Source organism: Jaculus jaculus, chromosome 19 (assembly GCF_020740685.1).
Source record: "Jaculus jaculus isolate mJacJac1 chromosome 19, mJacJac1.mat.Y.cur, whole genome shotgun sequence".
NCBI classification, from domain to species: domain Eukaryota; kingdom Metazoa; phylum Chordata; class Mammalia; order Rodentia; family Dipodidae; genus Jaculus; species Jaculus jaculus.
Genome location: NC_059120.1, coordinates 43,593,870 through 43,663,916, shown reverse-complemented (window position 1 = coordinate 43,663,916; position 70,047 = coordinate 43,593,870). Strand labels below are relative to the sequence as shown.

The window sequence follows — 70,047 nt, the reverse complement described above, 5'->3', positions numbered from 1 at the left end:
CCCTACCTCGAAAAACAAAAATAAACAAATAAATACATAAATAAATAAATAAATAAATAAAAATTAAAAAAAAACCAAATGGCCAATAAACATATGATTTAAATTGCATTACTAGTTACTAGAGCAACGCAGGTGGAAACTGCAAGCTGTCACTTCACACTCACTATCATGACTATCATGACAAAATGTAGAAAGTAAAAAGTGTTGAAAGGTTGTGGAAACATTGGACTCCTTTTGCTTGTCAATGCGAAATGCTTGGAATGCGAAATGGTATAAACAATATAAGAAACAGGTGGTTCCTCAAAAAATGAAAATCAGCATTGCTATGCAATGCACCATTTCTATTTCTGGGTATATGCTCTTAAAAAAAAAAAATAAAAGCACCAAGCGTGGTGGCGCACACCTTTAATCCCAGCACTCAGGAGGCAGAGGTAGGGGGATTGCCGTGAGTTCAAGGCCACCCTGAGACTACATAGTGAATTCCAGGTCAGCCTTTTCCAAAGGCTGGACCTGGGGGAGGGGTGAATAGGAGTTGCTGTATAACGAGTGAAACTTCCAGTTTGAAGTGAAAAGAATGATTGTAGAGAGGTTTGATGGTGATGGCTGCCAACATTACGACTGCATGTAATTATACTGAATGCTGAAAATGGTAAGAGGGGAAGTTTTACGTTATGATTTACAGATTATCAGTAACTCATTAAGTTAATAACAAAACAATACAAAGAATAACAGGTGACTGTACTATCTTGATCTAAAAGCTCACACTGGGCTGGACGGATGGCTCAGTGGTTTAAGGCGATGGCCTGCAAAGCCAAAGGACCCATGTTCAATTTCCCAGGACCCACGTAAACCAGATGCACAAAGTGGTGTGAGCATCTGGAGTGTATTTGCAGTGGCTGGAAGCCCTGGCACACCCTTTCTCTCACTCTATCTGCTCCCCTCTGTCTCTCAAATAAATAAATAAAAATTAAAGAATAAAAACCCACATTAAAAGGGCAAGCTATACTAAAGACAAAATACTGCATTAGCTTTGAAAATTTAAAGGTGATTACAAAGAAAAGAAGTCCACACAACTCCTTATATGGAAGAGCAACGTGAAAGATGAAGACAATTGTAGGCGAAAGGAAATGTCTGAATGTAACAGTCAAAATTAGGTAAGTAAAAAAATACACTTTCAAGTTCCACTTAGCAGGCTGGGGAGATGGCTCAGCGCTTAAAGACGCTTGCTTGAAAAACCTGCCAGCGTGGGTTGGCCCAGGTTCAATTTCCTAATATCCACATAAAGCCAGATGGGAGAAGGGGCACACGAGTTTGGAATTTGCTTGCAGTGGCAAGAGGCCCTGTTGCATCTATTCATTCTTCCTCTTTCTCTCTTTGCTCACATATAAACAAATATATAGAATATTTTTGAGAAAGTATTCCATGGCTGGAGAGATGACTAGGCAAGTTAAGGTGCTTGCCTGCGAACCCTATGGACCCACGTTCGACTCTAGGTCCCACAAGAGCCTGATGCACAAGGTGACGTAAGCCCCAAAGGCGCACATGCCCAGTAGGTGGCGCGAGCATCTTGAGGTCAATTTCAGGGGCCCTGAGGGGCTGGGGAGCTTGCTCAGTGGTCAGAGAGTCTGCCACACCAGGATGATTCAGGTACCTCTGTAGGTACATCTGTAACCCCAGTCACGTGGAGAGTGCAGACAGAATTGCGGGAGGTCACTGCACAGGCTGACCAAGAAATGGCAGCTCTGGGTTCAGTGAGGGACATTGTCTCAAGGGAAAAAGCAGATGACAGGCTGGAGAGATGGCTTAGCGAAAAAAGCAGAGGAGCAATAGAAGAGGGACACCCCCCACACCCCATCCCCACTGTGTTGGCAGAGGATTTAGCCGAAAGAGGCCCCAATCTGGAAAACAGTTTGTTTCCTCTATTTTCTTTCCTTTTTTTTTTTTTTTTAAATTTTTATTTATTTGAGAGCGACAGACACAGAGAGAAAGACAGATAGAGGGGGAGAGAGAGAATGGGCGCGCCAGGACTTCCAGCCTCTGCAAACGAACTCCAGACGCGTGCGCCCCCTTGTGCATCTGGCTAACGTGGGACCTGGGGAACCGAGCCTCGAACCGGGGTCCTTAGGCTTCACAGGCAAGCGCTTAACCGCTAAGCCATCTCTCCAGCCCTCCTCTATTTTCTTAAATGCACCAATCCCTCATTAGAAGCAATTTAAGGAAGAGTTTGTTTCAGCTTACGGTTTTGAGAGGTAAGTTTCATGGTGGGGAAGGCATGTCAGTGGGATCAGGGCTGGTCACACTGGCAGGCGGGAAGCACAGGATGAACAGGAAATGGAGCTGGCCTACAAAACTTCAAGGCCTGCCCCCGTTATTCAGGAGGTGAGGCACGTGGTCTTCTATCACAGCCAGACGTTAGGCACATCCCACTGGCGACAGTCAGGATGTGGCTATAGCTGGGCACAGGATCGCCTGGGTGTACTTTCATCGCACATTGCATTTCCCACAAGCACAACCTGTGTGATTGAAACTGGCTGCAGGGTGTGGGGGCGACAGTGGCCACCCTCATGGACGTGGCTGGGGCGAAGCACTGAATATCACTTACTGGTGCCTGGGCTGCCCCTGGGCAGAAGAGAAGATTCATTTGGCCATTCTTTTTTTTTTTTTTTTTGACCTTTTTTTTAAATTTTTTAAAATTTTTATTAGCATTTTCCATGATTATAAAAAAAAATCCCATGGTAATTCCCTCCCTCCTCACCCCCTCATTTGGCCATTCTAATGCAGGCTATGGACATCTTCTTTTTTAAATTAAAAAAAATTTTTTTTTTTTGGTTTTTTGAGGTAGGGTCTCACTCTGGTCCAGGCTGGCCTGGAATTAACTCTGTAGTCTCAGGGTGGCCTTGAACTCACGGTGATCTTCCTACCTCTGCCTCCCGAGTGCTGGGATTAAAGGCGTGCGCCACCACGCCCGGCTAAATTTAAAATTTTTAAGGTTTGTTGTTTTCAAGGTTTGGTCTCACTGTAGTTCAGGCTGTCCTGAATCTCACCCTGTAGTCCCAGGCTGTCCTCGAACTCACAGCGATCCTCCTACCTCTTCCTCTAGAGTGCTGGGATTAAAGATGTATGCCCCATGCCTGGCTTATTTTATTTATTTATATATTTATTGAAGTTGGGTCTCACTCTAGCCCAGGCCAACTTGGAATTCACTATATAGTCTCAGTGTGGCCTCAAACTCATGGCAGTTCTCCTACCTCTGCTTCCCAGGTGCTGGGATTAAAGGCATGCACCACCACACCTGGCCTTATTTTTATTTAGTTATTTTATTCTTATTTTTTATTAATATTATATTATATTATTTATTTATTTGACAGAGAAAGAGAGAGAGAGAGAGAGAGAGAGGGAGTGTGGGAGAGGGAGGGAGAGAATGGGTGCACCAGGGCCTCTAGCCACTGCAAATGAACTCCAGATGCATGTGCCATCATGTGTTTATGGCTAACGTGGATCTTGGAGAATTGAACCTGGGTCCTTTGGCTTTGCAGACAAACTTCTTAACTGCTAAGCAATCCCTTCAGCCCTATTTTTATTTATTTGACAGGCAGAGAGAGAGAGAGAGAATGGGTGCACCAGGACCTCCAGCCACTGCAAATGAACTCCAGACACGTGTGCCACCATGTGCATCTGGCTAATGTGGGTCCTGGGGAATCGAACCTGGACCCTTTGGTTTTGCAGGAAAATGCCTTAACTGCCAAGCCATCCTCCAGCCCTGGACATCTTTTTTTAACTTTAAAAAATTATTTATTTATTTGAGTGATATATATATATATATATATGTGATATATATATATGAGAGAGAGAGAGAATGGGCATGCCAGGGCCTCTAGCCACTGAAAATGAACTCCAGTTACATGGGCCACCATGTGCATCTGGCTTACATGGGTACTGGGGGATTGAACCTGGGTCCTCTGGCTTCTAAGGCCAGCACCTTAACTGCTAAGCCATCTCTCCAGCCCAGGCTATGGGCATCTTTAATCAGTCTGCTACAACCAAGATCTGAAATCATTTCCTACCCCCACTAGTCTGGGCCAGCTAGGACTGGAATCAGAAGTCAGGAGGACTCTTGGATTTTCATGTACTCAGATCCCATTTTTCTTTCAACTTCATTAGAGCTACTTCACATCTAGGTCAGGCTCCCTGCTGCCACCACAGTCCCTCAAAACCCCAAAATGCATCAGGTCAGCACTGTTGTCCAGGGCTGGCTAAGCTCCAGCGTGGACATTCAGTCCACTGAGAGTAATTTTTGTGTCCAGAAGTTTCCCCACCTCCGTCTTAAATTTTACCATGGGGTCCCTCCCAGCCGGTTCACATCATCTACATGTTTCTGGAATAAACAGACTCAACTGGTGAGAAAATGAAATTTCAGGTGAGGGACCATCATGCAACCCAGTCTCCTCCATCAGCATGAATTAGCACATTCTGCTTTGAGGCCCTGACACCATTGTTTGCCATTGTGTTGTGCAATCTGTGTAATCTCTTGCTCAGGGTCAGCCAGAGGACCTCTGCTCCTTTCCCTCCTCCCTCAGTCTCACTTCCTCCTCAGCTTCGTGGAGAAGAAAACAGCCCGAGTGTGTATTTCATCCTTCTGAAATTCTACGAGGCAGAACTCTTGACCCTCTGAGTGCTTGGCTTTTCCAATCTGTTCCTTGCTGGAGCTCAGCCTTGTCAGGGACTCATGGCATCTCTGAATCAAATCCCCAGGAGCTGGCTTGCACATCAGTGATGACATTCAGGGACAATGTCTTATTTAGTTATTTTAAAAATATTTTAATTTATTTATTTGTATTTGTGTGTGTGTCAAAGTGAGAAAGAGAAAGGCATACCTACACATGAATTCCAACACATGCACCACTTTGTGCCCCTGACTTTATGTGAGTACTGGGGAATCAAACCTGGGCCATCAGGCTTCGCAGGCAAGCACCTTTAACAAGTGAGTCACCTCTCCATCAATAATTAATTAATTAATTAATTTTTTTTTTTTAGAGAGAGAGAATTGGTGCACCAGGGCCTCAGCCACTGCAATCAAACTCTAGATGCTTGCACCACCTAGTGGGCATGTGCGGCCTTCCACTTGCTTCACCTTTGTGCAACTGGATTACATGGTATCTGGAGAGTTGGACATAGGTCTTTAGGCCTCACAGGCAAGCACCCTAACCACTAAGCCATCTCTCCAGCCCCCTATTTATTTATTTAAAAGTATATTTTATTTATTTATTTATTTGAGAGATAAAGAGGGGGAGGGAAGGAGATATCTATCTATCTATCTATCTATCTATCTATCTATCTATCTATAGAGAATGGGCATGCCAGGGCCTCCAGCCACTGAAAATGAACTCCAGATGCATGCACCCCTTGTGCATCTGGCTTATGTGGGTCCTGGAGAGTCAAACTGGGATCCTTTGGCTTTGCAGGCAAACACCTTAACTGCTAAGCCACCTCTCCAGCATCTATTTATTTATTTAAAAAAATATGTTTTTGTTCATTTATTTATTTGAGAGTAACAGACACAGAGAGAAAGAGGCAGATAGAGAGAGAGAGAATGGGCACGCCAGGGCCTTCAGCCACTGTAAACGAAATCCAGACGTATGTGCCCCCTTGTGCATCTGGCTAACGTGGGTCCTGGGGAATCGATCCTTGAACTGGGGTCCTTAGGCTTCACAGGCAAGCGCTTAACTGCTAAGCCATCTCTCCAGCCCTCCAGCCCTTATTTTTCCAACAGGGTTTCACACTGTATTCCAGGCAAGCTTGGTACTCACTATGTAACGAAGACTGGCTTCAAACTCACTGTAGTATTTTACCCCCCACCCCCAAGTGCTGGGATTACAGGAGAGGGCTGCCATGTCTGGCTCACAATGTTATCTGACCTCCCATCACTTCTATAGACACCACCTCCACTAGACTTCTCATCAGTGCTGATCGATAACCTGAAAGTGCTACCAGCACCCAGGCCGGGTTTCAGGAAGACGACTGGATGCTCATCCCGCCCAGCTAGGGTCTTTACTCCTTTAAAGGGTCATCTTTGTCTGCAGTCACTCCGAATGCACCCCGTCTCATTGGAAAGACTCTCCTCCCTGCCACGTGTGCGGCGTGTGTGCGTGTGAAGGTGACAACAGGTGTTCCCTGCCTTAGAAGAGATAGAAACCAGAGTTCTTGGAGGACCTCCCCAAGAGATGAAGATCTCGCAGTTTCCGGGGGAAGTGTCCATTGTCTTCAGAGGACAAGGTAAGTGGGGAAGGAATGCTCTTGTCACTCTGCCTTCCCTGCCAGGATGGACGCAAGTCCCTCTCAAACCATGAGTCAAAATACATCTCTTCTCCCTCATATTGTCTGTGTCATGGATTTTTTTGTCCCAGTGATGAAGAAAGTAACTAATAAATGTAGATTATGCTCATGCCTGATTGTCACAGAGCTCTATCCCAACCAGACTCTCCCCCACCCCCACCCCAGGTGGGGAAGCTCTGAGGTTCAAAGCTGTCATTGGGGGTGGATTTATCATGGTTTAAGTATGTGAGCATTTCCTTCCTCAAAGACTACACCTTGGGCTGGAGAGATGGCTTAGTGGTTAAGGTGCTTGCCTGCAAAGCAAAAGGACCCAAGTTCAATTCCCCAGGACTCATGTAAGCCAGATGCACAAGATGGCACATGTGTCTGGAGTTCGTTTGCAGCAGTTAAAGACCCTGGCACATCCATTCCCATTCTCTCTGCCTTTTATTTCTCTCTTTCTCTCAAATAAATAAAAGAAAAGAAAATAATTAAAAAAGACTACATCTTAAAGTCTTCTGCAGTATAGTACTTTATTTGCACCTCTCTCGTACTGTTTGGGTTAGGATCTGAGCTATCTCTCAAAGGCCGTCGTGGGGAATGAAGGTGTGGTCCCGGGCAACCGAGTTTCAAGATGGGGCTTTTGGGAAGTGAATGGATCATGAGGGCTCGGACCCATCAGTGGGTTCGTCTGCTTAGGATTGGCAGCAAGCTGCTGAGAGGTGTCAGCAGCTTTAGGAGACAGGGCCTAGAGGGGGAAGGAGGTCATTATGGATGGGGGGATATGTTTGAAGGGTATATTTTGTCCTTGTCCCTTTTTCTCTCTTTCTTGCCCTCCTGCTTCCTGGAACCAAGCAGTAAGCAGTTTTTTCTCACCACCCACTCCCTACCATAATGTTCTGCCTCCTCAGGTTCAGAAACAATGAAGCCAAATGTTCATCAAGAGAAGTCTTTGAAACCATAAGCTGAAATAAATACATTTATTTATTTACAAGCAGAGAGAGAATGAGAATGGGCATGCCAGGGCCTCCAGCCACTGCAAACAAATTCCAGATGCATGCACCACTTTGTGCATCTGGCTGTATGAGGGTACTGGGGAATCGAACTGGGGTCATTAGGTTTTGCAGGCAACTTAACCCACTAAACGCACTAAACCATTCCTCCAGCCCTAAATCCTTCTTCTTCTTTTTTTTTGGGGGGGGGGTTTGAGGTAGGGTCTCACTCTAGCTCAGGCTGACCTGCAATTTACTCTGTAATCTCAGAGTAGCCTCGAACTCTCAGTGATCCTCCTACCTCTGCCTCCCGAGTGCTGGGATTAAAGGCGTGCGCCACCACGCCCGACACTAAATACTTCTTTTAAGTTGATTTTCTCCACTATTTTGTTAAAGTGAAGGCATATGACTCACCCCCACTCTCCTTCATAATACATTGCTTCTCTGCGAAATAGGATCGTCCACTCACTTTCACTTGTGGTTTCTGACATTTTCCTTTGTGAGAGGCAGTGTCAGGCATAGCGGGCGAGGTGAAGGTGCCTTTTTCATGGGACTGGGCATAGCAGAGAGGGGCAGAAATTAAGCTCTGAGGTGCATGTGGTATCACCTGCTTACTGAAGGGCTCAGCGTAGTCCTCACCTCGCAGCTAATCATGGGTCACCCACAGTCTACTTGTTGAGTGCCCACAAAACCAGCTTCAATAGTGGTCTGGGAGTTGGAGGCACTAGGAAAACAGTTACTTCAGCCTGTTATCTATTTTTTTTCTCTCCTCCCTATCAAGTGGTTTCTCAGCTAGTTCTCCTCAGCTCTGATTTTGGTCCAAGTTGATGGCCTTGAGGATTATGCAAGAGCTAGTGTGGCTGTTGGAGGTGGAGGGGGTTCTTGAGGGCTGTAGCCTGAGGCTGGCTGCCCCTGGCTTGTTGGCTACAGAAATCCTTGGATGTCTCTGAATATTTTAAATATTTTTTATTAAAAAAATTTTTTTAAACCTCTCCCATTAAAAAAAAATTTTTTTGTTCATTATTTATTTATTTTATTTGAGAGTGACAGACACAGAAAGACAGATAGAGGGAGAGAGAGAGGATGGGCACGCCAGGGCTTCCAGCCTCTGCAAACGAACTCCAGACGCGTGCGCCCCCTTGTGCATCTGGCTAACGTGGTACCTGGGGAACCAAGCCTCGAACCGGGGTCCTTAGGCTTCACAGGCAAGTGCCTAACCGCTAAGCCATCTCTCCAGCCCTTTTGTTTATTTTTTTATTGATTTATTTGAGAGCAACAGACACAGAGAGAAAGAGGCTGATAAAGAGAGAATGGGCACACCAGGGCCTCCAGCCACTTGTAAATAAATAAACAAACTCCAGATGCATGTGCCACCTTGTGCATCTGGCTTACGTGGGTTCTGGGGAATTCAAGCTTTGAACCAGGGCCTGAGCTTCATAGGCAAGCGCTTAACTGTTAGGCCATCTCTCCAGTGTCTTCTTTCATCCAGCATTTGCTAGGTGTCTGGGTAAGATCTCTGCTGTGAGGCACTGGCCTTTTACAGACCCCTCTGTCCTGTTGGGGGTACTCTGTGTGAAAACAAAGGAGCAGGTCTATGTAGACAGAGAGTTGCAGGGCCTCTGGGGGGCGGGGGGAGAGGGCAGCAGCAGAGCTAGCCCAGAATGGCAGCCACAGAGACAGGCTGATGCCAGCCCTGACCCACTCAGGTGCCCCTAATTTCTGTGTGAGCCGAAGAAGTTACAGACATTCTCTGGAGCACAGGTTCTCACTGGATAAGCAGTAACGGCAGGATGGATTTTGCAGGACTGTTAAGCATTATCATTATTATTATTATTTTGCATCTGCGTGTGCAGGATGTGTGTTGTGGGGTGTGTATGTAGATTAGTGTGCCCGTGGGCGTGCATGCAAAGGCCAGAGGAGAATGTTGGGGATCTTCCTCTATTGCTTACCCTCTTATTTCCTTCAGATGAAGTCTGTCTCTGAAGCCAGAGCTGCAGTTTTTCCGAAGCCCTGGCAATTCTCTGCTTTTGTTCTCCACGGGACTGGGGTTACAGGGGTGCATGTCTCCCCCAGCTGTTTACTGGGTGCTGGGGGATCAAACCCAGATTGAACTTAGTCTCACAGCAAACTCTCTTCACTGCTGAGCCAATGTCCCAGCTCTTTAAGTGGGGTTTCTTAGCCTGTATTGCAATCTCTAGTGAGTAGAAAGCACCTTGTATAGAACCCAGCACCCCCTCTCATACCCTAGCTGTTTCCTTTGTCCCCACAATTTTATTTTTCCAGGTGGGGTCTCATTCTAGTTCAGGCTGACCTGGAATTCACTCTGTAGTCTCAGGGTGGCCTCGAACTCACTCCTACCTCTGCCTTCCAACTGCTGGGATTAAAGGCGTGCGCCACCGCGCCCGGCTGCCCCCACACTCTTCTCCTAGCCTCGCTCCATCCCCACCCCACTCTCTTTCTCTCTTTCTCTCTCTGACTCTCTCCACGTGCTGCATCCAAACACAAAAGGAGCTCTAACCAAACCTTTAGGTCCTTCCTCTGCTGTGCTATGCCTGGGTGGGGATTCAGGCCCAGAGGGGACAGTGGTTTGTAATTATCTCACTGGACCTGCTTGCAGGTGGCTTTTCATGCCAGACTCATGACACTTGATGTAACATACTAGGTTTGAAATTTCATCTCGCCAATTACCATGGATTTTTGTCTCATTATTTATTATGTATTATTATTTCATTCAGATCTTACAGATTTCTCTCTTTTTTTCTTTTTTTGGTTTTTTGAGGTAGAGTCTCACTCTAGCGCAGGCTGACCTGGAATGCATTATGTTGTCTCAGGGTGGCCTTGAACTCACAGCAATCCTCCTACCTCTTCCTCCTGAGTGCTGGGATTAAAGGCGTGCACCACCATGCCCAGCTCAGATCTTATAAATTTCTTCTTCTTCTTTTTTTTTTTTTGGTTTTTCGAGGTAGGGTCTTACTCTAGCCCAGGCTGACCTGGAATTCACTATGGAGTCTCAGGGTGGCCTCGAACTCACGGCAGTCCTCCTACCTCTGCCTCCCGAGTGTTGGGATTAAAGGCATGTGCCACCACGGCCAGCTTAAATTTCTTCTTCTTATTTATTTATTTGAGAAAGAAAGAGGGAGAGAGAGAGAGAGAGAGAGAGAGAGAGAGAGAGAGAGAATGAATGGGTGTGCCAGGACCTGCAGCCACTGCAAACAAACTCCAGATGCATGCGTGCCCTTGTGCATCTGGCTAACGTGGGTACGGGAGAATCGAACCAGGGTCCTCAGGCTTTTCAGGCAAATGCCTTAACCGCTAAACCATCTCTCTAGTCTTTATAAATTTCTTTTAATCTACATTTTGTTACACTTATGTTTGACCTAGTTGGTTGTAGTATTAACATATGTTTAATAAACATACACCCATAATTTTAAAATAGTTTGTACAAGTTTAAAAGTCTTTTTCTTTTCTTCTTCTTCTCCTCCTCCTCCTCCTCCTCCTCCTTCTTCTTCTTTGTTTTTGTTTTTTTGAGGTAGGGTCTTGCTCGAGCCAGCAGGATCTGGCTGGCTTTGAACTCACAACGATTCCTCTACTTCTGCCTCCTGAGTACTGGGATTAAAGATGTGCACCACTATGCCCAGCTGAAAACTATGTTTCTTGCATTAGCTATACTTCCCTTGTTGCTAAGACAAGAGGCTTAACAAGATGCAATTTAAGGGAGGAAGGGTTTTCAGCGTATAATTCGAGGGGACATAGGTCATCAGGTATGGGCAGGCTTGGTGGCGGGAGCATAAGGCAGCTTGTTACATTCAGTCCACAGTCAGGAAACAAAACGAGGAGCACTGGTGCTTAGCTCGCCCCCCCAGTTTTATTAATCCTGACCCCGCACGTGGAATGCCGCAACTCGCAGTTAGGTGGTTCTGCCTATTTCAATTATCCTAACCTAGAACTGCCCTTACAGACATGACCAGAGACTTGTCTCCTAGATGATTCTAGATCATGCGAGGTTGACAATTAATCTTGACCATCACATTTCTATCTTCTCATATCGTTAACTTGGAATTTTCTCTTGTGTTTTTCTTGTTGGAGTAAAGCTCTATCAGTTTAGCTAATATCTAGAGGGATATAATTATTGGGTTCTGATGCATATATTTTAAAAACATTTTATTTTTATTTATTTATTTGCAAGGGGAGAGAGAGAGAGATTGAAAAAGAGTGGGTGTGCCAGGGCCTCCAGCCACTGCAAATGAACTCCAGATGCATGCACCACTTTGTGCATCCAGCTTTACATGGGACTGGGGAATGAGACAAATGTCTTAACTGCTGAGGCATCTCTCTAGCCCAGCATCTATATATTTAAAAAATTAATTTTTATTCATTTATTTGCCATGAGAGAGAGAATGGTTGGAAGGGATGGGCACTCCAGAGTTTCTGGCCACTGCAAATGAACTCCAGCTGTATGTGCCACTTGGTGTAACTGGCTTCACGCGGGTCCTGGAGAGTTGAACCCCAGCCAGCAGACTTTGCAAGCAGTGCCATTTCTTCAGCCCCTCTGATGCATATTGATGAGAGAGTCAATATTTTTCTTCTTAGCATTTCTTCTTTTCTATAATTTGTTTTTACATTGGACTCTCCATCTTGAAACCTTTTTTTTTAATACTAAGCCTACCTGCCTTTCCTTCCCTCCCTCCCCCTTCCCTCCCTCCCCCTTCCCTTCCCTTCCCTTCCCTTCCCTTCCCTTCCCTTCCCTTCCCTTCCCTTCCCTTCCCTTCCCTTCCCTTCCCTTCCCTTCCCTTCCCTTCCCTTCCCTTCCCTTCCCTTCCCTTCCCTTCCCTCCCTCCCCCTTCCCTTCCCTTCCCTTCCCTTCCCTTCCCTTCCCTTCCCTTCCCTTCCCTTCCCTTCCCTTCCCTTCCCTTCCCTTCCCTTCCCTTCCCTTCCCTTCCCTTCCCTTCCCTTCCCTTCCCTTCCCTTCCCTTCCCTTCCCTTCCCTTCCCTTCCCTTCCCTTCCCTTCCCTTCCCTTCCCTTCCCTTCCCTTCCCTTCCCTTCCCTTCCCTTCCCTTCCCTTCCCTTCCCTTCCCTTCCCTCCCTCCCTCCCTCCCTCCCTCCCTTCTTCCTTCCTTCCTTCCTTCCTTCCTTCCTTCCTTCCTTCCTTCCTTCCTTCCTTCCTTCCTTCCTTTCCTCCTTCCTTCCTTCCTTCCTTTCCTCCTTCCTTCCTTCCCTCCCTCCCTCCCTCCCTCCCTCCCTCCCTCCTTCCTTCCTTCCTTCCTTCCTTCCTTCCTTCCTTCCTTCACAGATCTGAGGCTTAAACATAGGGTCTCATTCACACTGTGTTGTACCCTTAAAGTACTCTGTGACCTCCCTGACAAGAGGAAATATTATAAGTATTTCATGCGCCAGAGAATGTGTTGTTCTCACAGAATGTACTAAAAGTTGTTTAGATACAGCAAAAGGTTAAGATAGCTCACAAAATTGTTTCTGATGTAAAAGAAGGGAGGGTTTCTTCAGTTTTAATCTTTCTTTTTTTTTTTCTTTTTTTTTATCTCTTGGCTCCTGAGCCTCACAGGCCTCAGGGAAGCCTTCCTAGTTTTCCTTCTGATTCTCCTTTTCAACATAGCCACTTGCTGTTGCATGGGGCGTGCACAGCTATGCGCTAGAGAATTCCTTTACTGATAAAAGCTGTGTTGACAGCCAACTGGATACACAGCGGCAAGGAGGCCACCTTTCATATGAAACCGATTTTCTAGACCCAGGAGTTCTCTCTAACACTGGGGAATGATGGTAGGTGGAAGGGGAGGGACAGGGACACTTTTGTGTTCCATAATGTAAAAAGGAATCTACGCACGTTGCCAATGACATGTTTGTTCTGAGTTAACTCTCCAGCCCAGATGGTTCCTGGGGGAGTACCAGGTTGATACCAGTAGACAATGACTAGACATTGTTCCAAGAAGTGTGACCCCAGGCACCCAGAGAACAAGAGAAGAGTGCAAAGGAGGACAATGAGAGAGGCATGGACATCGCAAGTCTCAGAAACGTGGCTGACCACCTGACCTGAGGGCCAAGGCTGAGTTCTGGAATAACTGACTGCCTTTGCCCCTCCCTATGAAAACCTGACGGCTGGAGATGAGATGTGAAGGCAGTTCCCTTCCCCCAGAGTCACAGATGTTTGGTTCTCCTGACTAGAGCACAGCTCAAAGATCCAATTCCTGCCTCTGCTTATTGGTGTTCGTGGTGACGGGCATCCCAAGCTCCGGTAGTCAGGTTACACAGTTTCAGCCCTCAACCTAGTTAATTTTAAAACATATATTTATTTATTTGTAAGCAGAGTGGGAGGGAGTTCCCCGGGACTCTTGCTACTGTAAACGAACTCCAGATGAATGCTCCACTTTGAGCATCTGCTGCTATGTGGGCATGCTGGGGGAGAGAGAGAGAGACAGGGAGAGAATGGATCCACCAGGGCCTCTAGCCACTGGAAATGGACTCCAGATGAATATGCCACACTTTGTGCATCTGGCTTTACATGGGTATTGGGGAACAAACTTGTGTTGTTAGGCTTTGCAGGCAAACACCTTAACCACTGAGCCATCTCTCCAGCTCCCTTAACTGAATTCTCAATACCATGAGGATGTGGGGCATTCAGTTCCAAGTACGCTGCATCTAGAATGTGGTGATCTTCATTTATTATTTTTTTTTTACAAAGATAAGGAGATATTGTATATCTTCTTTATTTCATTAGTTTAGCTAGACAGTAGTATTAAAGACTTTCAAAAAGTTTCCATGAGGCAAAACACATTTAGTTTGTTTGTTGAAACTTTTTAAAAAAATTTATTTTTATTTATTTATTTTGCGAGACAGACGAGAGAGAAAGAGGCAGATAGAGAGAACAAGTGCGCCACTCCAAATGAACTTCAGACACATGCGCCACCTTGTGCATCTGACTCAACGTGGGTACTGGGGAATCGAACTTGGGTCATTAAGCTTTACAGGCAAACGCCTTAACTGCTGAGCCATCTCTCCAGTCCTACTTGTGGCTTTTTTAATAGCCAAACTACAGTCAATATAAAAGACCTTCTTATCTATGGTGTCTACTGTGTGCTAGGCACTCAATTGTTTCATAAAGGAAGGAACAAACGAATGAGCATTAAGGGACCATTTCTGTTCTGTTAAATTATTTAAATACTATTTTCATATTAATTATTAATTGATTTTCATCTCTTTCAAACTTATTATTATAATTGATCATACCATTTAAAAGTCAGCTTTTCAGATAAATCCAGAAATTTCATTTTATTTGTAAATGTTAGAATGACAAATGGTTAAGATACGAGACGATAGCAGCTCAGAGAACCAGACCCTGTATGTGTGTGTGTGTTTGCAAGCATGTGTGAGTGTGTTTTGTCTTGCTAGGGCCAATCTTACACTGGGGCTCTCTTTAAGGCCTCAGTTGCTTACTGAGCTTGGACACAGCCCACGGGTCTGAAGTGGCAGAATGAGCATGTCTCAATGCCAGAGCAGCGTTTGCCACAGACAGTGCACTCTGCCAGTCCCCTGTCCTCCCAGAGACCTGCGTCCTCACCCCATCGTTACTTTGATGAGGTAAGACCTTCGTTGATATGCTGGTTACACACTGCATTTCTAGCCAAAAGTTACTTAATCCCAAAATTATTTCCTGTGGGGGAATATCCTTGGCCTTTGACTTGCAAATCATTTTCTTTTAATATTTTCTTTTTATTTATTTATTTGACAGAAAGAGGGAGAGGGAGAGAGAGAAAGAAAAGGCAGCCAGAGCCTCCAAACACTGCAAACAAGCTCCAGGCACACTCGTCACCTTGCACATCAGGCTTACTTGGGTCACAGGGAGTGGAACCTCTGTCCTTTGTCTTTGCAGGGAAGCGGCTTAACCGCTAAGCCATGCCTCCAGTCCCAAACCATTTTACTTTAAAATCTACCACCTGTTTTCCATGTTCTATGGTGTTTATTAAGTTCCTTGAAACCGGGCAAAGTGAATGACTGGACAGTCTATCATTTACATACCTTTGGTTTTGAAAGTCGTTTGCCCTCAAAAGCGGGCAGGCGAGACAGTGCCACCGGCAGGACGTTATCCTTGCGGAGTGTATTTCTTACCTTCTTGTTGCTGGGACAAAATACCTGATCAGTTTAAGGGAGGAAGGCTTGATTTCATTTTATAGTTCTAGGTTAGAGTCCACAAGGTAGAGGAAGGCATGGCCGCAAGGCCTTGAGGCAGCTGGTCACACTCTGCCCACAGTAACAAGCAGAAAGCAGAGAATGCTGAATGCGCAACTCTCTCTCCTCGTTATACAGCCCAGGACCCCAGCCTATAGAATGGTGGCCCCCACAGTTAAGGTGGTCTTCTCACCTTAGTTAAGCCAATCGAGATAATTCCTCAGAGACATGCAGAGCCTACCCTAATGATCCTATGTCCTGTCAGGACGGTCTGAACCATCACATGGTGGATGGAACACAACAACCATCTCACAGGGTGACTTGAGCCACTTTCATATGCAGATACACATGGGTTAGGAGCTTGGGGACAGGCTGCCAGAATCCAGGAAGCCGGGCAGTTGTGGGTCTGGCCCTGGGCTTCCTGTGTCCAGCGGAGATGGATAGCATCGTGTCATCCCTTGGAAGTAGAAGAGGTATCTGGTCCCTTGAGGCACACGCTCTCCCTGGCAGGATGTTATCCTGGCGAAGTGTATTTCTTACCTTCTTGTTGCTGGGACAAAATACCTGATCAGGGGCTGAAGAGATGGCTTAGCGGTTAAACGCTTGCCTGGGAAGCCTAAGGATCCCGGTTCAAGGCTCGATTCCCCAGGACCCACGTTAGGCAGATGCACAAGGGGGCGCACGCGTCTGGAGTTCGTTTGCAGAGGCTGGAAGCCCTGGTGCGCCCATTCTTTCTCTCTCTGCCTCTTTCTCTCTCTGTCTGTCGCTCTCAAATAAATAAAAATAAACAACAACAAAAAAAAAGCCTGATCAGTTTAAGGGAGGAAGGCTTGATTTCATCTTATAGTTCTAGGTTAGAGTCCAGAATCCCTGTGCCTTCTGTGTGTGGGTCTCAGGTACACATTCACAAATGTGGCCAAAATACTAATTTGTCAATTTGTATGGCCACTGCCTTGATGACCAAAGGGCTGGGTGCCCCACATTCCTTAAAGTAAAACGCAGAGACACACCACTTCTGTTTGCTCCTGTCCTGGCGTCATTCTCATGCCACGGATACTTGTAAGGTTAGGGAGTGACCAGGACCACGCAGGACCACTCTGAGGCAAAGGTGAAAGCTTTTATTTGGGAAAAGCTCAAACTGCCAGGGCTGACTCACAAAAGGAGCACAGCCAACCTGAGTTTCCAGAATGTGTGCTTTATGGGGCTTTTTCTGTTATGGGAAGGTGAGGAAGGAAAAAAAAAAACAAAACTCATTTATTAAGTTCAATAGAGAAGCACCTTTAGGGGAGATTATTACATTGACCATTTACACTTGATTGTGGTACCAGCTAGGATGTGATTTCAGGCCAGTGACCAGGCGACCCACGAGATAAGGGCAGGAAACTGTGACCTGGAGGCCAGGAGGGGTAATGACCAGGTGGTTTCTGGAAGAATGTGGACAGTCCAATTCCCCATGCCTGGCTCACCATTCTGCTGACCATGGTGACTCCATCTTGGGAGCCTAACATTGCCTGTTCCTGTGAACCGTAGGCAAGGAAGAGGGGTAATAGAGCCTGGGAGCTGTCAGATCGGAAGAGTCCTGTTCTTCCAGTGACGGATGCTGGATTATAGTCGCAGGTTTGGAACGCCCTTTTTTGCCTCTCGGTGCGTTTGAGCCTCCCCAAGTGCAGGTTCCCACAGTCCAGAGCTCCCAGCACGGGAAAACAGGCACTGTCCTTTCACCATCTGGCCTGTCTCCCAGGCCAGGGCAGCTTCCAGACACTCGGTGAGGGGCAGAGGCGGGGAAAGATCTGGAACGTTAAGGTTTCTTTCTCCTCCCACCTTCCCCCAGGGGCCCAGGAGGCGGGAGCGGCTATCCAGCTTCAGAGTCCAGGGGGACACGGGAGCTGGGCAGCGCCCGGAGGGGGCGGGACCCGACCACAGGCCTCGCCTCTTTGCTTTCTCTAGTCGCTCGGATAAAATCGCAGCCCACGCCGGCGAACGAAGGCAGTCAGTCCGGGAAAGGCGACCGCAGCAGCACCATGCCGATGACCCTGGGATACTGGAACGTCCGCGGTGTGAGCGAGGGGTCCGCGGGAGGAGGGTGGGGGCCGGCACGCCAGGCAGGAATAGTCTCAGCGGGCGGAGACCCCCAGGTCTTCCTGGAAGCAGCGCGCTTGGGAGATTGCACTGTGAGAGCGTGCGTGCGTGCGTGTGTGTGTGTGTGTGTGTGTGTGTGTGTGTGTGAGAGAGAGAGAGAGAGAGAGACAGAGAGAGAGAGAGAGAGAGAGATGCATGTGGGGTAATTGGGAGATTGCACGTGTGAGAGCACGTGCGTGTGTGTGTGTGTGTGTGTGTGTGTGTGTGTGTGGAGAGAGAAAGAAAGAGAGAGAGATGCATGTGGGGTAATTGGGAGATTGCACGTGTGAGAGCACATGCGTGTGTGTGTGTGTGTGTGTGTGTGTGTGAGAGAGAGAGAGAGAGAGATGCATTTGGGGTAATTGGGAGATTGCACGTGTGAGAGCACGTGCGTGTGTGTGTGTGTGTGTGTGTGTGTGTGTGTTTAATAGAGGGAGAGAGAGAGATGCATCTTGGGTAATTGTGTTCCTGTGTGGGGGAGGGCTCACTTGGAGACCATGAAGTCGGCCAGGGTCCCACCTTCCCTGACTTGTTGCCCACCATCTCTCACAGCTGACTCACCCCATCCGCCTGCTCCTGGAATACACGGACTCGAGCTATGAGGAGAAGAGATACACCATGGGGGACGGTAACCACGGCCTGCCCCGCAGTTCCTGCTCAGCTGCTGCTCAGTTCTGAAGGCCTCTTCCAGCGGGAATAGAATCTGCTCTTTCCAGAATCTTCCTTGAGGGTGCAGCCGGGTCTTCCAATATAGAATCCTCAGAATGGAGATTCTGGTCCACCTTTATTTAAAATTGGTTTAGGTTCCCTAGTGAGGTTGTCCAAACAGGTAGAAAACCTTAGTATTATCACATCCAGATCCATTATTACTGGTTTCCTTTCACAACGTCCTTCCCTCCCCAGTGTGAGCATTAATGTGTGAGACTGCAGATCTCTGCAGATCTTGTCCCTCACTCTTTAGATGGGTCCCTGGGGGAAGAGGATTGGACACAGGGAAGATTTCTTTGCCCATTTATTTTGTCTGCCACAGCTCCTGACTATGACAGAAGCCAGTGGTTGAATGAGAAATTCAAGCTGGGCCTGGACTTTCCCAATGTAAGTGCAGGGGAAGGGGATGGGGACCGGGAAGGTGATGATGTCCCCACCTCACCTCCTAGCCCAGTGGAGGGGGTTCACAAATCAGGGCTTCTGCCCTATTCCTTCCATTTTTGATGGTCTACACCGTGTTTCTATAATGGTCTATGTCCCAGCTCTTCCATTCGGTCTGCAGCATATAGAGCGGCCACGGTCAGACACACTGTGTTCCCTGTCAAGGAAAGGGGTGCATGCTGTATCCCCTCTGACTGTCTCTGCTTGTCCTTCCAGCTGCCCTACTTAATTGACGGGACGCACAAGATCACCCAGAGCAACGCCATCCTGCGCTACATCGCCCGCAAACACAACCTGTGTGAGTGGGGCCGGCTGCAGGGTGCGGGGGGACAGTGGTCATCGTCCTGGGCTTGGCCGAGGCGGGACGCTGAGGGTGACTGTGGGCTGTGTGAGCTGCCGGGTGTGGGGGGACAGGAGTCGTACCCCTGGGCTTGGCTGGGGTGGGACGCTGAGGGTGACTGTGTGTGGTGTGAGCTGCAGGTGGGGAGACAGAAGAGGAGAGGATTCGTGTGGACATTCTGGAGAACCAGGTTATGGACACCCGCATGCAGCTCATCATCCTCAGCTATAGCCCCGACTTTGTGAGTCGTCCAGTGGGTGGAGTGGATGGGGTCTGCAATAGAATTCAGCTCTTACATTCACATCTACAGTGCTACCCTCCCATAGTTAAAAAATTAACTATTCAGCACTCGGGAGGCCAAAGTATGAGGCTTACTGTGAGTTCGAGGCCAGCCTGAGACTATGTGGTGAATTCCAGGTCAGCCTGGGCTACAGCAAGACCTGATCTTAAAAAACAATCAAGCAGGCATGGTGGCATGTGCCTTTAATCCCAGCACTAGGGAGGCAGAAGTAGAAGGATCGCCATGAGTTCGAGGCCACCCTGAGACTACATAGTGAATTCCAGGTCAGCTTGAGCTAGAGTGAAACCCTACCTTGAAAAAAAAAAAAAGAAAAAGAAAAAGAAAAAGAAAACTGGGCTGGAGGGATGGCTTAGCAGTTAAGCTGTTTGCCTGCAAAGCCAAAGGACCCAGGTTTGATTCCCCAGGACCCATGTTAGCCAGATGCACAAGGGGGCACATGCATCTGGAATTTATTTGCAGTGGCTGGAGGCCCTGGCATGCCCAGTCTCTCTCTCCCTCTCTTCCTCTTCCTCTGTCAAATAAGTAACTAAATAAAAATTAAAAAAAAAAGAAAATAGAAAAAAACAAACAAACAAAAAACTATTGCTAATTCTCCAAACTTCCCTGCCTTCTCAATAGAATGATCCTTATGACCCCAACATGTCACATAAACATTGTGAATATATCCCTAGCCAGGGTTATGTTACAGTTGAAATTATATGCCCAGTATAATCCTACAGAGTGGGCCGTCTGATCCTAGACATTAGTGTATACTTTAAACCCCCTGACATATCTGTCCATTGACCTCCACCATGTGTTGTTTTACCTGGTTGTTCATATCATCTGCCTCCTCCTGATGTACAGACTCAGAGGATGAAAGCAGGAAGTGCAAGCCAGGGGAGTGCTGTGCTCCCCGGTCTCACCCGTCAGCTCGGCTGCTCCCCAGAGTTGAGTCAGCAGTCAGGATCTTCCTCAAAGGCAGCTCAGAATCAGCCAGAGGACCTCTGTCCCTGTCCTTCCTCCTTTCAACATCAAGCGCCCTCACCTTTATGCGTGCACCTCAGATATACCCTTTCTGATCTTTCACACACTGCTAGGTGTCCCTTTGTCACTTCTGAGATCATTAAGTACTTGGCTTCTCAGGTTCCACTGAGCCTCTGGGTCCAGAGCCCGTCAGGTACTCAGGAACTGGTGGTGGGTTTGACCCATGACACCAGCATCAGTGGTGCTAACAGACTGGGGGGACAATGTGTTCCTGTCTGTCATGCCATCACCTCTGACACGTGGGGTCTGCTACTAAAGTAAGAGCGTGATCACTAAGATGGTCCGGTGTTACATGGAGGCCTAGAAGCTGACCCAGTCCCGGTCTCAGGAAGGCGGCTATTCCTCTGCCCAGCTGAGGCCTGCACACTCTAGTGAGGTCAGCCTCTCTGCCCAAGAGCATGTTTCTGAGGTTGGTGACATCTGGTTTCTGCCTCAGGAAAAACAGAAGCCAGAGTACTTGGGGGGCATCCCAGAGAAAATGAAGCTCTACTCTCAATTTCTGGGGAAGCGGCCATGGTTTGCAGGGGACAAGGTAAAGGGGAGGAGGGAGGGAGGGAAGGAAGGAGGGGAGTTACTTTTCCTGTTTATTGGATTTTGGCTCACTCACCTTCAACCTCCTACAGATCACCTTTGTGGATTTCTTGGCTTATGATATTCTTGACCAGCACCGGATAATCGACCCGAAGTGTCTGGAAGCATTCCCCAATCTGAAGGACTTCCTGTCTCGCTTTGAGGTGATGCCCTTGATTCACTTGGATGTCCTTCCTTTCCCCTTTCCATGTTGTGTTCCTCGTCCTTGAGATTAAAGGAAGAATAGGGTTCCTTGAGCTTTCTGCCAGAATCTAGGAGCATGCCTCCTCCCTGGGATAAAATTAATCATTTCAAAATTCCAGAAAACCAATGCCATTATGAGTCCCCATTGGATAGCGTCCATGGAGGCTGTGCTCAGCTCCCTGTCCACCTGTGGCTTCAGTGAGCAGTAGACACTGGCTGTCCCTACTTTGTACAGAAAGAAATGGCCTTAACCCTTGTGCAGCCCGGCCTTCCTGCTCAGGGTCCTTGGCACAGGAGAACATGTTGACTGTGCCAACTCCTGGTGTGAGGACGAGTCAGGGGGACGCGTGGGAAGTACCTAGGTATGCTGACCATAGCCAAACCTGATCCGCAGATTATTTTGCCAGGTCATGTCCCTCACTGACACCCCAAGGGTCACAGTTGGTATTGGACTGAGCAGACGTGTGAGTGACCTGATGGAGGACTTTATCCTGAGTTGTTGGATGGAGGCTGCCTCGTTTCTTCCCTGTCCTCTTTCACGTCATAGGAGCTCTGCGTGAGACGGAGCCAAGCTCGTCACTCACATTCTGTGCCATTCCACACCGTGGAAGGTTCAGGATCAGGCCCAGTGGGATGTGAAAAGAAAACGCCAGCACCCCAGGGCTGACTGTAGTAGAAAGCAGCAGAAAGAACAGAATTTGAGCCGTCACCGAGCCTAGCCTGAACATCTCACCACTAGTCATGGGTCATCCGGGCATTTGAGAACAGGAAGCATTTATCCAATGGGGTTTTTAGCCCAGGATCTCTTTACCTTCCCCTCGCCCCTCAAGTGATGTGCTTTCTCAGCCAGTTCTCATCGGCTCTGGTTCACAGCCTCGGGGGTTGCGCAAGAGCTGGCATGGCTGTGGGGTGTTTGGGTGGCGAGCGAGAGCTGAGGGCAGCACTTTCGTTCAGAGGGTGGTGGATCTCTGAACCCCTTGGAAATGCCTGTGCATCCTCTGTGCTGATAGATGGCCTATACCGCAGCACGTGGTCACATGGTCTGGTCTTGGCTCTAGGGAGGGAGATAAGGATGGCTGCGGGACGGTGAGAGTGGATTCAGGTGAAGTTTGGACTGTGCTCTTGGGGATTATGAAAGAACCCTGTCCAGCTGTTCTTTGTGTACTGTCCTCTTGGTACTTGATTTCATCCAGGATTTGCTGAGTCACTCGGTGCCTGGCTTTCTACACACAGACACACAGACACACAGACACACACACACACACACACACACACACACACACACACACACGTTCTTAGCCCTTTGCCCTGTTAGATCTCTCCTCTGTGTGTAAAAACAGGGTAAAAGGAGCTCCCTTTGCAACAAGAGCGTGAGTACGCAGGATATGCTGGGGCCTCCTGGGGGAAGCAGGAGGGAGCAGCCCCGTGGCAACCTCAGAGCCAGACAGACGCTAGCTTCAGCTCATTGACTAGCTGCGTGAGTGATGGGATGTCTCTTAACCTCTCTGGACTTCATGTCGCCTCCAGATAACTGATCTCTACAGCGCCAGTCTTTCAGGATTGCTCAGTGGCTTTACTTAGCCTGCATTGTCACCTGTAACAGGTGTATAAAGCGCCTCACACACTGCCCGGTCTCCCAGTTGTTTCAGGAAATTGAGCGGTTCTCTTTCCAGAGCCGGAGAGCTAAGCAGGCCCGGCTGCGCTGCAGCACCTGAACCCGTGGGAAAGGCTGGTGGGTGCTGTCTGAGAGACTGCCCACCTGAGCCCTTGCTTCTCCCTTCCCTGTGCAGGGCCTGAAGAAGATCTCTGCTTACATGAAGAGCAGCCGCTTCCTCCCCAAGCCTATATTTTCAAAGATGGCCCGTTGGCAAAACCAGTAGGACCCTGTCGTGCTGATCTTCACAGGGAGGATCTGGTGGTGCACCTGCTGGCTCCAGGCTCGGCTGGCTCCCGCACTACTGCTCTGTCTTCTTCTATTCCTCTCTTCTATTTCCTTCTCTACAAGGTCTTATCGACCCCCTAACTCTTACCAAGCCCCTGCCTCAGTCAAGCCTATGTAACCTGTATCTCCCCCTTTCTTTTGGCAAGTCTCTTTCCTCCCCTTCTTTGTGCCCCAAACCCAACCACCGAGACCTTATCTATCTATTATTTGTAGACCCCACCCTTCACAGACAAAGACCAATCCTGTATTGAGTGCAAGGCCTTGTCCTGGGTATAGGAGCTTCCCCAGCCCACTCTGACCCCCAATAAAGCCTGAACATAGTTATTAAATGTTGTGACTTCTTCCTCTTGCTTTCTGGGCCCTCCAAGTATGCCACCTACTCCCAAGAGACTGAGCTCTGAGTGTGCAGTGGCTGGATTCACCGGGGTGTAACAGGGTCAGCAGGTGTTTGTAATGTCTTCCTTCTGGTTCTGAGACCCTCACAGCAGGCATCCCCAGGAGGCTCTCTGGAGCATTCATGGACACTTGCTGAGCCTGGAATCTCATTCACTCGTCATTACGTGGTGTTGCAGTCAGCTTCACATTGCTGGCAGCAAACACCCAACCAAGAGCAGCTTATGGGGGATAAGGTGGGTGGATTTTGGCTTACAGACTCAAGAGGAAGCTTCATGGTGGCAGGGGGAAACGATGGCATGAGCAGAGGGTGGACATTACTCCTTGGCCAACATTAGGTGGACAACAGAAACAGGAGAGTGTGCCAAACACTGGCAAGGGTTTCAAAACTGGCTGTAACATCCACAAGCCTGCCCCCCAACAATACACTACCTCCCAGAGGCATTAATTCCCAAATCTCCATCAGCTTTGAACTTAGCATTCAGAACACCCAAGTTTATGGGGGGACACCTGAATCAAACCACAACATTACACCCCTGGCCCCCATAAACTGATAACTATCCATGATGTAAAATGCAACGCATTCAGTCCAACTTTAAAAGTCCCCATTTTTTTAAATCAATCCTAATGATGTTCAAACATTCCTATAGTCCAAGATCTTTTAACTGAGCCATAATACCAAAAAAAAAAAAAAAAAAAAAAAAAAAAAATCCAAAAAGCCCATAATGGCACAGAATAAACAAGACAAGAGATGATATTGGGCATAGTGAAGAAATATTCAACCAATGTAAGATTTAAACAGGGCAGACATCAAACTCTAGCTCCAAGTCCAACCACTCTAGTCAGTGAAAAGTCTCCAAGTCTGATAATTCTAACCAGCAACAAGTCTTTGGAATTCCAATTCCGCCCCTCCAGCTCGCTACTCACAGTTCTGAACAACTTCATCTGGGGCTGGCAACTCTCCTTAGCAGCCATCTTCTGGTTCTAGCATCTCCACTGGGTGTCCACTGCAATCCATGGTTCATCCTCATGGCTCCATGGGGTCTCCATGCAGGCATCCAGCAAACCTGCTTCACACTGCCCATGGCCATTTTCAAAACACAAGACTGTGTTGCAAACTCAAGGATCCTCTCTTTCCTGCATTTCTTATACTCCACAATACCAGGTAGGGTGCCAATTTGTAAATCCAGGGGGGAATAAAGCAGACTTTGAAGAACAGGACACACCTTGAGCACTCAGGCTCCTTCAAAAGAGTCTACATTCTTCCTGTTGTCCCAGTGCAGGTTGGCTGGCCCAATCTCAAAAAGTCTCTCGCCGGGCGTGGTGGTGCACGCCTTTTATGCCAGCACTCGGGAGGCAGAGGTAGGAGGATTGCCATGAGTTCAAGGCCACCCTGAGATGACAGAGTTAATTCCAGGACAGCCTGGACCACAGTGAGACCCTACCTCGAAAAACCAAAAAGAAAAAAAAAAAAAAAAGGTTGTAATCTCTCAATTGCAGCTGAACAGGCAGCAGTTTCTGCTTAAAGATTTCTTTCTGTGCCATATCCCTCTGCTTATACCAGTTCATTTCTATGCAATGCAACCCTGAGCAACTTCTCTGGACACGGGCATAACAGCAAGTCTCTCACACAAACCGCTTCTAGCCCAGCCCAGGCAAAGCTCTTTCTCACCCTCACAAGCCAAATCTCACAGTCCATAGTTCTTACTGCATCCAGGTCTGAGTTTAACCAGAATAGTCCATCAAGCTGTACTTACAGCATTGCAAGGTGTCTCTTAGGCCAAGGTTTCAAATCTGCCCACATTCTTCTAAAAAATCAGCTTGAAAAGGCCAAAGTGACACACTCAGGTGTCTAGCAGCAACCTCCCTCTTGGTACCAACTTTACTGTAGCAGTCAGGTGTGCATTGCTGACAGAAATCACCCAACCAAAAGCAGCTTGTGCAAAAAAAGGTTTACAGGCTTGAGGGGAGGCTCAATGATGGCACGGGAAAACGATGGCATGAGCAGAGGGTGGACATCTCCCCCTGGCCAACATAAGGTGGGGAACAGGAACAGGAGAGTGTGCCAAACACTGGCAAGGGGATACTGGCTATCACACCCATAAGCTTGCCCCCAACAACACACTCCCTCCAGGAGGCGTTAATCCCCAAATCTCCATCAGCTGAGAACCTAGCATTCAGAATGCTTAGGTTTATGGGGGGCACCTGAATCAAACCCCTACACATGGTGACCTATGTTGCAGGGAGTGATGATGCAGACTACTGGGCATGCTCAGCAGGAAGCCAGGGTGCTCTTTGCCTCCCAAAGGCTGTGACTGTGTCCATCTCCAGGTCTCTAGGATCCTGCGTCCACTTGGTCTCTGATGCCTTCAAGGTGTTCTCTCCTTGCAAACCCCTCTGTGCAGCATCAGTATGTTTCAGTCTTCCAAGAGGACAATGATCCATCTGTCTGCACATTTTGCTTACTCCATGAGCATGGGGATGCCGGGTGGGCTGCAAGTGTGTGAACCAAGGAAAGAGTTGCTGCTACGGCACTTGGCCCATGGAAGTCACTAGGTATTTTTTTAGTTTTATTATTATTATTATTATTTGGTTTTCCGAGGTAGGGTCTCACTTTAGCCCAGGCTGACCTGGAATTCACTATGCAGTCTCAGGGTGGCCTCCAACTCACGGCGATCCTCCTACCTCTACCTCCTGAGTGCTGGGATTAAAGGTGTGTGCCACCACGCCTGGCTCACCTTTTAATTTTGATATGGCAGCAGACATGGAGAAAATTAGGAAAAGAGTGCAGAGAATACCAGTGTGTCCCAGGCTTCCCTTGTCTACATCCCCCCTTCCCTCCTCAACCTCACTTTCTCACTGACCTTTCCTAGCATGTTGTGTCTGAAAAAGCACTTATGACCAAGACATCATTCAATTTCCCTTGACAGATGTGCATAAGGGACTACAAAAACCTTTTAGTGAGACAGAGTATATTTAACTTGTTTGTGGGTCTTGTGCCTACTGTAGTACATTAAAATTCTGAAGCCATTGTATGTAGAATTTGTCTAAATTTGCCTTCATCATGTTGAAATGCTATGTATAGAGTATGATGGAATTAAGAAATTCATTTCAACAAGCCAGGCGTGGTGGCACACACCTTTAATCCCAGCACTCTGGAGGCTACCCTGAGACTGCATAGTGAATTCCAGGTCAGCCTGGGCTAGAGTGAGACCCTACCTCGAAAAACCAAAAGAAAAAAGAAAAAATAAATTCATTTCAGAGGTCACTGTATTAGCATTTACACCAAAATTCATCCAATTTATTTTGATTTTCTTGCACAGAGCCCCACTAAGCTTAGACGGTCCACAGTCTACAGTTGGGATGGAGCACATGGAAGTCCAGGGGCTCAGGCAACCTGGGGTGAGCTTCTGTGAGGCCATTACAGATTACAATCCCTCATTCAGACACCTTTCTACATCCCTGATTGCCACTGCTCTCTACTGCCTTGCAGGGTCCCTTGTCACCTACAGGGAGGATGGATGCTCCTGGCCCCTGGGGACTCTGCGGTGAGAGGCTACTGGCCCCGTCCTTCTCTCCTCTGAAGTCCCTGTGCTCTGGTCGCCTCCCCGTTCCTCGGAGTCTCTGTCCTCACCAGCGTGGCCTCTTTCTCCTGCACTCCACCTGCCTCCCTCTCCACTCCTCTTAGAAGATTATCTCCTATTTCCCAAGCTTCTCCCTGAGAGCCTGACTTCTAGTCTTTAATGTCGAATTATAGGCGAGTTGAAGGGCTTACTTCCACAAGGCTCAGTGTGTATAGGAACTCAAGTTTTCTTTTTTTAAAATAATTTTTTGTTTATTTATTTATTTATTTGAGAGTGATAGACAGAGAGAGAGAGAGAGAGAGAGAGAGAGAGAGAGACAGAGAAAGAATGGGCACACCAGGGCCTCCAGCTACTGCAAATGAACTCCAGATGCATGCATCCCCTTGTGCATCTGGCTAACGTGGGACCTGGGGAACCGAGCCTCGAACCAGGGTCCTTAGGCTTCACAGGCAAGCGCTTAACTGCTAAGCCATCTCTCTAGCCCCCCTCAATCGCTTTTTTCCAGTAGTGGAGTCACCAGCTAGAGGGACACTGAACTGGAATTTCCATTATATGTTTGTATTCTTTTATTCTTTATTTATTTCAGTGCTGCTGATCAAGCACAAGGCATTGTGTGTGCTAGGAAAATGCTTTACCACTACGCTAGATCCCCAGCTCCTGTCTTTAACTGTTTTACTTAATATCTGTTGGAATTATTATTCTAATTAATCTTTTTTCTTTTTTTTTCTTTTTTTTTTTGAGGTAGGGTCTCACTGTAGCTCAGGTTGACCTGGAATTAACTATGTAGTCTCAGGATAGCCTTGAACTCACAGTGATCCTCCTACCTCTGCCTCCTTAGTACTGGGATTAGTGCCTAGCTTCTAAGTAATCTTTTTTGAGAGAGAAACGAAGAGAGAGAGAGAGAGAGAGAGAGAGAGAGAGAGGGAGAGAGAATTGGTGCACCAAGGCCTCAGCCACTGAAATTGAACTCCAGATGCTTGTGCCACCTACTGGGCTTTGTGTGACCTTGCGCTTGCCTCACTTTTGTGCATCTGGCTTATGGGGGATCTGGAGACGCCAACACGGGTCCTTAGGCTTTGCAGGCAAGCGCCTTAAGTGCTAAGCTATCTCTCCAGCCCTCTAATTAATCTTAACATGAAACACCCGGTGTAGGTATTTGTCCTTCTCCATCATGTCTGTTACATTCCTTTACACATGGCAAAGTCAGTCTCAGGCCAGGATATCATCCATCTCTTGAGTTTGAAACAATCCTTTGCCTTCAAGCACTAAAGCTGGCAGGTGAGACAATAACCCCGGCAGGACACTGACCTTGAGGAGGCTTACCACAGGACCCACAGCACGGGGAGACTTGAAGGGTGGCCACAGCCACCCCTTCATGCAGACACACATGGGCCAGGAGCAGAATCTAGGGACTGGGACAGCTGAGGATCAGGCACTAGCGTCCCTGTAGCCTGTGCAGAACCTATCAGGTGCCCTCTGGCTAGCCTTGTGCTATACCTTGGAAGCAGGAGAGGTGTTGGGTGAGCTAAGGCAAGTACACTCCCATTCTGGCGACTCCAGCTGCCGGCACTGAGCTCTGGGTCACCGCTTTGTTCATCGTGAGGTTCTGCCACCTGGAGGTGGGGAGGGTCCTTTCAGTTTTGTGTGTGTGTGTGTGTGTCCTCTGAGTGTGGTTCTGGTGTTTATATTCACACATGTAGCCCAAATGCTTACTTATTAGCTTCTACAGCCACTACTATGATCAAAGGGCTAGGGCCATCAAATTTCTCCAAGTAAAATCTGTCCTGCTCCTGGAATCCTTCCTGTGCCCCTGACGGTGTGCCTGTGACTGGCACTTGTGGTGGATAAAAAAGCCTGGTCGCTGTCAATGCACACAGTCCTGTTCATCCAGTAACGCTTGTTGGATTAAACTCAGGGTTGGGACACTTTTTTTTTTTTTAAGAGGTAGGGTCTCACTCTAGCTCAGCCTGACCTGGAATTCACTATGTAGTCTCAGGGTGGCCTCCAGCTGACAGCTATCCTCCTACCTCTGCCTCTCCAGTGCTGGGATTAAAGGCGTGCACCACCACACCCAGTTTGGGGTACCTCTTTTTTTTTTTGGTTTTTCGAGGTAGGGTCTCACTTTGGCTCAGGCTGACCTGGAATTCACTATGTAGTCTCAGGGTGGCCTCGAACTCTCGGCGATCCTCCTACCTCTGCCTCCCGAGTGCTGGGATTAAAGGCGTGCGCCACCACGCCCGGCACTGGGGTACCTCTTTTATGCCAGATGTTGAGAGCTGAGTATCCCACAGTCCAGGAGTGAACACAAACTCTGAGAGAAAAGGATGGAGGGAGAACAGCGTTGTTCTTTTACTGTGTAACCTGACTAGGGCACTTCCAGCTTCCTGGGCTGACTTGCCAATCGCTGCCTTTGGTTTCTGGCATGGGTCCCAAAGGATCTTAGGGCCTGAGTTTCGATTGGATAACGACCCTTTCTGTCATGATGAATTGCATTCTAGATCCCCAGGATTGGCAGGATTTGGCGGCAGGACAAGTAGGGACGTGGAGGGCTGGAGAGATGGCCTAGTGGTTAAGGTGCTGACCTGTGAAGCCAAGAGCTCCTGTTGGAATCTGCAGACTCCACAGAAGCCAGATGCAGGGTGACGCAAATGTGCAATGTCGCACATGCACACAAGGGGGCGCGTGCACCTGGAGTTCATTGGTAGCAGCTGAAGGCCCTGGCGTGCTGGTGCCCTCTCTCTCTCTTGTTCTCTCTCACAAAAATAAATTTAAAAGCTGGGCGTGGTGGAGCACGCCTTTAATCCCAGCACTTGGGAGGCAGAGGAAGGAGGATCACTGTGAGTTCTAGGCCACCCTGAGACTACAGAGTGAATTGCAGGTCAGCCTAAACTAGAGTGAGACCTGAAAAACCAAAAAAAGTTTTTTTACGAAGGGGGTGGGGACCTGAATGTAAGCAGACACCACCTCCATGCTGTTCAGTCTCTGAAAGAGAAATTCAGCCCATGGCTCTGGGTTTTACTGGGATATCCTTGGAGGTGAATAAAAGGTTGGGTTACTGGGTAGTTGAAATGGGAGCAGCTGGGACCATGCAGAAGGTGAATCCCCTTCACAATTTCTCTCTCTTCCTTCTTGCCTATCCCCACGCCTCTCCTTATGAAAGGGTGGAGGGTTTTCCTCGAGAAGGTGGAGTCACCCAGTTAGGTCTTACTGAGGTCCCTTTACAGCTGGGCCATGCGGTCCGGTCCGCCTGCTCCTGGAATACATAGCCCCTGGCTATGAGGAAAACCCACACACGGCGGGACATGGTAATGACTCCTTCCCCACTCCTGCCCAGTGCTTCCTTGCGACCTGGGCCTGGTACCCTGCTACTCAGCTCTGCAGAGATCCTCTAGCTGGACTCAGAGGCTGCCCTTCTCCAAACCTGATTGAGGGTGCAGCTTGGTCCTCAACACAGAACCCTGCATGTGGAGCGCTGGCTCCCTGTCTGTAATTGGGTGGGGTTTGCTTAATGCCTGCCTAAACTTCTTGTAGGCCTTAGTCACATAGTGCCCACAAGCCCTTGCAAGCACTATTTACCAGTGCAACCTTGGAATGTGAGAGTGATTGGGGCAGATTGCCAATATTTTGCCTCTTCCTGTAGCCACGGATCCCTTGGGAATGTAGCAGGGAAAGGAGGATTGGGTTGGACACGTGGAAGATTTCTTTTTCTTTTTTTCTTTTTATTTTGTTGTTGTTATTTTTATTTATTTATTTGAGAGTGACAGAGAGAGAGAGAGAGAGAATGGGAGCACCAGGGCCTCCAGCCACTGCTAACGAACTCCAGATGTGTGTGCCCCCCTTGTGCATCTGGCTAACGTGGGTCCTGGGGAATCAAGCCTCGAACCAGGGTCCTTAGGCTTCATAGGCAAGCGCTTAACCGCTAAGCCATCTCTCCAGCCCCATGTGGAAGATTTCTTATATATTGTCTATGACAGCACCTGACTATGACAGAAGCCAGTGGCTGAGTGACGAGTTCAAGGTGGGCCTGGACTTTCCCAATGTAGGTGCAGGGGAATGGTGGTTTGGAGAGGGTGATGGTGTCCCCCCCCGCATTCCCTGCCAAGCTGAGGGGGTTCATGACCAGTGTTTTTGCTCTGCTCCTCCCATTCCTGGTGGTCTGCGTTGTGTTTCTGTGATGGTCTGTGTGCCAGCTCTTCCCTTCAGTATGTAATATCTTCATGTGCCCCTGCCCGTGGCCAGGCACTCTGTCCTAGTGAAGGGATGCTGGGACCCTGTATTCCACTGGACTGTTCTTGCCTGTCCACCCAGCTGCCCTACTTAATTAATGGGGCACACAAGATCACCCCGAGCAACGCCATCCTGCGCAGCCTTGCCAGCAAGCACAAGCTTTGTGAGTGGGGCTGGCTTCTGTGATTGGGAAGCAGTGCTTATAGCCCTGGGCTTGGCTGGCCTGGGACGCTGAGGGCGAGTCTGTATCATGTGGGTTATAGGTGGGGGGGCAGAAGAGGAGAGGATTTGGAGGGACATTTTGGAGAATCAAGTAACGGACAACCACCTTCATCTTGGCATCCTCTGCCGCAGCTCTGGCTTTGTAAGTTGCCCAGTGTTCAGAGTAGGAAAGGTTACAGCAGAAACTAAAGGCTTGTGTTCTCCTCCCCACATGGCTTCTTTCATAGCTGGACTCCTTAGCAGTACAAATTCTCTAAGCTTTCCTATCCAAACGATATACTGGCCTTCCTAACTCAAGAAAATTCTTGTCAAGTAAACACTTTGAGTTAATCCCTAGCAATCTTTGGATATCATGATGTCATCATAGGGCATACAGTTCACCTATGATAGTCAGTTCAAACATTCAAAATTCTCTCCAGTTTTGAACTTGACCACTGCCACATGCCACATTGTCCAGTTGCTCACACTATCTGCCTGCTCCTGGAACGCCCACTCAGAGCAGTGGGGGAAAAGTCCTAGCTGGGGGAAGGCAAACATCCTGGTTTTCAGAAATCTGCTCAACTGATTCCCCAGAGCTGTATCCATGACAGCAGCAAGAAGCAGGACCTCTGTGTTATAGGCCGCAAGCGGTCACCAGTGGACATTTATCCATTTCCTTCCTCTTCTTTTAAATGTTTTATTTATTTAAGAGAGAGAAAGAGACAGAGAGGGAGAATGGGCACACCAGGGCCTCCAGCCACTGCAAATGAATTCTGGATGCATGCGCCACCTTGTGTATCTGGCTTATGTGGGTCCTGGAGAATTGAACCTAGGTCCTTTGACTTCTCAGGTGAGCACCTTAATGATAAGCCAGCCCAAACATTTGAATTAAAAAAAAAAACCCAACATTTAATTAACTAATTTATTTAAGAGACACACAGAGTGAGAGAATGGGTGTTTCAGGGATTCCAGCCACTGCAAACGAACTCCAGATGTGTGCACCCCCTTGTGCATCTGGCTAAGGTGGGTCCTGGGGAATCAAGCCTTGAACCGGGGTCCTTAGGCTTCACAGGCAAGTGCTTAACCGCTAAGCCATCTCTCCAGCCCATCTCCTTATTCTTATCTTTTCTACATCTCCTGGGCTCTTCTGTGAAATAGTCTCATACTCTCATTTCATTCTGACTCTCTGGCTTTTCTGTCTTTATAGCATTAGGTCCAGTGGTACGTGGAGAAATATCCTCCCCTCCTGGGAGTGAGGGAAGCTGACAGCATCAGGCCCAAGGCTGTGAGGTGCACGTGGTACTGTGAATGCTGGCGTGCAGAGCCTGGCTATCACCTCACAGTAATCATGCATCATATGGTACCCTCATGCTTCACAGCAACAGAAGTTTACCATTTATTTATTTACTGTATATAATTTATTATTTTTATTTATTTATTATTATTATCTTTTAAATATGTTATTTATTTGCAAGCAGAGAGAGGAAGAGATAGATAGATAGAGAGACAGAGAGACAGAGAAAGAGAGAGAATGTGTGCACCAGGGCCTCTAGCCACTGCAAACAAACTCCAGACACATGTACCACTTTATTGTACATCTGGCTTTAAGTGAGTGTTGGTGAACTAAACCCAGATCATTAGGCACTGCAGGCAAGTGTCTTAACGACTGAACCATCTCCCTAGCCTCCCCACCTACCTTTTTACCCTCAGATGTGAATGTTGTGCACATTGATACAGTAATTCATTTTCTCAGCCTTGAATATCCTTTCCTTCTTCTTATCTGCTGGTGGATTTTCTCAGCTAGTTCTCATCAGCTCTTGTTCTGGTCCAGGCTGAGTGGCCTTGGGATGTGCAAGAGCCAACCTGCCTTTGAGGCAGAGGTGTGGTGGAGTGCGCAAGGCCTTGTCCTGAATGGACATAGATGGGCCTGTCTTGTTGGGAATAGGCAGCTCTGGCCCCCTACACCTTAATATCCAGGATTTGCTGAGTCACTGGATGAGTCCTGGGCTCTCTTCCAAGTCACATAGGCAAGTCTCAACCCTTAGTTTTTCCTAAGCCCTTTCTCCTTTTCATTATAGACAAGCCAGGAAGGAACTTCCGTGAGAATCAGGAGTGGACAGGGAGTGGCAGGATCTCGTTGAGGCAAGGCAGGAGGGGAGCAGGCAGAGAGAGCATGGAATAGCAGTCACTGAGCCAGGCTGGCCTCCGTCCTTCTTAGCCATGGGAGGAAAAGGAAGGTTCAGGCTGGAGAGATGGCTTAGCGGTTAAGGTGCTTGCCTGAGAAGCCTAAGGACTCCTGATCAACTCTCCAGATCCCATGTACGTCAGATGCACAAAGGTGAGGCAAGCACAAGGTCGCACATGCCCACTAAGTGGCGCAAGCGTCTGGAGTTTGATTTCCGTGGCTGAGGCCCTGGTGTGCCAACTCTCTCTCCTTCTCTGTCTCTGTCTTGCTTTCTCTAAAATAATAAAATTTAAAATTAAAAAAAAAGGAAGTTTCTTAACATGTCCTGTTCAGCATTTCATCTGATAAATGGTGAGAATGGAACTAATTTTACTGTGTAGTTGTGCAGATTTTCTACATTTGTATCTTCAACTCTCTTGGCTATTACTGAAGTGAGGCCGCAGCCCTGAGCTCCTGCTTTCTGGCCCCACTCGCAGGGCCTGAAGAAGGTCTCTGCCTACATGAAGACCAGCTGCTTATGGCCAAGACCTGTATACCTAAAAGTAGCTGCGTGGGTTAACAAGTAGGACGCTGTCATCCAGGACTGCTGGGCAGGATCTGTCAGTACACCTGTGGTCCTGGGCATCGGGGCACAGCGGCTCAGCCTTCTTTCAGGCTTCTCAGTCCTTTCTCATTCTTCCCATTCCTTTCCCTCTCTTCTGCAAGTGATAATTCTCTTTCTTTCTCTCTCTCTCTTTTGGTTTTTCAAGGTAGGGTTTCACTCTAGCCCAGGCTGACCTGGAATTCACTCTGTAGTCTCAGGGTGGCCTCGAACTCACAGCAATCCTCCTCCCTCTGCCTCCCGTGTGCTGGGATTAAAGGTGAGTGCCACCACATCCAGCTTCTCTCTTTTTCTAACATCATTCAACCCACCCTCACTCTCCACAGCCAAACCTCTGTAACATTCAACCCACCATTTTGTCAGCAAAAGCCCCTGACTTCCCTTACATATCTCTGCCCCTGATCTAACCAGATGGCCCTGTGCTGTGTTTTGAGAAGCTCAACTGACCCCCTGCCCCTCTCTGTTGCCAGTTCTGCTGGTGCTCAGGCCTCAGCCGCCAGTCCTTTGTGTTCCCCAGTAAAGTCTGAACCACACTTATCCTGAGTCTCGTCTTATTGCTTCTGTGCCTCTCAGGAATGACCGACCGCATTGCATTGACTCGCTTGGGTGGCTTTTGTTTTGCTGTCCACTAATGTGTGTGTGTGTGCGGGGGGGGGGGGAGGTTTTCGGTGGTCACCACAGTGTACTGATCACTTCCGTTCCTTGTTGTCCTCTGTCGGTGATCCTGAGTTGCCCACCCTGGAATTCCTGGAGAAGGTGGCCCTTCTGGGCCCGGGTTCCTCATTCACCCTGCAGTGTGCCAAGCTGCCACAGCCGCGCGCAGCTCCGTGTCATGCATGCTTCAGAGAGACGCTGGGCTAAGTCATTGTCTAGGATGGATGGACACCTTCTGTCCTCCTCACCTGGAACCTTCCCTGATATGGATCTCTCTCTCCACCCGCCCGCCACCCCCCAGGTGTTTGCCCTAAGAATTCCTCACTGTTTGTCATTGTGTTGTGGGTGGTTCACCCCATTCAACAGCCATAAGTTCACTGAGGGGGCGATCTGGGCTTGTTGGACTTTTCATCTCTGATAGGTATGTCAGGTGTGCCTGACATATATCAATGTTCAGGAAACTTGGAAATTGTAAAATCTGGCTTGTAGGGGGCTGGAGGGATGGCTTAGAGGTTAAGGTATTTGTCTGCAAAGCCAAAGGACCCAGGTTCGATTCCCCAGGACCCACATAAGCCAGATGCACAATGTAGCACATACAGAGGCTGGAGGCCCTGGGGTGCCCATTCTCTCTCTTTCTGTCTCTCTGCTTCTTTCTCTCTGTCAAATAAATAAGTATAGCTGAAAGAACTCGTCATAGGTCTTTAACAAAAAAACTGGCTTGTTGGGATGCTTCAGTCAACCGTATACCACGTCTTGGGACCTATAGCTCTAGAATAACTCTCTTCCCCAAGGACGTATGGAATGACATGCAGATGATTATCGACGTAAAGACACTAGGGTCTGAGAGTCTCTCTCTCACCTAAGCATTTAACCAGCTTCGCCTGCCCTTGGACGTGAAGGTGTAGTTTGCCGGTCCAGTGTAGCGCTGTGTGGCTGGAGGTGCTGTGATCATTTGATATCAGCTCAGACACAAGGGAGGGGGACTCACCAAGTCATGCATTCAGGTGCTGGTCAGACACAGCCCGCCCCTACCTGTAGCAGATCTGGAGGAGAGGCCAGCTGAGTGCCCTCCTTATGCCACTGCCTGCTGCACTTAAGGAACAAGCTGGCATGGGCATGATGTGAGGGTAGCTGTGAAGTCAACGATTAACCAATAGATAAAGATCATAAAAGGTCATCGAAGCTAAGTCTTTGTGATACTGGTAAGACCAAAATGATTTGTGCCAGCATTTGTTAAATTTTAACTTAAAAGACACATGAAATAACAACATCAGGACAAAAAGGAAGTTAAGCCGGGTGTGGTGGCGCACGCCTTTTATCCCAGCACTTGGGAAGGCAGAGGGAGGAGGATCGCTATGAGTTCAAGGCCACCCTGAGAGACTCCATTGTGAATTCCAGGTCAGCCTGGGCTAGAGTGAGACCCTACCTCGAAAAACAAAACAAAAAAACAACAACAACAAAAAAAAAACAAAAAAAAAAAAAAAGAGAGAGAGAGAGAAGTTAGCCAAAGAATGTAGTAGGAGAATCACTGTGAGTCTGAGGCCAGCCTAGGTCAACAGAGTGAGTTCCAGGTCAGCCTGGGCTAAAGTGACTAAAAAAAAGAATCCCCAAAATTGTACAGATAAACAGACACATATATTTAAGCAAACTAAAATGAGCATCAGTCTACAGGGGAGGTGAGCAAATGCTTTGCCCAAAGGGCTCATACTTCCTGGTCTCTCTTGATTTCCCCACTGGAAGAATCTTCAGGCCACACATAATGAGTGGGTGCAGCTGTATCTACAAACACAGGTGGTTCACCCAAAGAGAAAACCCAACAGTGGATTCTTACTTGGGCAAAGGCCTGGAAGAGACGTTTCTCTCATGAAGCTATATGAGTGTCCTATAAGCCTAATAAAGCTCCCGAAAACTCGCTCTAAAGTCACTGGTCACCGAAGAGAAGTAAAGCAAAGCTACCTGGAGGATCTACTTGACACAGATCAGGGTGGCCTCTGTCAGTGACGGCAGTCACAGGTTTAGCAACTGTTTGGAGTAATAGGCTCTCCTTTGACCTGCTAGTGGAAGTGTAAAATTCTTCAGTTACTGTTGGTATCAATCAGGCTGTTTCTCAAAAATTGAATAATATGAGATACCAATTCCATTTCTAGGTACATACTTGAAATAATTCAAAGTAAATTCATGTGTTAATATATATTCATATATTTAATATGATATACATTATATATTCATATATATAATATATATTATATATATTCATATGGGGGTTTCTTTTTTTTTTTTCAGTAGGTCCTCACTCTAGCTCAGGCTGACCTGGAATTCACTATGTATTCCCAGGGTGGCCTCGAACTCATGGCGATCCTCCTACCTCTGCCTCCCAAGTGCTGGGATTAAAGGCATGTGCCACCACACCTGGCCTTCTTTTTCCTATTTAACATTATTTATTTATACAAACAGAGAGACAGACAGTGAGTGAGAGAATGGGCACCTCAGGACATGTGGCCACTGCCAACAAACTCCAGATGTATGTGCCACTTTGTGCATCTGGCTTTATGCGGGTACTGGGGAATTGAACCTGGGTTATTTGGCTTTGTGGGTAAGTGCCTTAGCCACTGAGCAATCTCTTCAGCCCTTTTAAAAATTTTCTTTGAGATATAAACTCACTATGTGGCTCATGCTAGCCTTGTATTTGCTAGGTAGTCCAGACTGGCCAAGAATTTACAATCCTCCTGCCTCAGTCTCCAGAATACTTAGCATTACAGGTATGTTCTATCATGCCCAGCTCAAAGATGTATTTACATATTTGTATTTGTATGGAAGCATTAAAGTATAAAATATGGATGCAACCCATGAGCCCATCTACAAATGTATGCAAAAATAAATGTGGTGTAGGGCTGGATGTATGGCTTGGCAGTTAAGGCATTCACCCATTTGCCTGCAAAGCCAAAGGACCCAGGCTTGATTCCCTGGGACCCACATAAAGCCAGATGCACAAGGGGGCACACATGTCTGGAGTTCGTTTGCAGTGGCTGAAGGTCCTGGCACAACAATTCCCTCTCTCTCTTTCCCCCTCTTTCTCTGTCAAATAAATAAATAAATAAATTAATTAAAATATTCAAAAAAGAAACGTGGTGTATACACAGTGAGACTGAATGGGATGAGGGAGGGCAATACAGGGTACATCTGTCAAAAAGGGGCTGGAGAGATGGCTTAGCGGTTAAGGCGCTTGCCTGCAAAGCCAAAGAACCTCGCTTCGATTCCCCAGGACCCATGTAAGCCAGGTGCACAAGGTGGCGCATGCATCTAGAGTTCGTTTGCAAGGTCTGGAAGCCCTGGTGTGCCCATTCTCTCCCTCTCTCAGCCTCTTTCCCTCTCTCAAATAAATAAATAAAAATAAAAATATTTTTAAAAATGTCAAAAAGCAAATTTTAAATACCTTCCAAAGAAAGAAATGTGGCATATAAATACAAAAGAATAGTATTCAATGTTTGAAAGAAAGAAATTTCAACACGGGATAAAGCAAGTGAGCCTTGAAACATATATGTCACAAAACTGCAAACACTTTATGATTCTGCATATACAATGTATTTCTTTTTCATTACTTAAGGGAGGAAAGATTTATTCACTCACAGCTTCAGAGGGTTCAGTGCATGGTCACTTGTCCCATAGGCTTGGGTGGAATATCGTGGTGGTTGGAACACATGGAAGAGGTGCTTTTTCAGCTGTGGGCATAAAGGAAGATGAGCGTATGACAGGAAGGGACCAAGGGTCATACACTCTCAGGAACCTGCCTCCTGTCACCTACCTCTTCCTGCTAGGGAACCTTCTAAAGTTCCTCCCACCTCCCAGGTGCCACCTACTTTTCAAATGTTAAAAATATGAGCTTGAAGCCAGATGTAGTGGCGCACGCCTTTAATCCCAGCACTCGGGAGGCAGAGGTAGGAGGATCACCGTGAGTTCGAGTCCACCCTGAAACTACACAGTAAAGTCCAGGTTAGCTTGGACTGGAGTGAAACCCTACCTCAAAAAACAAAAACAAACAAACAAACAAACAAAAAAGAGTTTGTGGGACATTTTCTATTGAAACCATAACGTAGGAGGGAGGTGTAATATTCACAGTCCTGGTGACAGAAAGTAGGTTGGGTGTTTGCTGAGGCTGGAGGGAGTGGGGACACGGAGGGTAGCTACTGTTTAATTGGTGAAATCTGTAGTTTTATCAAGTGAACAGAAATTGAGGGAGATGATGGCTGCCAACATTCTTACTGCATGTGTAATATTGAACTGTTCAATGGGTAACATAGTAATTTTGATGCCAAGTAATTTACTACAATAAACATAACAAATAAATAACAAAACAGAAGAAAGACAAGTGGCGATATATATTCCCAAGCTAGATGTTTATATTCAAAGGGTAAAGAAGGGCTGGAGAGATGGCTTAACGGTTAAGGCGCTTGCCTGCATAGCCAAAGGACCTAGGTTCAGTTCCCCAGGACCCATATAAACCAGATGGACAAGGGGGCACAAGCATCTGGAGTTTGTGTGCAGTGCCTGGAGGCCCTGGTAGCCCACCCCCCCACCTGCCTATTTATCTCTCTCTTTCAAATAAATAAATAAATATTAAAAAAAAAACTTGAAAAGGGTAAAGTATGCTAAAATTAAATTGCTGCATTAGATTTGAAATTTTTATGAGAGAGAGAGAGAGAGAGAGAGAGAGAGAATTAGTGCACCAGGGCCACTCGCCACTGTAACCAAACTTGTGCCCCCTTGTGCATCTGGCTTACATGGGTTCTGGGGAGTTGAACCTGGGTCCTTAAGCTTTGCAGGAAAGCTCCTTAACTGCTAAGCCATCTCTCCAGCCCTAGGTTCGAAGTTTTAAGTGTGAATATAAAAGAAAAATATTAAAATAGCTCCATCCTTACATCTGGGAGAGGTAATGAAGTATCAGGTAGAAAGAGAGAAAGAGAGAGAGAGAGAAAGTTGGCACACCAGGGCCTCTTGCTAGTGCAAATGAACTCCAGAGGCATGTGCCATTTTGTGCATCTGGCTTTAAGTGAGTACTGGGGAATTAAATCCAGACTTTCAGGCTTTGCAAGCAAGCACCTTAACTGCTGAGCCATCTCTCTAGCCCCCCAACAGAAGATTTTTTTTTCCTTTCTTTTTTTTTTAATTTTTACTAACATTTTCCATGATTATAAAATATATCCCATGGTAATTCCCTCCCTCCCCACCCCCACACTTTCCCAAAACAGAAGATTTTTAAAAATAAAAACCATTTCATTGGCAACTTCTGTAGGTATAGACAACAAACCATGACAATTCCCTCCCACCACCCCCTTTTCCCCTTCCCAAATCTACCCAACATTGAATCCATTCTTCTTTCCAATTAGTTTCTCTTCAATTTCAATGCCATTATTTCCCCCCTCCTTTTTTACACAGATTTTGTGTAGGTAGTATCAGGTACTGAGAGGTCATGAATATCAAGGGCATTTTGCGTGTGGAAGACAGTATTGTAAGCAGTCATTTCCCCCTCCCTTTGGCTCTTACATTCTTTCCATCACCTCTTCCACAATGGACCCCAAGCCTTGATGGGTGTGATAGAGATGTCAACAGTTCATTTCCTCTCACGCAGGTTCCATGAGGAGAGTCCAGTGGGTCAGGTAGCCCTGATCCAGTCTCCATTCTGCTTCCTTCAGGGACTCAGGCTCCTCCTACCTGTGGTCTGACCATATCCTAGCATGTTTTCTCCTGTCCTTGATTGATGGGCCTGTGTCATAGATATAGGAACAAGAGGAAGAGGGAAGGAGATATGGAGGGAGGAAAGAGCAAGAGAGAGAGAAAGAGAAAAAGACAGAGTGCATGAGCTCTCCCTAAGCCAAGGTAGCGATGTCTCGCTATGTAAGTGAGGATACAGATGCCAAGGGCATCCATCACAACCAGAAATCGTCCAGTGGTGAGATTTGGCATGGGGCTAGAGCTATGGGCAAGATCACCCAGAGTAGTGTAATTTATGTGCTACCTGCCCCTCAAGACAGCCTATGTGAGTGGCGCTATCTGCAGGCTAGGGTGCCACCACCCTGCGCATGGTTGAGGTGAGCTACCGAGGCATGGTTGTGTGGCGGCACCTGGGCAGACTGATGAGCGATTTCACGTAGATGTGTTAGAGGACATCCCCAGTCAGGTGTGCAGAGTTTCTGAATCACCTTAGGCCCCCTGCTGGGCGCTGCTAGGTAGTGTTTATAGCAGGCACCTGATTCCCACCTGCATAGGTTTGTTTCTCTCTTTTTTTTTAAATTTTTTTGTTTATTTTTATTTATTTATTTGAGAGTGGCAGAGAGGATAAGGAGGAGGAGGAGGAGAGAGAGAGAGAGAGAATGGGTGCACCAGGGCTTCCAGCCACTGCAAACGAACTCCAGACGCGTGCGCCCCCTTGTGCATCTGGCTAACGTGGGTCCTGGAGAATTGAGCCTTGAACTGGGGTCCTCAGGCTTCACAGGCAAGCGCTTAACCACTAAGCCATCTCTCCAGCCCTTGTTTCTCTTTTAACTCATGAGAGCTAATTAAAATCTAGTTCATTCTCCATGTGGACATCTGTCTCCTTCATAACACTCAGCTGTGTGAAGTAGACTTCAGGGCCCACTGATCTAGGGTTACAGTTTGTTCTCCCCAGTGTGAACCTTCAGATTCCAGAGAGAATCACCGATGTCCAGAACTCCGTCTCTACTGGGCTTGACCCGTGCCTTGGGCTCTGGCTTACACTATGTGTGCTCTTAGAATAAACAAATTCAATTGATAAAAAGCAGCCCAGAATGAGGAAGAATGATCATGTAATCCTTGACTTTTGACCTCTGCTCAACTGTTGCCCAGGGCTGTTTCCACATTTGCATGAGGCAGCATATTTTGCTGGTAGATACACAGGGCGAGCTGAGAGTCTCTCTTCCTCTCCTTCCTCCATTCAAGCCTCAAATACTCCTCAGCTGGTGGAAACTCTCAAGTAGTCGCTCCTTCTTTGACCGCTACGTTGAGCAGATCTTTGGCTTTTTCTCCCGAGTCCTTATCACCCTCTTTCATTTCACTCAGTGTTGGGAGCCCAGACCTGCTAGGTGCTCACCCCATAGAAGTCGGGACTTAAAATGGTGACAAAGTTGGAGGTGTTCTCTTCCTGCTTGAATCCACATGGACTCTGACAGAAGGGGTCTGGTACCAGCAGGAGTCCTGTTAAGTACTGGTGCATTATAGTGCATTATAGTGATGTTTGGCCATTTGTCCTTTCCCAGTGTTGGGGGGAGATAGCTGCTCACCTTGGCTAGACTTATGCCTGAGGGTGGTGACAGCCATTTTCTGCTTAAGGAGAAAGGCAGTCAGAGGGTGTGGAGAGCTTCCCTGAGAACACGAAGCTCTTCTCATAGTTCCTGGGTTGTAACAATGGTTTTCTGGGGTTAAATAAAAGGAAAGGAAATGGAAGCTGTCATTGTTTCCCAAGTGTATAGTGTCCTGACCCCATTCTATTTATTTATGAGAGAGGGAGAGAAAGAGAGAGAGAGAGAGAGAGAGAGAGAGAGAGAGAGAGAGAGAGAGAGAGAGGGAGAGAATGGGCACTCCAGGGCCTTCAGTCACTGCAAACGAACTCCAGACACATGTGCCACCTTGTGCATCTATTCACCTGGGTCCTGGGGAATCAAACATGGGTCCTTGGGCTTCACAGGCAAGCGCTTTAACTGCTAAGCCACTTCTCCAGCCCTTATTTATTTGACAGAGAAAGAGGGAGAGGGAGTGAGAGAATGGGTGCACCAGGGCTTCCAGCCACTGCAAACGAACTCCAGACTCCTGTACCTTCTTCTGTATCTGGCTAACGTGGTTCCTGGGGAATTGAACCTGGGTCCTTTGGCCTTGCAGGCAAACGACTTAACTGCTAAGCCATCCCTCCAGCCCTATTAGAGGATTTTTATTCTGAGGTATAGTGGGACAGTTCATTTAACTCTCACTCTCTCCTTGATCACTTGATACAAAATACATTAAATTTTGTATCAGTGAGATGGGGTTGCATATTGATTTTCAGTGAGCTAGGAATGTATCTTCTTTTTATCAGGTCAAGTAGGATATGGAGAGGTGACCCCACCATCCAGGGACCAAGTATAGCTGAGAACTCAGACATGGTAGTGCCAGATGAGATACCACCTGGGTGCTGGGAAACTCAAGCTAATAGCTAATCAGGGGTCACCCAGTGACCACATGACATTCACAGATCAGTTAGATATTTGGGAACTGGAGGTCTTAAGGAAACAGATTCACAGTCTGGGATCTTCCATGGGGACTGTGCCTGAGCTGGCATGGCTCTGAGGAGGGAGGGACAGAGAGCTGAAGGCCACTGGCTGAGGCCTGCCATGCCTGGCTTCTTGGGAACAGGCTACCCTAGATCTGCCAATACTGTAGAATTTATCTGCGTATGCTGTCCCGGTGAGATGGCACAAAACATAGGTATTATCCCTCAGTGTGGCCCTTTGTAGCGGGACTGGAGATGAAGTAGGTTGAGATTGGGATTGGGTTGAGGTACCAAGTAGAAAGTTAAAACATGACCTACTTCCAGGAGAATGCTTTGAGCCGGCCCTGTATTCCACGCTGCTTCTGGTCCAAGGTCCCTTTCATCCAGGGTTTTCAGGTCACTGGCTGGGTCGGGGCTCTCTTGTCTGCTGCCCTGGCCTGTTCTGGGCCCCTTTGTCCTCTTAGAGGTCCTCTGTCGGTGCAGGCTGGGTAAGAAGGATGTTTTCTGTGAAAAAGGAGCTTGTCTGTGCTGAGGGAGTGACAGGGCCTCCTGGGGGAGAACAGGGGAGGAAACACACACAAAACACAAATAAGACAAACAAACAAACAAACAGCATGGCACCACAGACCCAGGCTGACCCAGGCCCTGTCCTGCTGACTGGCTGTGTGAGCAGGACGAGGTCTCTCAACCGCTCTGGGTCTGAGGCTCCCTCCTCGTCACGGGTCATGCTGGCAGTGATCCCACGGGATAGCTGAGTGGTTTTCTGAATCTCTAGTGGGCATAAAGCCCTCCACACACTGTCCACTGTCCCCTTTATTTTAGGAGGCTGAAGGGTTCGTTTTCCAGAACTCGGGCGCTGGAGCCCACGTGGCGGGGCTGGTCCCGGAGGGGGGCTGCCCAGCCCCGGGCGGCCGCAGCCCTGACCTCCTGCCTCCGCCTCCCACTCGCAGGGCCTGGAGAAGATCTCTGCCTACATGAAGACCGGCCGCTTCCTCCCCAGACCAGTGTTCACCAAGATGGCCACGTGGGGCAACAAGTAGGGCCAGGCAAGGCGTGAGAAGCCATCACGGTCTGTTGTCGGGGCCCTGGACAGCAGCTGGAACCCCTGAAGCTGCTCCTTCCTTCTCCTGCTGGACCCCAAGGCCTCATCAGGTCTCTTCTCACACCTGGTCCCTGTCTCTTCAGGACCTGTAATTCCTCAGCTCTTCTTTCCCTCGAGGACAGTCCCCTCCAAACACGGCCGTGCCCTGCATGAAAGCCCACTCATGGGCAGTTGTGCCACTTCCAAGGGCCCAGCTGGGATTCTCTCCTCAATGCTCAGCAATTCGCTCCCCACACCTCCCAGGAGACCTGAATTGCCTGGTGTGTGGCCCTGCTGCCCAGTGAGTGACTTTCTGTCATCTAGCATGTGTTATGGCTTGCATGTGAAGCGTTGTACACAGGCTGATGTGTTTTTTTTTTAATTTTTTATTTATTTATTTGAGAGCGTCAGACACAGAGCGAAAGACAGATAGAGGGAGAGAGAGAGAATGGGCGCGCCAGGGCTTCCAGCCTCTGCAAACGAACTCCAGACGCGTGCGCCCCCTTGTGCATCTGGCTAACGTGGGACCTGGGGAACCGAGCCTCGAACCGGGGTCCTTAGGCTTCACAGGCAAGCGCTTAACCGCTAAGCCATCTCTCCAGCCCAGGCTGATGTGTGTGAACACTTGCTTTCGAGACTATAGCTGGTTTTGGAAGTTGTGGAGTCTTTGGGAGGTGGAGTTGTTTGGCAAAATTCCTCCACATCGGAGGCAGTGAACAACTATTGCCAGTTTACCAAAGGCAGCCGGGACAACTTACAAGAGGTGATGTGAGGAGAACCATCCGACCCCCACCTGAGGTCACAGGTGCCCCCTCTGCCAGCTCTATGTCTGTGTCTGAGGGCTCGTGACCTCAGTGGGAGATAGCGTGTATGGAGGGTAAAAGATCAAGGGACAATGAGGCCTGTGGAGGTAGTTTCTTTGGAGTCTCCATACTCTGTAAGTACATCCTTACTTGGAGGCTGAGAGAGATGCATCCGAGGGATAATCTTGACACAGCCTATAAAAGTGGCTGCTTTGGGGGCTCCCTGTTCCTATAAATCACCCCTCCTCATGCTCTGTAAGTGACCCCCCAATAAACTCATTGGCTCATCAAACTTTGGTCTGCCAGCTGAGCCCTATTTGGAACGAAGACATGTGCTCACATCTCCTGTGGGGAAGAGTTTCCTGTAACAGGGGGTCCAGTCAGAGAAAGTAGGGAGCAGTCTTTGAAGGTTGTCGCCTCACCCCTTTTCCACCTCCTCTCTGCTCGTAGATCTGGCAGGGTGTGAGTAAACACTGTCAGAGCAGCGGACCACTCCCACGCCCACCCTTCCCTGCCTCAATGTGCTGTACCCCTTCTTAACCAGGAGCCAGAATCAGTCCATACCCCCACTGAAGGTGGTTTTGTCAGGTTCTGTCTTGGTGACAGGAGAAGTAACTCACACAGCACATCCGATGAGAAGACTGATTCCAGATGGACTCAAGATGGTCTTCAATACTGAATTTGGCCCCTTTCATTCCTGGGAGGTCCCTAAATCAAAAGCCCCCGTGGGACGCCGAGGATGTAGCTCAGTGTGTATAGTGCTTGCCTAACTTGCATAAAGCCCTGGGTTTGGTCTCCAGCGCTGTATAAACCAAGAGTGGTGATGTACTCCCATCATCCCAGCATTCAGGAGGTGGAAGTAGGATCAGAAGTTCAAGGTCATCTGTAGTTCTATAGAGGCCAGCTTGGGATACATAACATCTTGTCTAAAAAAAAAAAAAAAAAAGTGCCTTTGGGGCTGGAGAGATGGCTTAGCAGTTAAGGCACTTTGTCTGCGAAGCCTAAGGACCCAGATCTGATTCCTCAGAATTCAGTAAGTCAGATGTACATGGTGGTGAATCTGCCTGAAGTTCATTTGCAGTGGCTTGTCCATTCTCTCTTTCTTGCACACACATACACACACCAATAAATAAAAATCAAATATTTTGAGGCCAGGTGCGGTGGCACCTGCCTTTAATCCCAGCACTTGGGAGGCAGAGATAGGAGGATCACAGTGAGTTCAAGGTCACCCTGAGATTACACAGTGAATTCCAGTTTAGCCTGGGCTAGAGGGAGAGCCTACCTCAAAAAAAAAAAAAAAAAAAAAAGTTTAAAAAATATGCCTATGTGGGGACCTGCTGCATTACCACTCCGTACTCTTATAAAAAATATCCTGGGGGCTGGAGGGATGGCTTAGCGGTTAAGGCATTTGCCTGCAAAGCCAAAGGACCCAGGTTTGATTCCCCAGCACCCACGTTAGCCAGCTACACAAGGGGGGCACACACATCTGGAGTTCATCTGCAGTGACTAGAGGCCCTGTCATGCCCATTCTCCCTCTCTCTCTCTCTCCCTCTTTCTCTGTCAAATAGAAAAATATATTCTGGGCCGGAAAGATGGCTTAGTGGTTAAGGCACTTGTCTGCAAAGACTAAGGACCTAGGTTTGCCCCAGGTTTGACTCCCCAAAACCCACATAATCCAGATGCACAAGGTGGCACATGTGTCTGCAGTTCATTTGTAGTGGCTAGAGGCCCTGGTATGCCCATTCTCTCTCTTTCTATCTCCCTCTTTCTTGCTCTCTCAAATAAATAACATGTTAGAAAATATCCTTAGCATGGGATTTCTGCTAATTCAGATTTATTACTCATAGTTCATCTGTAACACATACTCCAGAAGTCATGTAAAAGATCACACCTAGAGTAAGCTTCTGTAGATTCAAAAGAAGTTTCTAGTAGCTCAGTGATTTCAATCCATGGTGCCAGAATGAGTGGCTTAGTTTGCAAGTAGGAATTCAGGCCAGGCTCATGTGGGAGAAATTATTGGAAATCAACAAAGTTCTCTTATCCAAAAACAGCATCTCCAGAAATGCACCTTCAAGAATGCATCAAGACCCAAGCAGACAGTTCCCACAGGTGAATATCCGAATGGTAAATAAGCACATGAAGCCATGACAGACTCCATTACACACAGCAGAGTAGTTATAAACCCCACAAGACCCTAGTGAATCCCCACCAGAATGGCTAACATCTACTGGGCTGACAGTACTGGTGAGTTCGTGGAATATATGGAATTCTTGTGCATTGCTGATGGACAAGGACTTTGGGATACTGGTGATATCAACTAGAGCTGAGCAAGTAGCTCCCTGTGACCCAAGAATTCCTCCCAATGAGAATGCACGAGCCAAAGGAAGGTTGGGACTGCTTACAACGTGCTCCCCCAAGACACACAATGGCCTGGATATCCGTGACCTCACAGCACCTGACACTACCTACACAAGACCGTCATAAGAGGAGAAAAAGATGATGACGTCAAAATTAAAAGAGAGACTGATTGAGATGGGGTGGGGGTGTGATGGAGAATGGAGTTTCAAAGGGGAAAGTGAGGGGAAGCAGGGCATTACCATGGGGTATTTTTTATAATCATGGAAGTTGTTAATAAAAATTTGAAAAAAAAAAGAATGGGTGCTGCTGTCTTCCAGAAGATGGATGAGACTGCAGAAAATGTCAAAAGCAGCTTTGTTTGAAAGAGCCAATGACTGAGAGCAACTCAAATTCCATCAGCAGAAAATGGGCAAATTGTGGTTAATTAATGTGAGTCCATTATTCCTGCAATAAAAGAGTATGATCTAACTGAGAATAAATGTAATGCTGTACACCACAGCATGGATGAGCTTCACTGATATCATGCTCAGCGAAAGGATCCAGACATATAAAAACATACATGCCACGTTATTCCTTTCACATGAAAAGTGTGATAGGGGCCTGTTGCAGTCAGGTTCGCATTGCTGGTAGAAATCACCCAACCAAGAGCAGTGTGTGGGAAAAAGAGCTTTATTTTGGCTTACTGGCCAGAGGGGAAGCTCCACAATGCAGGGAAAATGATAGCATGAGCAGAGGGTGGACATCACCCCCTGGCCAACATACGGTGGACAACAGGAACAGGAGAGTGTGATCTGCTCATGCCATCATTTCCCCCTGCCATTGTGGAGCTTCCCCTCGAGCCTACAAGCCAAAATAAACTTCTTTTTCCCACAAGCTGCTCTTGCTTGGTTGGGTGATTTCTCCCAGCAATGTGAACCTGACTGCAACAATAAAGTGGTACCAAAGGGTGGGATTGCTGCTAGACACCTGACTGTGTGGCTTTGACCTTTTGGAGCTGATTTTCAAGAGGAATGTGGAAGGAGTTGAAACCTTGGCCTAAGAGATGCCTTGCAGTGCTGTAAGTACAGTTTGATGGACTATTCTGGTCAGAGTCGAAAGACCTGAATGCAGTAAGAACTATGGACTGTGAGCTTTGGGTTATGAGGATGAGAAAGAGCTTTGCTTGGTCTGGGGTAGAGGCAGTTTGTGTGAAAAGCTTGCAGTTATGCCCGTGTCCTGAGAAGTTGTGCAGGGTTGCTTTGCATAGAAATGAATGGGTGTGATCAGAGGGATATGGCACAGAAAGAAAAATCTTTGTGTGAATTGCTGCCTGTTCAACTGCAATTGAGAGTTTACAACCTTTGATATTGGGCCAGCTGACCTGCACTGGGGCAAAAGGAAGAATATAGACTCTTTTGAAGTGCTCAAGGAGTGTCCTGTTCTTCAAAGTCTACTTTATTCCCCCCCGCCCCCCCCAGATGAACAAATTGGCATCCTACTTGGTATTGTGGAGTATAAGAAATGCAGGAGAGGGTCATTGAGTTTGCAACATGGTCTTGTGCTTTGGAAATGGCCATGGGCAGTGTGAAGCAGATTTGCTGGATGCCTGCATGGAGACCCCATAGGGCCATGAGGATGAACCATGGATTGCAGTGGAGACCCAGTGGAGATGCCAGGACCATGAGATGGCTGTTAAGGAAAGCTGCTGGTCCTGATGAAGTTTTCCAGGACTGTGAGTAGCCTAGCTGGAGGGGTGGAATGGGAATGCCAGAGTCTTGTTGCTGGCTAGAGTTATACTTGAAGCTACAGAGTTTAATGTTTGCCCTGGTTGTTTTAAATCTTGAATTGGTTGAATATTCCTTTGCTATGCCCAATGCCATCTTTTGCAGTGTGAGTATTTATTCTGTGCCACTGTGGGTTTTGGGGGGATTTTTTTGGTTTTATGGCTCAGTCTTAAAAGACCTTGGATTATGGATGGGGATGTATGAACATCATTTGAATTGATAGCAACTATCAATTTTTTGGGGATTTTGAAGAGAGGATGAATGCATTGCATTTTACATCATGGATAGTTAACAGTTTATGGGGGCCAGGGGCAGAATGTGGTGGTTTGATTCAGGTGTCCTCCATAACCTTAGGTGTTCTGTATGCTAGGTTCCTAGCTGCTGGAGATTTGGGAATTAATGCCTCCCGGAGGCAGTATATTGTTGGGGGCAGGCTTATGGGTGTATAGCCAGTTTCCCCATGCCAGTGTTTGACACACTCTCCTGTTGCTATTGTCCACCTTACATTGGCCAGGGGTTGATGTCCACCCTCTGCCCATGCCATCGTTTCCCCCTGCCATTGTGGAGCTTCCCCTTAAGTCTGTAAGCCAACAAAATAAACCACTTTTTCCCACAAGCCGCTCTTGGTTGGGTGATTTCTACAAGCAATGCGAACCTGACTGCAACAGGATCAGATGGCTGCTGACGTGAACACAGGGTGGAAAGTTTTTTTTTGGGGGGGGGGGGTTTCAAGGTAGGGTCTCACTCTGGTCCAGGCTGATCTGGAATTAACTACGTAGTCTCAGGGTGGCCTCAAACTCGTGGCAATCCTCCTACCTCTGCCTCCCAAGTGCTGGGATTAAAGGTGTGCTCCACCACGCCCAGTGGAAAGTTTTTATTAAAGGGAATGTGTAGAGTGCTGGAAATGTTCCTTATCTAGCTTTGGGTAGTGGCTACATCAAGTGTACGGATGTCAAACCCACTTAGGTATGCACTTAAGAGTTGCACATACTGCATGTAAGCTACACTTCAGTGAGAAATAGACACACACTGCATATCTTTTCCTGCTTATTATTTGCTTTCTTTCATAGGGTGTTAATGGCTGAAGGTCATGTATTTTGCTATCTTTGAGACGAATAGCCCCAGAGTCTTGGGGACTCCAGGAAGGTGGGCGCCCTGGGAGGGCAAGATGACACACACCAAGGCTCCAGCTCCCAGGATCTCCGCCAGGGCTCAGAGCTTCCTCACTGGTCCCAGAGTTTGGGGGATTCAAGGATGACAAATGAGAAGGCCCCTGCTCCCAGGCTCAGATCTCTCCCATGTGGTTCTTGGTCCCAAATGATACTAGAGCCCTCATGCCTGAGCTTGGATCTCCTCCAGGCCTTGAATCTCCCCACTGTGGTTTCTGCTTACCTGAGTAACATGGGGTCTGGATCTCTCCCACATGGGTCACGCACAAGACCAGAAACAGTGCTGTAACAGAGCCTACGAGCAACCCAGGGATCGGCCAGAACGGAAGGGACATTCCAGAGTAATGGAAGTAATAAAAGCACAATCTCCTGCAGTCAGCTGCAAGCTGGCCAGGGACCCCTCCCTATGTTCTGAGCTATTCTGTCAATAAGCCTGCACTTCTATCTTTGTCTTCCCTTCTCCTAATTCGTTATCAAACTCCACTGACCATAGTAGGGCCTCAGTGAACACTTACTCTGGGCTGGGGGGGGGGGCGGTGGCTTAGTGGTTAAGCGCTTGCCTGTGAAGCCTAAGGACCCCGGTTCAAGGCTCGATTCCCCAGGACCCACGTTAGCCAGATGTACAAGGGGGCGCACGCATCTAGAGTTCATTTGCAGTGGCTGGAGGCCCTGGTGTGCCCATTCTCTTTCTCTCTCTGCCTTTCTCTCAAATAGGTAAATTAAAAAAATGAACAAAAAAATTTTTTAAAATGAACACTTATTCAACAAATGATATTCCAATTTTACTGATGTCCCTTCAAATTCTCTTGGTGTCTATTTATTTTTGTTTATGTGAGAGAAGGGAGTTGGATGGGTGTGCCTTGTGCGCTGTAAATGAACTTCAGACACATGTGCCACTCTGCACCTGGCTTTATGTGGGTACTAGGAAATAAAATCTAGACTGGCAGGCTTTTGCAAGCAAATGCCATTAGCTGTTGGGGCATGTCCTCAGACCCCAATTTGTTAACTTGTGCATCTGGCTTTCATGGGTCCTGGGGAATCCAACCAAGGTCCTTTGGCTTTGTAGGCAAGAACCTTCACCACTAAGCTATCTCTCCAGTCACCCCCTCCCCACCCAATGTTTTTGTGCGGGTCTGTGTGCACATGTGCATGTGTGAGTGTTTGGGTGTGCCAGAGTATCTTGCTGCTGCAAAACAATGCAGGACGCTTGTGCTTGTGTTTCAATCTGTCCTTATGTAGTGCCTGAGAAATTGAACATGAGTTAGCAGGATCTGCAAGCAAGTGCCTTTGGCTGTTGATCCATTTCCCCAAACCTGTCTCTTGTTGTTTATTAAGGTCTCCTTTTTTTTTTTTTTTTTTTTTTTTTTTTTTTGGTAATGAGGTAGAGTCTCATTCTAGCCCAGGCTGATCTGGAATTCACTAGGTAGTCTCAGGGTGGCCTCAGGCACTCCTCCTACCTCTGCCTATTGAGTGCTGGGGTTAAAGGTATGCGCCACTACGCCCAGCTAAGGTCTACTTAAAAAAAAAAAAAAAAAATATATATATATATATATATATATTTATATATGTAAAGTTTATTTAGAAGTGGGGGGGGGAGGCAGGTCAAGAGAAAGAGAGAGAATGGGCATACCAGAGCCTCCAGTCAGTGCAAACAAACTCCAGACACATGTCCCACCTTATGCATTTGGCTGATGGGTTCTGAGGAATCGAATCTGGGTTCTTTGGCTGTGCGGGCAAGTGCCTTAATTGCTAAGCCATCTCTCTAGCCCAAGGTCTACTTTTTAAAAATTAGGCAAGCTTGTTGTGCACATACATTCTTAGGTTTGACTTTACTTCAAACATAGTGGGGCTGGGGGTTGAGCCCAGTGGTGGAGTGCTTACCTAACTTTCACCAGGTCATGGGTTTGATGCCCTGCATCATACATAAATATATGAATGCATAAGTAATAAAACAAATTATGAGTTGTACATTTAAAAAAACTGTACACATCACCACACCACCCCATGCACATGTATGTTTATAATGTTTAGTCTTTACCTAACATTTCTTCCTGCAGATATAGTTGGCCTTATCAATTTCATAATTTTGGGGATTTTTAACTTTTTAGTTTTCTTTGCATCAGTTTCTTCTTTCTAATGTAATGTCCTTTATTTTCACCCACACCCCTGGTTTTGATTACTTTGTTTATGATGATCCTTAAATTGTATTCCCAGAAAAGTACTAATAAAGCCTGTATCAGAGAAAGGCATTATAATTTGCAAGGACCGAAGAAATTTAATTCATTTTCCCAGAAAAGAAAGAGATTAACAAAGAAATATGGTCCCTGTGACAATTATGCAGTAGGTCAGGAGAGGACACCTGGAAAGCATCAGAGAATAAGTAGAGACACGGTCCCAGAGATCTACAGATGCGGCACAGCCACACAATGTGGGTCCTGGTTCTCCCTGCTGGGGATGCGGACCATGCCACGTTCCTGCTCACAGAGAACTGCATCCTGTCACACTGTGTTCACTGAGACCTTCAGCCTGCCATAGTTATGTAGCATTGCTGCAGTCAGCTTTATGTGGCTGGCACAAGCAGCTTACCCAAAGCAGATTGTGAGAGGAAAGGGTTTATTTTGGTTTGCATACTTGAAGCAAAACTCCATGATGGTAGGGGAAAACAATGGCATGAGCAGAAGGTACACATCACTTCCTGGCCAACATCAGGTGGACAACAGCCGCAGGAGAGTGTGCCAAACACTGGCTAGGGGACGCTGGCTACAAACATCCGTAAGCCTGCCCCCAACAAGACACCTCTTTCAGGAGGCTTCAATTTCCAAATTCCCACCAGCTTGGACCTAGCATTCAGAGCACGTGAGTTTATGGGGGACCTAATTCAAACCACCACAGCTATTGTGATAGGTTATGTGCTTGTTCTCCCACGATAATACATTTATTTATTTTGAGGGAGAGAGAGAGGCAGATAGAATGGGCATGTCAGGGCCGCTAGCCACCGCAAACGAACTCTAGATGCATGTGTACCTGACTCGAACCTGGATCCTTAGGCTCCATAGGCAAATGCCTTAACCACTAAGCCATCTCCCCAGGTTGAGAATGGATTTATAGTGCCACCAGGAAGACATGTGGGACCAAGTCACTTGGAGGTCCAAAGTCCTATTTTATGGCACTTTTAGAGGTTGATAATGATTCTTTGCTGTTCCCTTGCTGGTCGTGATGGCTTGTGCTTGTTTCTGCCCGATGAATCACTGCGTGTGTAAAGCTCTCTGATTATCCATTCTCTCCCCCAAAGGCCTAGCCGATGTCTACAGAACAGTTAAAAGATGAGCTACTGATGTCAAAACTCATTTTTTCCTAGAGCACAATGTTATTAGTTCTCTTCTAAGTTCTTTGTCACCTAGTAGAATGGTTGATTTTTGTACGTGTCTGCTTGACTGGACTAAGAGATGCCCGTGAAGCTGTGAAAACTTTCTTCTGGCCAGTCTGTTTCCAGAAGGGAGTTGCATGAATAGACAGACTGAGGAAGCTAGATCCCCATCAATGTAGGTGACATCACTCCACCTGTCAGGACGTAGAAAGAATGAAAAGTGTGAATTTGTTGTCACTATTTGACTAGGACGTCTGTGTCTGGCACTGGGATATCTACATTCTACGCTCCTGGCTCACTGGCCGTGAGACCCCATCTTCCACCCCCTCTCACGTGAACTTGACATCACAGGCTTTCTTGCTTCTTCCTTTCACAGATCACAGGTCATAGGAATTTTATCCCTCGTCATCGTCTGTGACCAGCTGCCCATGCCTGGTACAGGCTGCAGGGGACTGCTGGTGTGGGGACAGGGATGAGGAAGAAAGAAGACCTTGTTTAGTAGACAGCTAGTCAGGGTCACAGGCCGCAAAAGAATAAGCTGATTTGTGTATGTCTGTTAAGGCTAATGAGCAGAGACGTATTATAATAAGTAACGTATTACTAATGATAGGCCTGGAAAACAGAGTCCAGGAACTGAAATCCAAAAATCCCTGACTCATGTTGTCACACCAGGAGGTCATTGGTAGGAGAGAAAGAAAGAAAGAAAGAAAGAAGGAAAGAAAGAAGGAAAGAAAGGGCATGGCAGGGCCTCTTACCACAGCAAATGAACTCCAGATGCCTGCACCACTTTGTGCATCTGGCTTTATGTTGGTATTGGGAAATTGAATCTGGGTTATCAGGCTTTGCAAGCAAGCACCTTTAACCACTTGGCCATCTCTCCAGCCCAATATTAATTTTTGGGGGTGGAGGAGTTCAAGCTCAGGCTGACCTGGAATTCACTATGTAGTCTCAAGGTGGTCTTGAAGTCATGATGATCCTCCTACCTCTGCCTCCCTAGTGCTGGGATTAAAGGCATGCACCACCATGCCTGGCCCAATATTAATTTTTTAAATTTTTTTTAAAATTTATTTGAGAGTGACAGACACAGAGAGAAAGACAGGTAGAGGGAGAGAGAGAGAATGGGTGCGTCAGGGCTTCCAGCCTCTGCAAACGAACTCCAGACGCGTGCGCCCCCTTGTGCATCTGGCTAATGTGGGATCTGGGGAACCGAGCCTCGAACCGGGGTCCTTAGGCTTCACAGGCAAGCGCTTAACCACTAAGCCATCTCTCCAGCCCCCAATATTAATTTTTTAAAAAACATGTTTTGATATACTTGTGAATTTATTTGCTTGTAATATAGAGATTAAAAAAGTGTTTCCCTAATTTGACAATAATTTTGCTAATACTTAAGGAATTTTTTTTTTTTTTTTGAAGGTAGGGTTTCACTCTAGTCCCGGCTGATCGGGACTATGTAGTCTCATGGTGGCCTCGAACTCACAGTGATCCTCCTACCCCTGCCTCCTGAGTGCTGGGATTAAAGGTGTGCACCACCATACCTGGTTTACTTAAGGAATTTTTTAAATCTCTAATTTTTATTAACTTGTAATTTACTTCTGGTTTTGCTGTTGGAACAGTGTTCTGACAATTTAAAGTTTCAGAAAACTGATTATCAGTATCATTTTTTTCAACCTTGAACTTTGTTGCAATTTAATTTTATGAAAGCTTGAGCTTTATTGCTTTATTGTTAATAAATTAGACATGTAGGGAGAAGAATTATTCCCTTTAGTTCCAACTTGGCAGTACCTTGCAAATGATGATTGTTATTTTATTATGTTAAGATTGAAGCAAATGTTCACTTTTCTCCCTGGGTTTGCTTTTTAGCCAGACAATTTTAAGATATTTTTTTCTTGTTTTTTGACGTAGGGTCTCACTCTAGCTCAGGCTGACCTGGAATTCATGATGTAGTCCCAGGGTGGCCTTGAACTCATGGCACTCCTCATACCTCTGCCACACCCGATTTATGAGATTTTTGTTTTATTCATGAAAAAAGACATATGTATGTATGAGATGAGATGAGAGAGAGAGAGAGAGAGAGAGAGGGAATGAGGAGAGAATTTGAGTGGGGGAGGATATCACTCTAGCCCAGACTGATCTGAAACTCATAGTAATCCTCCTACTTAAATCTCCTGATGGCTGAGATTATAGGTGTGAGCCACCACACCTGGCTGAAAAAAGGACATATTTTAAATGTCTATTGATATTTATAAGAAATTGGACTCAGCCGGGTGTGGTGGTGCATACCTTTAATCCCAGCACTTGGAAGGCCAAGGTAGGAGAATCACTGGGAGTTCGAGGCCACCTTGAAACTCCATCGTGAATTCCAGGTTAGCCTGGGCTAGAGTGGGACCCTTGAAAAAGAAAAGAAAAGAAAAAGAAATTGGACTCTTTTTTCTTATTTATTCATTTATTTGCAGAGAGAGAGAGAAAGAGAATGAATAGCTGCCAGGGCCTCTAGCTGTGCAAATGAGCTCCAGATGCATGCCCCACTTTGTGCATCTCACTTTACATGGGTACTGGGGAATCAAACCTGGGTCCTTAGGCTCTGGAGGCAAGTGCCTTAACCACTGAGCCATCTCTCCAGCCTAAATTAGGCTTTTCAAAAATAAATTCTGAATTATGTGGCATTTCTGTGAATGGCCTTGAGGGCTAAAATTGTTAGCTACAAACCTGGAAAGACTTATGGACCTTGATACAGGCCTTAAGCCTAATTTTACATAGTGTATTTGATATTGGGGTGAAGGGAGACGGTACCGGTTTAAATAATTAGAACTGTCCACACTGAGTAGTTGGCGCGGAGCACACAGAAGTCCACAGGGTCAGGCAACGCTGAGGTGGGTTTCTGTGAGGTCAGTAGGATTGCACTCCCTTGCTTCACGTGTTCGCGAACCCCACACCTCCTCACTGCCTTTCTGAGTCTCCTGTCTCAGAGATGATGCTCTGGCCGCTGGGGACCTGCTGGCCCGGTTCCTCCCCTCCTGCAGAGCTTTCTCTCCCCCGTTGGAGCCCTGTGCTCCGGGACCCATTCCAGGCCCCGCAGAGTCCTTGTCCTGGCTGCCGGGCAGGGCCTCTTTCTCCTGCTCCCTCTCTCTCCACTCCTCTCACCCATGAGAATGTGAAGATGTGCCCCATATTCCTCAAATCTCTCATGGGAGCTCCCAACCGACTCATGGTCTTTCATAGACAAACTGCAGACTTCATGGGCCTCATGTGGTAGGAAGCCAATGACTGTTTTTGTTTTTTTTTTAAAGAAAACTTTTTAAAATTTTTTTGTTTATTTTTATTTATATATTTGAGAGTGACAGGCAGAGAGAAAGAGTCAGAGAGAGAGAGAGAGAGAGAGAGAGAGAGGAGAGTGGGCGCGCCAGGGCTTCTAGCCACTGCGAATGAACTCCAGATGCGTGTGCCCCCTCATGCATCTGGCTAACGTGGGTCCTGGGGAATCAAGCCTTGAACCGGTGTCCTTAGGCTTCACAGGCAAGCGCTTAACCGCTAAGCCATCTCTCCAGCCCGACTGTTTATTTTTTATTTTTTCAGTAAAGGAGGGATCCAATGAATAGACACTAATCTAGCATTTCTGCCCTATGTCTTTCAAAATGAGTATTTGAGATGGGACAAGTCGGCTGGTTGAAAGGTGGCAGCTGTGGCTGGAGAGCCATGGGGCAGCCAGCGAAGGTGCCCAGAAGAGCCCCAGCCAAAGTGAACCGAGACCCTGAAAAAATCAATTCGCAATCCTGGCATGGTGGCACACACCTTTAATCCCACTGGGGAGGCTGCGGTAGGAGGATGGATCTCTGCAAGTTCGAGACTGGCCTGAGACTACATAGTGAATTCCAAGTCAGCCTGGACCAGAGTGAGACCCTACCTCGAAAACCAAAACAAACAAACAAACATACAAGGTATTAAAGCTCTTCAAATCACTGCACAGGACAAGACAACAAGGTTTTAAAGATGATACCAGGGCATTAGACACAGCCAGAGTAAAGATAAATGAAGAATTCAAAGCTCATGAAAATAGGTTGTGGCGTTGAGCTGCTGCTCCGAACTTGGGTTGCACAAGGTATTCACACCGACCACAATACGCTGAAATTGGTTCCTAGGAAAGATCTTATTGAAAATGTGCCATATTGTGATGCACCAACTCAGAAGCAATGAATTTTCTAGGATGAGAAAGTCTTACACTTTTAACTTTATAATTCTAGCAAAAGTCCTAGAAATTTTTTCTATACTAGCATATTGAAAATGAATGTTTTAAATAGCAGCTCTAATTATTAAATTCCATACTAAAAAGGACATTGCTGGGCACTGTGGAACATGGTGTTAAGGACATTAGATATGATGATTCATTTTCATTGAAAAATCAAACTTTATAAACTGGAATAAATGCTTAGAGATATGTAATATATTCCCTTTTATTTCACCTTACTAAGTATCTTGATGTTGCCAAAGTTGGTCACAGTGAGTATTTAGCAAGTCAGTGAGTTTCCATCTCAAGGAAAACATGGTTATTAGATGTAAATTACTAGATGAAGTTCATGTTTAGCTCCCAAAATATGGAATTGATCAAAAGTCACAGTTTCTGCCAGTTTTCCACAGGAGGCACCTTTGCTTCCCAGAGCACTGTGCTTATTCGTACAAGTGGCTGTGAGCTTTCTTCTTAGAGAGTATTTCCCTATGCTCTTACAGAGACATTTTATCAGCCTTGTGAAGACAGAGGCATGGGATACTAGAGCCACCTGGGTCACTATGGAAAGAAAGGAGGCCTCCTAGCCCATGAATGTGGATTCATAGCCGTGGCTTACTTTTCATTGTTAGTGTGGCCTTTTCTTAGCACTTTGTTCTAGACTCCTCTGTGCTTATTTATCTTGGTATATCTTCTTCCAATTCGTGGTTTATCTTGTAACTGCTTTATCATAAACTTGGGTGAAGTGAAGAGTGCCCATACATAGCTAGTGAGGCAGCTCTGGGTGTGTCTGAGAGTTGCATTTCAGCTGGTAGAGTAGGAGCTCTCATCACTGCGGGTGGCATCATCCAAACTAGAAAATTTGAATGGAATAAATTCACTCTCTGCTTGACCTGAAAACAAATGTTTTCTGACCCCAGTCCTCAGGCTTTCAGACTCTGCTAGGATTTACCACATTCGCCCTTGTTCTCAAGGCTGACACTTTCATTTCCTGGTTCTCCAACTTGCAGGAGAGCAGACTGGACTTCTTGACCTGTGTACCTATGCCAGGCCAGTTCTCATAGTGACTCTCATCAATCTGTAGATAGAAGCTAGGTCAGTACTGAGTAGCTCATGAGGCTTGTTTCTCTGACCAGCTCTGATTAATCCAGTTGTGAAAATGAGTAGATTTGTGATGAAAAATCTGGAGTTTATGCTGGGCATGGTAGTGCATGCCTTTAACCCCAGCAGTTGGGAGGCAGAGGTAGGAGGATCGCCGTGAGTTCGAGGTCACCCTGAGACTACAAAGTGAATTCCAGGTCAGCCTGGGCTAGAGTGAGACCCTAGGTTGAAAAACCAGAGAGTGGAGTTTCAAAGGGGAAAGTGCGGGGAGGGAGGGAATTGTCATGGGTTATTGTCTACAATTAGGGAAGTTGTCAATAAAAATAAATAAATTAAAAAATAATAAAGAGAAAGAATAACACCTAATAACCCAGACCCAGAAAGCCAAGCGCCACATGTTCTCCCTCATATGTGGATCCTAGCGACAGATGATTGGGCTTCTGCGTGAGAAGGAAAATACTTAGTAGCAGAGGCCAGTAAGTTAAAAAGGAGACATAAAGGGAAGAGAAAGGAAGGGAGGAAGGTACTTAATAGGTTGGTATTGTATATATGTAAGTACAATGATTGAGATGGGGAGGTAATATGATGGAGAATGGAATGTCAAAGGGGAAATTGTGGAGGGGGGGTAGGGAAGGTATTACCATGGGATTTTTTTATAATCATGGAATATATTAATAAAAATTAAATTAAAAAAGAATAACACCTAAACAAATTAGCATTTGAATTTCCATTACCTTAAAAAAATCATACTGTTGGGCTGGAGAGATGGCTTAACGGTTAAGGTGTTTGCCTGTGAAGCCTAAGGACCCAGGTTCAATTCCCCAAGCCCCAGGTAAACCAGATGCATCTGGAGTTTGTTTGCAGTGGCTGGAGGCCCTGGGGCGCCCATTCTACCTGCCCCCACCCTCTCTCTTTTCTCTCTCTCTCTCAAATAAATAAATAAATATCTTTAAAAATTCATACTGTCAATGGATTCTAGAAATTTTATCTTCCAAAACTAAGATGTACGGAATTCAGCCTGACAAACAATTGCTAGGGCCTGTACCAACTCCGAGGTCATGCACCATGGCCTCTCCTGGACAAACCTGCCTGGGGCTTCGCTGAGGCCTGAGGCTGCAACCTGAGCCCGGACCACCCGCGGCCACCTGAGCTGGAGGCCTGGCTCTGCCTGAAGGGGCGGGGCGCCGGCCAGGGGCCAGCCCGTGTTTTCCAGGGGTGAGTCTCTGAGTTCCCCACCTCCGCAGAGCCTTGCGGGCCGTCTGATTTCTGTGAATTGCCACGGAGGAAATGAGGCTTTAATCTCTCGGGTCAGATCCTGGTTGCCGGAATGCTCAGAGCCAGCAGATTCTGCACAGCTCCGGGCGAAGCCAGCGATGAAAGCAGGGGAGGAGGGAAGACAGCTCAGCTCTTCCGCCCATTCTCCGTGCACCCAGCACGGGGGGACGAGGGGGAGGCGGAGGGACCGCGCCGGCTATCGGCTTCGGGGTGTCGGGACCGTCCTCCCCGGAACCACTGGGCGTGGCAGGCAGTTACTCCCCTCTGCGGGGGGGCCTGGCCTCGGATCCTGAACCCGGGATTGCTGGGAAGGGGGGTGGGGGCGGGAAAGGGGCGAAGACTGGGCGCAGCCAGGCACCGGGCACTCTTGCTAAGCGGAGGCCGGGCTGACTCAGAGCCCTTCTGCTGAGCCCCGCTGCGGACACCATGCCCATGACGCTGGGTTACTGGGATATCCGCGGAGTGAGTAGGTGGTCCCGCGTAGAAGGTGGGGCTGGGAGGAGGGGCAGAGTAGGATGGAGCTGCGTCTAGGAGGTGGATCCTCTCCAGCAACTGCTGGAGCCCTCTGCCCGCCTGGAGGGTGTGTGTGTGTGTGTGTGTGTGTGTGTGTGTGTGTGTGTGTACGAGTGTGTTTACATGGGAAGTGCTGGTTTCAGGAGTGGAGGTGGGACTCATCAGGCGGAGGTGAAGTCACCCAGGCAGAATCCCACCATCCCTGACCTGTCATGGGAATCTCTCTCACAGCTGGCCCATGGCATCCGCCTGCTCCTGGAATACACAGACTCAAGCTACCAGGAGAAGAGATACACCATGGGGGACGGTAACGACGCCTTTCAAGTCAGACACCCTCCAGCCCCTGCCGATTAGCGCCCAGCAACCCATGGCTGGCCCCTGATAACTCATTATGAAGGCCTCTTTCATCTGACCCAGAACCTGTTCCTTCCAGAAACTTCTTTGAGGGAGCATTTTGGTTTTCCAACAGAAAGGAAATAAAAAGATTGCAGAAACCCTTTGTATCTACAGTTGGATTTGGTTCCCTTAGCATTTACCTGCATTTTTAAAAAATATTTTTTATGTCGGGTGTGGTGGCACATGCCTTTAATCCCAGCATTTAGGAGGCAGAGGTAGGAGGATTGCTGTGAGTTCGAGGCCACCCTGAGACTCCATAGTGAATTCCAGGTCAGCCTGGGCTAGAGTAAGACCCTACCTCGAAAAAACAACAAAAAAAAAATTTTTATTTATTGATTTGAAAGTGACAGAAAGAGGGAGAGAGAGAATGGGCTTGCCAGGGCCTCCAGCCACTGCAAATGAAGTCCAGATGCATGAACTCCTTGTTCATCGGGTTAACGTGGGTCCTGGGGAATCGAGCCTTGAACCGGGGTCCTTAGGCTTCACAGGCAAGCACTTAACCGCTAAGCCATCTCTCCAGCCCCAACCTACATTTTTTTGGTACACTTTAGTGCTGTAAAACCCACAGCTCTTACAATCACCTTTACCACCGCAGGCTGAGTGGGTCAGACTGCTGATCCTCTGCCTTGAGTGGGTGTGGAGGGTCCTGTCCCTGACCCCTTGGGAAACAGGGGTTCTACCCAGAAGACCTTTGTCTTCACACCATCTTGTTCACACAGCTCCTGACTATGACCAAAGCGATTGGTTGAATGAAAAATTCAAGCTGGGCCTGGACTTTCCCAATGTAGGTGCAGGGGAAGGCTGGGGGTTGGGGAAGGTGATGGTGGCCCCATCTCCTTTCCTTGCCCAGTGTCGGGGGTTCACGAATCAGGACTTCTGCTCCATTCCTTCCATGCCTAGCACTCTACATGGTATTTCTGTGATGTACTATTTGTTCCCAGCTCTTCCATTCAATCTACAGTATCTTCGTGTAGGGCTGCTCATGGCCAAGCACCTGGAGGACCAAGTCCTATGTCTGTCCTGGGAAGGGAAACCGGCATACTGTATCCCCTCTGACTGTCTCTGCTTGTCCTTCCAGCTGCCCTACTTAATTGACGGGACGCACAAGATCACCCAGAGCAACGCCATCCTGCGCTACATCGCCCGCAAACACAACCTGTGTGAGTGGGGCCGGCTGCAGGGTGCGGGGGGACGGTGGTCATCGTCCTGGGCTTGGCCGAGGCGGGACGCTGAGGGTGACTCTGTGCTGTGTGAGCTGCAGGCGGGGAGACAGAAGAGGAGAGGATCCGTGTGGACATTCTGGAGAACCAGCTCATGGACACCCGCATGGTGATGGCCAGGCTTTGCTACAGCCCGGACCTTGTGAGCCTACAGGATATGGCAGGGTTGGAAAAGGGGCCTGGGCCCTTCCCTGCTTTGCTCTATGCTCTGTTTGTGTTTGTCACCTGAACACCTTAGTGCTACTCACTCTTCAGTGGGGTTTTAAATTGCCCAGAGAGCAGGTCACGGCGGCACTGTCAGGAGGCTGAGGCGGCAGATACATAGGGTTTGAGGCTATCCTGGACTAGCAAGGCCCTGTCTCAGAAAAGAAAACAAAAACACCAAACTTTTTTTTTTTTTAATTCTTTTATGAGAGAGAGAGAATGAATTGGTGTGCCAGAGCCTCAGCCACTGCAATCAAACACCAGGCACTTGCGCCTTGCGCTTGCCTCACCTTTGCATCTGGCTTATGTGGGATCTGGAGAGTTGAACATGGGTCCTTAGGCTTTGCAGTTCACAGGCAAGTTCCTTAACTGCTAAGCCAACTCTCCAGCTCCCCCCCACAACTTTTACATACGTGTGCACACACACACTCACATAGACCAACATAGTGACTCTCAAATCTCTTTTTTTAAAATTATTTTATTTATTTGGGTGAGAGAGAGAGAGAAAGAGTCAGATAGAGAAAGACAGAATGGGTATGGCAGGGCCTCCAGCCACTGAAAACAAACTCCAGATGCATTTGCTACTTTGTGCATCTGGCCTATGTGGATACTGGGGAGTCAAACCTGGGTCCTCAGGCTTTACAGGTACCTTGACCACTAAGCCATCTCTCCTGTATACACACACACACACACACACACACACACACACACACACACATATTTTTGCGTGTGTGTGAGGGATTATAATCAAAATACATTATAGGCCAGGTGTGATGGTACACAGATTTAATTCCAGCACTCAGAAGGCAGAAGTAGGAGGATCACCATGAGTTTGAGGCCACACTGAGACTACGTAGTGAATTCCAGGTCAGCCTGGGTTAGAGTGAGACCCTAAAAAATCCAAAAATACATTAGGGCTGAAGAGATGACTTAGTGGTTAAGGAGTTTGACTACAAAGCCAAAGGACCTAGGTTCGATTCCCCAGTACCCACATAAGCCAGATGCACAAGGTGGTGTGTGCTTCTGGAGTTTGTGCTTGCAGAGGCTAGAGGCCCTGCTGCACCTATTCTCTCGCTTTCTCTCTCTAATAAATAAAACATTTAGATATTAAAAAATACATCATATACATATTAAAAACTGTCAATAAAACATAAAAGCATTTGGCAGACTTTTTGTTGAAAATGAATGGAATAAACCAAGAAAATCCACATAACATTTCTTGCCAATAACAGAACTTTCAAGCAAAACTTAGGGCTTGTATGGTGGTATGAATTAGATGTGCATACACTCGTGTGTTTTGAAAGTTTGGTTTCCAGCATGACTCTCAAACTGCACAGTTATCAAATGCATCCCCCAAAGAGCTCCCACCAATCTTAGCTTCCAATATGGTCTCTCCACAGTACAACATCCATAGCTGGACAATAATGTGTTGTCCAGAGTCCATCAGCTCTGACCTCTGATTTCTGCCCTGTGCCATGTCTTTCAGCTGGTTAACATTATCACTGCTTCTGTAATAGACACTGAAACTATGAGAGAAAGCAGTGTAAGCTGGCGCTGGAAGGGCACCCTTGCCTGGGGACTTTTCCCAACTGTCTTCTCAGAGGTGTATCCCTGACCTTCCCAGTGAAAACAGATGTTCCCAGTAAGCATCTTGTTGACCAGAGGCCTTCGCTCCTCCTCCTCCTCTCTCCTTTGGCTCTCTCTAATTCACTTGATCTTTGTGGAAACTGCACCCAGGTCCACACATCTTTCACTGTCCCTCCAGCAGGTAGAACATTCAGTTTCTTTTATGGAGTGCTTTTCTAGTTTGCATCTTTGATTCTGAGTCCAGGGGCTGCCAAGTGCCCTCATACCAGGTGGTTGGAACATCCGTGGTAAGCCTCAGGGACAGTGAATCCCTATGCGACTTCCCTCCACCCTGATGCATAGTGATGGATGCCTGTGGTGGTGAGGCATTACATTAGAGGCTGAGCTGTAGATGTAGGCTCCATCTCAGGGAGGTGCCCAATCCCCTGCCCAGCTGGCACAACCTTGCATGGCCAGCCTCTGCCAGACAGCTTGTGCTTACAGAGGCTTTCTACCTCAGGAGAAACTGAAGCCAGAGTTCTTGAAGGATCTCCCTGATACGATGAAGCTCTTCTCACAGTTCCTAGGGGAGCGGCCATGGTTTGCAGGTGACAAGGTAACGGGGAGTGAGGTGAGGAGGAGTTATCACCCTCCCCTTCAGTCTCCAGCTTCCAGCCCACTCACCCTGCGCTGTCTGCAGATCACCTTTGTGGACTTCATCGCTTATGATACGATTCAGAGGACCCAAGTGTTTGAGCCCAAGTGCCTGGATGCGTTCCCAAACCTGAAGGACTTCATATCTCGCTTTGAGGTGATGCCCCTGGTCAGCCTTCCTCTTGGGACGTTCTCCCCGTCCCCTTGTCCTAGATCTAAAACTGAGATGAGAAACAACAGCAGCGACAGCCCTGGCATCTATCAAACACTTGTTTTCTTGTAAGACCCAAGTTTACGCTACTGGGGCAAATTTAGCATTCCAACTAAGTTACCTGGTGGATAAGATGATCAGTGCCATGGGACAACTAGGAAGCTGAGGCTAGAGGGCAGTCCACCCACAGAGGAGTCTGTGCCAGGCTGCCTGTTGGTGACTAGTTCCACGGGAAGCAGGAGGTGACTATTCCCGTTCCATGTCAAGAGGAAAAGCTGGGCTGGAGGGATGGCTTAGCGGCCAAGGTGAGAATGCTTAGAGCCCGGCCCACACTCCACGCTGCTTCTGGTCCAAGGTCCCTTTCATCCAGGGTTTTCAGGTCACTGGCTGGGTCGGGGCTCTCTTGTCTGCTGCCCTGGCCTGTTCTGGGCCCCTTTGTCCTCTTAGAGGTCCTCTGTCGGTGCAGGCTGGGTAGGAAGGATGTTTTCTGTGAAAAAGGAGCTTGTCTGTGCTGAGGGAGTGACAGGGCCTCCTGGGGGAGAGCAGGGGAGGAAACACACACAAAACACAAATAAGACAAACAAACAAACAAACAGCATGGCACCACAGACCCAGGCTGACCCAGGCCCTGTCCTGCTGACTGGCTGTGTGAGCAGGACGAGGTCTCTCAACCGCTCTGGGTCTGAGGCTCCCTCCTCGTCACGGGTCATGCTGGCAGTGATCCCACGGGATAGCTGAGTGGGATCTCTGGTGGGCATAAAGCCCTCCACACACTGTCCACTGTCCCCTTTATTTAGGAGGCTGAAGGGTTCGTTTTCCAGAACTCGGGCGCTGGAGCCCACGTGGCGGGGCTGGTCCCGGAGGGGGGCTGCCCAGCCCCGGGCGGCCGCAGCCCTGACCTCCTGCCTCCGCCTCCCACTCGCAGGGCCTGGAGAAGATCTCTGCCTACATGAAGACCGGCCGCTTCCTCCCCAGACCAGTGTTCACCAAGATGGCCACGTGGGGCAACAAGTAGGGCCAGGCAAGGCGTGAGAAGCCATCACTGTCCATTGTCGGGGCCCCTGGACAGCAGCTGGAACCCCTGAAGCTGCCCCTTCCTTCTCCTGCTGGACCCCAAGGCCTCATCAGATCTCTTCTCACACCTGGTCCCTGTCCTCTTAGGACCTGTAATTCCTCAGCACCCCCTTTCCCTCAGCACACTCCCCATGTTCTTTACTAATGTCCAACCATGAACTGTTGTGCTGCTTTGAGGAGCCTAGTTGGGGTCCTCACCTCAGTGTCAGCCCCCCATCCCCATCCTTCCCAACAGATCCAAGTTGCCCAGTGTGTGGGCGTGTGGCCCTCCTTCCCAGTGAGGTCCCTGCTGTGTTTCTCTGGTCTCCATGAAGCCCAAGACATAACTGGTCTGAACGCTGCCCTCGCCAGCTCTCACTGGTGACCTTCAGGCTGACCAGGGGCTCTGACAGTGGCTGTATTCATAGGGATTCTGCTGGGATAGGGAGGGATTGGCTTCCTGGTTCCATCTGACACCCTCAGAGCGGCCTCTGGAGGCTTTCCAGAGCATGAAGGATGCCTTTCTGAGGCTGGGAATCATTTTACGCCACAGGGTGACTGGGGCTTGTCACAGTGTGGCAGGCTGCAGGTCTCAGCGAGCAGGAGCTTGGTATGAGTTGTGTTCGTAGCAGGGAGTCGGGACCCACATGCTATGGCTGTATCACATCTGTAGGTCTCTAGGACCCTGTCTCTGTATCATCTCTGATGCCTTCCAGGGACCCTGTCCTGACTTGCTGATGATTTTTCAAAGGAACCATTTTCTATGGTTAATCCCTCTCTGTCCTGAGAAACTGACCTAAATTTCTTCAGTCCTTACTGAATTACAATGCCTTCATTGGATAAGGACTTAATTAGTACTTTCTAGGAATAGAACTTGAGATAGAAATCCTTTGGACTTCTGCTGGGTTTGTGAACCTCTTGCTGTTGTTTAGGATATATTGTAGTTGGAATGTGAAATGATCCCACAGGATCATGTATTTGAATGCTTGCTCTCCAGCTAGTGAACCTTTTGGAAGATTGTGGAACCTTTGGGAGATGAAGTCCAGTCAGAAAAAGTAGGCGCTAGGGGAGCCGACGTCTGCCTCCTCTATGGCTCCCCATCCTGCAAGATTGGGAGCAAGTTTTGTTGTAAACACCCACCAGCAGTGACCCACTCCCATTCTGGTGTCTTCCCTGCCTTGATGGACTGTGTCCTCCTGAACTGCAGCCAGAATAAATATTTCTTGCACTTAAGTTGTTTCTGTCAGGTGTTCTGTCATGGTGACAGGAGAAGTAACTCACACAGCATATCCAATGAGAAGACTGATCCAGGGTGGACGCAAGATGGCCTTCAATCCTGAATTTGGCCCCTTTTGTTCCTGGAAGGTCTCTAAGTCAAAAGTCCACGTGGGACGCTGAGGATGTAGCTCATTGGGAATAGTATTTGCCTAGTTTGCATGAAGCCCTGGGTTTGGTCTCCAGCACTGTATAAACCAGGAATGGTAGTGTATACCCATAATCCTCTGTCAGGAGGGAGAGGCAGGACCAAGGTCATTCTCAGCTACTTAGAGTTGAGTTAGAGTCCAGCCTGGCACGCAAGATAGCTCGTCTCAAAAAAAAAAAAAAAAAAAAAAGTGGGGCTGGAGAGATGGCTTAGCGGTTAAGGCAATTTGCCTGCAAAGTCAAAGGATCCTGGTTCATTTCTCCAGGATCCATGTAAGCCAGATGCACAAGGGGGTGCAAGCATCTGGAGTTCGTTTGCAGTGGCTGGATGCCCTGTTGTGCCCATTCTCTCTCTCCCCCTCTTTCTCTCTCTCCAATAAATAAATAAATAATATGTATATATATTTTTAAAAGCATCTATGTAGAGACCTGTCATGATGCCACTTCACACCCTTTAAAAATATTCTTAGCATAGGGTTTCCTCTACTCAGATCCATCATTTATAGTTTGTCATCTGTGTCCCATATTCTGGAAGCCATCTAAAATATCACACCCAGAGTAAGTTTTTGAAGATTCAAAAGGAGTTTCTAGTAGCTCAGTGATTTAATCCATGGCGTCAGAATGAGTGGTCACATTTGCAAGTAGGGATTCAGGCCAGGCTCATGTGGGAGAAATTATTGCAAATCAACAAAGGTCTCTTATCCAAAAACAGCATCTCCAGAAATGCACCTTCAAGAATGCATCAAGGCCTGAGCAGACAGTTCCCACAGCTGAATATCCGAATGGTCAATAAGTACATGAAGCCATGACAGACTCCATTACACACAGCAGAGTAATTATAAACTCCACAAGACCCTAGTGAATCCCCACCAGAATGGCTAACATCTATTGGGCTGACAGTATTGGTGAGTTTGTGGAGTATATGGAATTCTCGTGCATTGCTGATGGACAAGCACTTTGGGATACTAGTGATATTAACTAGAGCTGAGCAAGTACCTCCCTGTGACCCAAGAATTCCTCCCAACGAGAATGGGTGCAGTGGGTGTGGTGGCGCATGCCTTAAAATCAGCACTCGGGAGGCAGAGGTAGGAGGATCGCCATGAGTTTGAGGCCAACCTGAGATTACAGAGTGAATTTCAGGTCAGCCTGGGCTAGAGTGAAACCCTATCTTGAAAAATGAAAAAAGAAAGAAAGAAAGAAAGAAAGAAAGAAAGAGAGAGAGAGAGAGAGAGAGAGAGAGAGAGAGAGAGAGAGAGAGAGGGAGAAAGAAAGAGAGAGAGAAAAAGAAAGAGTGCTGTTGCCTTCCAGAAGACAGGTGAGACTGCAGAAAATGTTGAAACAGCTTTGTTTGAAAGAGCCAGTGACTGAGAGCAACTCAAATTCTATCAGCAGAAAATGAGCAAGCAAATTTTGGTTAATTAATGTAAGTCCATTATGCATGCAATGAAAGAGTATGATCTAATTTAAAATAAATGTAGTAATGCTGTATACCACAGCATGGATGAGCTTCACTGATATCATGTTGAGTAAAAGGATCCAGACTACAAAAACACACATACTACATCATTCCTTTTGTGTGAAAAGTGTGATAGGGGTTAGGTGACTGTTGGCCTGGACAGAGGGAACTTGTGGAGTGATGGAAATCTTCCTTATATAGATTTGGGTGGTGATTACATAAAGTTTACAGTTGTAAAACCAACAAGTATATAGTTAAGATCAGCACACTTGGCAGGGCGTGGTGGCGCACGCCTTTAATCCCAGCACTCAGGAGGCAGAGGTAGGAGGTTGTCAAGAGTTCGAGGCCACCCTGAGACTACAGAGTGAATTCCAGATCAGCCTGGGCTAGAGTGAGACCCTACCTTGAAAAAACAAACAAACAAACAAACAAACAAACAAACAAACAAAAAAGATCGGCATGCTAACTGCATGTAAATTACACTTTAATGAGGAATATTCATACATTACATATCTGACTCTTTGTGTTTATCATTTGCTTCTGTCTCTAGGATGCTAATGGCATAAGGGCTTGTATTTTGGTGTCTTCTTGTTCATTAGTTTTTTAAAGATTTGCTTAACAACTCAAAAAAAAAAATCCCCTGATCAAAGTAAGAGCCCAATAACTATTTGTTAAACATATTATATTCCAATTTTAGTAGTGTCTCTTCAAAGTCCTGTGGCATTTGCTAATGCTTACATCTTTAATTAGGTGAGTTTGGTGTACATATGCATTCTTAGGTTCTTCTCTTTCTTTTTAAAAACATAGTTAATTAATTTATTTAAGAGATAGAGAGAGAGAGAGAGTGAGAGAGAACATTAGAGTCTCTAGCTGCTGCAAATGAACTCTAGATGCCTGCATCACCTTGTGCATCTGGCTTACATGGGTACTGGGGAATCAAACCTGGGTCTTTAGGCTTCACAGGCAAGTGCCTTAACCACTAAG

General features: G+C 47.5%; 2 protein-coding genes and 2 pseudogenes across 8 annotated transcripts; all 4 read left to right on the top strand.

Moving 5' to 3' along the window:
• Positions 1–16,992: 16,992 nt before the first annotated feature.
• Positions 16,993–44,392, top strand: LOC101605234 (glutathione S-transferase Mu 1). Of its 3 annotated transcripts, none has more exons than XM_004659022.2 (9): positions 16,993–17,100; positions 17,431–17,540; positions 18,154–18,229; positions 18,632–18,696; positions 18,967–19,048; positions 19,231–19,331; positions 20,851–20,946; positions 21,038–21,148; positions 22,979–23,459. In XM_004659022.2, the coding sequence occupies exons 2-9, from the start codon at positions 17,505–17,507 to the stop codon at positions 23,066–23,068; spliced, it is 657 nt and encodes a 218-aa protein (XP_004659079.2). In that variant the 5' UTR covers positions 16,993–17,100; positions 17,431–17,504; the 3' UTR covers positions 23,069–23,459. The 3 variants fall into 3 exon arrangements, with proteins under 3 accessions (XP_004659079.2, XP_044994508.1, XP_044994509.1); XM_045138573.1 differs by lacking the exon at positions 16,993–17,100 and adding an exon at positions 17,117–17,248; XM_045138574.1 differs by lacking the exons at positions 16,993–17,100; positions 22,979–23,459 and adding an exon at positions 44,183–44,392 and having other exon boundaries at positions 17,360–17,540.
• Positions 30,194–43,987, top strand: LOC123456056 (annotated as a pseudogene).
• A 13,074-nt stretch (positions 44,393–57,466) lies between the features above and the next one.
• LOC101604942 lies at positions 57,467–58,104 on the top strand (annotated as a pseudogene).
• A 2,181-nt stretch (positions 58,105–60,285) lies between these two features.
• LOC101604468 (glutathione S-transferase Mu 2) lies at positions 60,286–67,418 on the top strand. Of its 5 annotated transcripts, none has more exons than XM_045138562.1 (8): positions 60,286–60,308; positions 61,113–61,188; positions 61,997–62,061; positions 62,356–62,437; positions 62,539–62,639; positions 64,788–64,883; positions 64,968–65,078; positions 66,058–67,418. In XM_045138562.1, exons 2-8 carry the CDS (start codon positions 61,179–61,181, stop codon positions 66,145–66,147), a joined length of 555 nt encoding a protein of 184 aa, XP_044994497.1. In that variant the 5' UTR covers positions 60,286–60,308; positions 61,113–61,178; the 3' UTR covers positions 66,148–67,418. The 5 variants fall into 5 exon arrangements, with proteins under 5 accessions (XP_044994497.1, XP_044994498.1, XP_044994499.1 ...); XM_045138563.1 differs by lacking the exon at positions 60,286–60,308 and adding an exon at positions 60,356–60,400; XM_004659020.2 differs by lacking the exon at positions 60,286–60,308 and adding an exon at positions 60,672–60,830.
• The last annotated feature ends 2,629 nt before the right edge of the window (positions 67,419–70,047 follow it).

Coding starts and splice junctions, on each gene's coding strand:
- LOC101604468 (XM_004659020.2), top strand. CDS start 60,795: ATGCCCATGACGCTGGGTTACTGGGATATCCGCGGA. Junction 62,062..62,355: donor TGGGCCTGGACTTTCCCAAT/GTAGGTGCAGGG, acceptor TTGTCCTTCCAG/CTGCCCTACTTAATTGACGG. Junction 65,079..66,057: donor ACTTCATATCTCGCTTTGAG/GTGATGCCCCTG, acceptor TCCCACTCGCAG/GGCCTGGAGAAGATCTCTGC.
- LOC101605234 (XM_045138574.1), top strand. CDS start 17,505: ATGCCGATGACCCTGGGATACTGGAACGTCCGCGGT. Junction 17,541..18,153: donor GATACTGGAACGTCCGCGGT/GTGAGCGAGGGG, acceptor CATCTCTCACAG/CTGACTCACCCCATCCGCCT. Junction 19,332..20,850: donor TCAGCTATAGCCCCGACTTT/GTGAGTCGTCCA, acceptor TTTCTGCCTCAG/GAAAAACAGAAGCCAGAGTA.